The sequence below is a fragment of the Marmota monax genome, unplaced genomic scaffold (genome assembly GCF_021218885.2).
Source record: "Marmota monax isolate L192 unplaced genomic scaffold, Marmota_monax_Labrador192_F-V1.1 WCK01_AAM20220418_F8-fsc00263, whole genome shotgun sequence".
NCBI lineage: Eukaryota > Metazoa > Chordata > Mammalia > Rodentia > Sciuridae > Marmota > Marmota monax.
Window position 1 is genome coordinate 1,788,592 of NW_026693408.1, and position 72,089 is coordinate 1,860,680.

Below are 72,089 nucleotides of genomic sequence, written 5' to 3' on the forward strand. Positions count from 1 at the left end.
TCCCAAGACTTAATCAGGATTAAATAGGTAATATGAATAGTCTATAAAAAGGTAATAAATTGAATTCATAATTGAAAAAAGCTTCTGAAAAGGAAATCCTGAGGCCAGATAGTTTTACTGCAGAGTTATAACAAGTGATTAAAGATCTAACACCAAAGTTACAAAATCTATTTCAGAAAAATAAGAGGTAGGAACACTACTAGTGAGCTCTTTATAATTTTATGTTGCTTTGGCATCTGTTTGAATATGAATTGGACTTTATCATTTCAGAAGCAGCACTTAGTCACCATTGATGTAGGTTCTAGTTCTCTACCTCCTCCTGGTTTTTCAACATGATCAATATGCATATCCCCCTTATACAACCACCCTCACCCCTGGTGACCACCTCCCCATGTAACTAACAATTAGAAACAACCCACTTGACTCTCTCCTCTAACTCCCACATTCCTAGTGACCACCTGGAATCACAGTGTGACTTGTGCCTGCTTGTTGCAGATCCACCAATTAGAATTTCCAGATGGAAACCTGCTTGGGTAATTCCCTGGACTCCAATAAAGCCTTTAATCCACAAGTCCTTTTCTCTATCTTGTTCCCAATCTATTGTACAGTATGTGTGTCCCAGAGGGCTCCTCACTTCCTATTGGGCCTTTAAGTTGTGATCCTATTTTTAGGATCTGTAAATAACATGTTGCTTCTGTTATTTCAAATGTCAGGCTGTCTGTTGTATTTATGTCTCACCCATTAATACATCCAAACCTAAGTTCCCTCCTGGTGAGGGCTCTCCTAGACAGCGGCTGTCTTGATAGGAATAAACTGGACACAGGTCTGACAAGAGCCAAAGGGCATCTGCCAGTATAAAACCAGTTTCCTGTGAGAGGAATACCTGGTCAGGGATTGGACACTTAGGCATAATGCTGTCCAATAGGAAAAAGATGCATCCCATGAAAGGTTTTCTGTAAACAACCCTGGAGTCCCATCAGGGCAAGATTAAAGTTTATAGCCACTCTCCTAAGAGATCTCAAGACCAAATGAAGGGAAAATAATGATACTTACCAAAAGATTTTACAAGGCTATTATTGTCCTGATACCAAAACCCAAGAACAACAACAACAACACAAACCCCAACAAAAGAAAACCTATATAGACTAATATATAGACTAATATATTTATATTAGACTAATATATTTCCTGAACTTAGAAACAAACATCTTCACAACAGCAATGCATAAAAAGAATTATATATCATGCCCAAGTTGGATTTATTGCAGGTGTGTAATCTTGGTTCAACATTTGAAAATCAGTCCATGTAACTCATAATAATAACAATTTTGGGGAAAATTTAATCTATCATATTAATTGACACAGAAAAAGCATTTGACAGAATCTGACATCCATTTAGGACCAAACTTTCAACAAGTTAAGAAGGACAGCTGCCTCAAATTGACAAAGGACACCTACAAAAATCCTAGGCTAACATTAATACTGAAGGACTGTGTGTTGTTCTTCCAAGGACAAGGCAAACATATGAAGAAACAAGGGGAAAGAAGATCTAGTTAGCAGGTTTGTTATGTAAACTCCTATGGCTCTGTGTCTGGGTTCATAAGGACCTAGAATTTTCTACAGTGATTGATTTCTGTCCTTTCTGGTACAGAGGGGAGGGAGGACAGCCTTAGTAATGCATGTCCCCCTTTTTGGAAAGTTTGGGGAGGGCAGAGAGCTTGTTCTGTGTCTACTTCATCTCAGTTGCCTTCAGCTCAAAATAATCCTTATACAGAAGTGGCATATTTGGGGGCAGCATATTCTACTATCCTTCAACAATCAGTGGAATGATAGAATCCATTCATTAAGTGGCAGAAATGAATATAGAGAGGTGTTTTCACACTGTCAGTCACTGTGAAAAACAAAACACCAGGATCAAAGAAGAGAGGATCCTAAAACCTTTAGCAGGTGAAAATCACATCACATATTAAAGGGACAAAGATTTTACACTCCACCAAATTCAACTCAGGTTCCCCTGAACTCTTCTTTTTTAACTAGGTCTTGAATTTTGTATTTCCACCTTCATCTCTGTGTTGTCTAATTTTAGCAAGAATCCTTCTAAAAAATCCTTGGTTTATCCAGAATCCCAATCCTTCATATCTGACCGATCTCAATATCCAATATGGTTTTTCATACTGTACCATACCCTAGGTGACATCTGAGCAATCTGGTAAGAATCCCGGTAGGTCACTTTAGCCAGAATCTCCCAACATTTTTTTATTTCTTCCTATGTTTGTTCTGTCTTATGACCCATAGAACACAGAAATGAACTGAAAGACTAAATTCTATGAAATTGGTATCATTCTATATATTTAAGGCAGAAGTTAATGCATTAATACAGTGTCTAAGGAATTGGGGTTCAGTTCTCTCAAGGAAACTCTTTTTGAGAAAGGCTAAAAACAAATGACAATTCATGAAAGGTAGTTGTAACACCCACAAACATATGTTCATACCCCTAATACACAATATCTCAAGCATGACTAAAAGGTGATTACATTAATATACAGAGCCACAGATAATTCAGAGGTAATGCAGAAAAGAAAACTTATACATTTCTAATAAACACAAAACTATTTTAACTCCCACTAGCAAGTAATGAAAATTTAAAAAATAAGCAACAAGGAGCCATCACTCTCAGTTAACAAATTGTCAGAAGTCATAAAAGTCAACAAGGATGCACCCAAACTAACCATCCAGGTTCTTTTGGTGGAATGAAAACTAGTAGAGCTATCCCTCAGGATGGGGGGGACTCGTTCAACAATCTTCTGCAGATACTGAAACCCAAGGATGCTCAAGTCCCTGATACAAAATGTTATATGTCTGTGCACACATCCCAGTATACATAAAATCATCTCTATATTCTTTTAAATAACTAATGCAATGCTATGTAAATACTTGTTATACTGTATTGTTTAGGAAATAATGCCAATAAAAAGTTGGTACACGCTCAGTACAGATGCAATTTTGGGGGGAATATTTTTGATTTGCAGTTGGTTAACTCTGGGATGCAGAACCTACAAATATAAAGACCTGACTGTACTATCTTTCTGGAAGGCCGTCTGGCACAAAGAGATAATTAGAAAAGAATGCAAATGTTTAGTATAGGAATTTTGATTTCAGACTTCTCATATATAAAAAAAACTACAAACTACATGAGTTTCCATCACTAGAAGCCTGACTACTAAATATCCTTCTGTGGACCTGCCAATAAGGGAGGTAAGCCAACACATAAATAAGTGAATTACAAGTAAAAACAAGTATATTTTAGGCAATATGGTATAGAAACTGTAGGACCAACCAGGCTACATCATGATTCTTTTGGGAGGAGCTCAGATCAAGGCACTTTTTGGCAGGTCCTTTCCTAGGAATGATATGGTATGAGCCTCAGATGGTTTGTTCTTGGACAAATTTGCCTTCAATCAGAGTACTTCTTCTCTATCCAAACCACATATGTGAAAACATGCAACTGATTTAAAAATTAGGTTGAAGGCTCCTGTAGGCTAAGCTAGTCAGATCTTATTAATGAATTTCTTATTAGATATTGGAGAGCCATTCCTTGACGTTCATATTTGCAAAGGTCTCTTGGAGATGGGAAAGACTGGAGCTGAAGGAAGCAATGAAGATGGGAAGTCACAAAATACAGTGCCAGGAAAAGCAGAGGGTCTGTTGGCATGGGAAGAAGAGGGACCAACTCAGGAGATAGTTCTAGAACAGAATCTACCAAAGTGAATGGGGTCGTGAGTGATGGTGATGGGGAAGGGGGGGTCTAGGTAGAATTTAAATCAAAAGGCTTATTAAAATCAGCTAGAGCCAGGTGCAGTGGCTCTTTTGCCTGTAATCCCAGCAGCTTGGGAGGCTGAGGCAGGAGGATTGTGAGTTCAAAACCAGCCTCAGCAATGGCGAGGTGCTAAGCAACTCAGTGAGACTCTGCTTCTCAATAAAAATGCAAAATTGGGCTGGGGATGTGGCTCAGTGGTTGAGTGCCCCTTAGTTCAATCCCCAGTACTGCCTCCTGCTCCAAAAAATCGGCTAGAGACAGCTGGATGAAGTTCTTCAATCAGGACCTCAATGAATGAAGCCCCTCAAGTTCTGCCTCGTTCAACCATCCCCATTCAACAGCAGCAACCATTTTCTCCATCAATATCACCCTTCCACTAGTCACCTCTACTGAAGCTTTTTAACCTATATCTCTTGGAAGTTCACCTCCCCAAATTTTCTCATTTCATCACCTGAGTGAGAATTCATCAAAAACAATTGTTTTGGTTCTGGAGATTAAACCAGGGCATTTAATCACTGAGCCACATCCACAGGCCTTTTTATCTTTTATTTTGAGACAGGGTTTCACCAAGTTGCTTAGGGCCTTGGTAAGTTGCTGAGGCTGGCTTTGAACTTGCAATTCTCTTGCCTCAGCCTCCTATCACTGAGATTACAGGTGTGCTCCACCATGCCCAGAAATATTTCCCATTTTAAAATATTTCCAAACTCTGAGCTGCCCCTTATCATATACATATACAAATACAGAGATTTGTATCACCCTTAGAAGGGAAGGAAGCCACCCAATTTTCTGTTTTATGAGGGCCATAGGCTAGAGATGACCTTATTTACTAGTTTGACTCTAGTTCCAGGACTTTGGTGGCTCAAGGCTGAGAGGGAGCACAGATGGAGGTGGGGGACAGGGCAGATGACCAGTGGCTGTTGGGTGCAAAGTGGCATACCAGTCCTCAGTCTGGTGGGGTAGAGAAAATGAACCACCTGTGGAGGGCTGTGAGGGAAGGGCATGGTTATAGGGGTGAGGGAAGCAGGTTACTGTTGGAGGTGGTGTTGTGTAGGAATAGGGACAAGCAGGGGACTCTGGCAAGAATCCAGAGAAGGTGGCAGGCGAGAGATGGGCCAGTGGCTGGAGCAATGATCTTTCTTGCTTCCGTTGCTTAGCTCTGCGGTTCTGGAACCAGACCTGAGAAAGAATAGCCAAATCAGAGCTTCTATTTCAAATAGATGGCACTGTCACATATGATCCCCTTCTTCCAAGGACAGGAGGTTCAGGTACAGGGAGTAAGCATCTCCCACATCACCAGAGGAAGAAAAGTTCTACTAGAGGCATGGCTGACCTAGGTCTGCTGACAAACTGTACTTTTAACTCTAACCTGTCTCTAAATTTGCTCAATTTGTACAACTTTGGATGAGTAAGAACAGTCACCTTCCAACAAGAAAGGGATAAATATTACATAGTGACATTTTCTCTCTCCAGATATTGGGGAAATCTTCCATAGGGTTCAGTTTAGAGATGAAGACTATTGATAAATATAATTGTTATAGACAAGATTGGGTTTAGGGGAGGATTTAGACTTAAGGTTAATTAACTCTGTGACTAGTATTCATCCTCAGGCTGGATGAATCGCAAGGTTGTGGTTAGGGATAAGGGACAAGGTTGTGCATGTCTGTGAACAGTTAGAATTGCATTTCTTTTGGGGTTCACATCATTATTAAATGTTGGGAGTAGTAACTCAAGTCAGATTATCTTAGAGTTAGGGTTAAACTTGAGTGACATTCACAGTGTAGAGGAGGCAGTGTTAAGTGATGGGTGAAGTTTAGTTCCAGTGATTGTCTATACTCAGGTAGCTCCCACTGCACTAAAGAGAATCTGCATTTTTTCCTCAAGGTAGGAGGGACCCTGAAGTATCACCTGTATTCTGGCCTCACTGAGGCCCGTGTCCCGTGCGAGACCCTCTCGGGCCCAGATGTCTGGGTACTGATTCCTCCCAAAGGCTGATTCCAGCTGCTCCAACTGTGCTGGGCTGAAGGTGGTACGGTGGCGGCGCCGGGAGTGCAAGTGACCCCTCTGTCCTTCTTGTGGAGAATGTCTCGGTCTCCCCACTCCTACAGCAGAGAGCCTTCTGTAGGGCTGAGTGCTCATGTCTGAGGAGGGAGAAGAAAGGAGGGAGACGTTGCTTATGAGTGGGATCACCCATCCATCACTGGACCACTTATTTTCTGCTCAAAGCCCCCTATGCTGATTCCCCTTGGGAAACCCAGCTCACACCAGAAATCCTTCTTCTTTAATAACCACTATTCCTAGACCAGCTTAGCCTCAGTTGCTGCTATATTTCTGGGACTGGGTTGTCTGCATAGGGTTACTTCTCAGACCCACTTTCCATCCTGAGTATTCATACTTTGTCTACCTGACAACTCCATTGTATGCCCAATCTGAGCCCCCCTGTTACTACCCCTCCCTGTGCCTTTCCCCTCCAAGTACACTCCACACCCACCTGGGGCACACCTTGTGGGCCTTCTATTTGCTTTCATGCCCTAACAACTTTCTAGGTCTCTATCGAAGGTCCCCTTTGCTTGTTTCCTGCTCTCATGAGTTGCATTCAACTTAAAACTTCTTTATACAGCTCTTATCCTCCTGTACCCCAGCCTGGGAAGATGAAGCATTCTCCACTGTGTCACTCAGGCATACCCTCCCCTTACTTATGTACTCTCTGTCATTTCTCCTTCCCCTGCCCTGGCCCAGCCACCAGGCTGCAGGAACCTGAGCTCGTGGGAAAGGCTCGCTTCTCCTCCCTGCAGTCTCACTAAGCCCCCACATTAATTAGTCTGAGAACTGCCGGGGAAAGAGAGAACAGAGAGGGAAGAGGAGACACCTGGGAAGGTACAGGCTGAGAAAAGGAGATGTCTGGAGCAGACACCTATTCCCATGGGGACCTAAGTGTGGCTCCCACCCAGTGTTCACTGTCTCCTTTGGGGACTTACATGTATTGTACTGCTCTCTCATGATCAAAGCCTCGGCCCCTCCAGCTCCCTCCCTTACAGAAGGCAGTGTTCTGGGGCAAACTCTGAGATTAGGAGTGAAGGCATAGGCTCCAGCTATGCCTCTGCATCACCAGAATCCAGGGCCTCATTTCTGCCTGTGAAGCAAAGGAGTTCTATTTAAGGACCCCATGGTTTTAATATGCTAGGATTCTGGTTTTCATTTCTTCTCCCAGCCTTCCTCCATAGTGAACCACTGCCTCAGAGGAGACTAGACATGAGTCTCATACCTGTTGCCCACCTCAGGGCCCCAAGCCCAGCCTGGGAAGTCACTCACCCACTGTGGAGGTCAGAGTCCCTGCAGCTGGGTATCTCTCAGGTAAGAGGGTGCTGCAAATTCGCCCCTTCCTTTGCTTCCCCTGCTGGCTCCTCCCTTCAGCTTCCATGATTAGCCACCAACACCAAAGACAGTCCAGTCTCCTGTGTCCCTGAATCTTTGATTCTAGCTCAGTCTTTCCGTTTCTGTTGATCCCTTCTATGTCCGTGATCTCTCTCCTCCTTTTGTTGTATAATCTCTGATCTGTGTGTGTGTGTGTGTGTGTGTGCGTGCGCGTGTGTGTAAAGATATAGGTATATAGAGAGATGTCTCTTCACTGTCTTTTATTTTTTTTCTAATTCCTCATTCTCATTCCCCACATCTCTCTCTCCTTTTCTGTCTCTCTCTCTCTCTCTCTCTCCTTCATCTGATTCTCTATTTTTCTCTCTTTCGATCTTCTTTCCACCAGGATGCTGCTCTCTCTTCTTTCAGCTGCCTATTTTCCCACACCACCTCTCTCTCCTTGAGTCTTGGAGGAGTGACCTCCTCCTGGCCCCTGTGGGCCCATCCAATCATTACCTGGTCACCAGAGCCCCCTTGCTCTGGGGAGGATCACAAGCCGGATGAGGGAAGGTGTTCTGTTGGAGGGTCCAGGGACTGGGGCCAAGAGCTCATATTCCCAGGGGACCAGAATCTTTTGTCCAGTTAAATCCCCTCCTGGGAGCAGGCAGAGAAAGAAGGGTAAAATACATTCCTACTAAGTCCCCCTTCTCAGAACCCCACTGTGGGGAGGGAGGAGGAAGGCGGGGACAACCAGGGGGTAAGAGGCAGGGCCTCTCTGGCATCTCAGTGTGCAGGTGATACCCAAGGACCTGTTTCTAGGAAACTAAAAAATGAAGAGTCAAGTGCACACTTGGTACCCTAATATCCCAGAATATACCGGCCACCCTCTCAGAACAATCTGAACTCAATCCATAGGATAAATCTCCAGGGCACCAATGTTCTTATGTACTTTCTGTTTTCTTCCTTTGAAAGTCACCTGCATATTCATCTAGAAATCTGAGGACATCAAGACCTTTCAAGGCCACTGAGATTTTCAAAAAAACCCTGATCCTTGAGCGCATGTGAATTCCAGAAGCATTCTGTCCTACCCAAACCTCAGGATACTCTGCAATAAACAGATTCCCATGAATTTTGGCATTCTGAGTCTTTAAGGAAACCCTGATATAGCTGAAATGTCTGAGCAGTCAGGACCACCTGAACCCTATAGTACTCTGACTCTTGAGGTTGCTTAGACCCTGGAAGTACATTCTGTCATCCCCAGTATACCCTGATACTTTAAGGACAATCTGATATTCTAGGACTTTAGGATCCTCCATGACACTCTGAAACCGAAGGGCACTCTTGTACCCAGGACATTACACCTTTACTAGGTGATTCCCATCCTTTTACATGAAGTTCCGATCTCTTAGGACACATTGACCTGATGACACACTAACTTTCTTGGAACTTGTGTACCTATGGTTTGATCCCTAAGGTCACTCTAACTCCTTAATCACATCCTTTAAAAACTTCTTGACAATTCAAGAATGGAAACATCATAAACCTCTAAGAGCCTGATGTTTATAATATGGTCCAAAGATCATCATCAGCAGCAAATGGGAGCCTGTTAGAAATGCAGAATCTCATGTCCCACCTACCGAATCAGAATGTGTGTTGTAACAAGATCCCCAGGAGAACTGAATGTATATTTGTCTTAGGCAGGTTGGGATGCCGTAACAAAATACCACAGACTGGGTAGCTTCAATAATAGACATTTATTTCTCATAGTTCTGGGGACTGAAGAAGTACAAGATCAAGGGGATGGCCGGTTTAGTTCCCCAGTTGAGGTCTCTCTTCCTGGCTTGCAGATAGCTAATTTCTCACTGTGTTTTTACTTGGGGGAGAGAGAACCAGCTATAGTCTTTCTTCTTCTCAGAAGGAAACTAATGCCATCATGGGGCCTCCTCCTTATTACCCCATCTAAATCTAATTAACTCTAAAGAATTCCACCTCCAAGTACCATTATACTACCAAATTAAGGTGCACCCTTATTTTTTTTTTTGGGGGGGGGGAGGGACACAAACATTCAGTACATAACAAAATAAAATCGAGAAGCCCTTCTCCAAGACACCAACCCATCTTTCCATATCCTAGCATATTAGTCAGTTCCACAACATTGTGAACAAAATACTGTAAAAAATAAAGGAGGACAAGAATTTTTTTGGACTAGGAATATTTTGGATCATGGCTTCATAGACTTAGTCTGTAGTTATCTGGCTGCATTGCTTTGGGCATGAATTGAGGCAGAACATCATGGTGGAATGGCATGGTGGAGGAAAGCTGCTCAACCCATGACAGTTGGGAAATGCAGAGGGAGAAGAAGGGACTGGGGACAAGATATAGTCCCCAAGGTCATGCTCCCAAGGACCTACTCCTGCCAAATAAGTTCTACCATCTACAGTTTCTACTACTTCCCAATAATCCATTTAGCTGTAAATCTCTTGATGGATTAATCCATTGATGAGGTCAGAACCCTTATGATCCAAGTACTTCCACATATCTTCACCTGTGAATATTTCTGTTGGGGAACAAGCCTTCAACATATGAGCCTTTGGGGGGAATATTTCATATTCAAATCATAACATCCAGTATATCCTGGGATATACTGTGTTCTAGATAAAGTATATTAGATCTCCTACCCTGAACCCCATGGAAGCCCTTGCAAAACCCCAGTAGCATGCAATCAACTTGGACCCACAACAAAACACCAAATTACAATGAACTCTAGTGCCTCAAGATACCCTAACCCTACACAAGCACTCTGACTACCATCCAGGACAACCAGTTGCTCCAGAACACTCTGGTATTACAAAGAAATTCTGACTACTACCTTTGATCCCTAAGGACACCCAGATGCTATGTTTGACTTGACATCACAGGATACCATAATTCCTCAAGAGACTGGAACTTTTAGAAGCATATGTTATACCAGGGCACCATATTCCTATCCACAACCCTGACTTGCAAGGAAACCTGTAACCCAGCATATTTTTATTTGACATAAGGTAGAATGGTGGATTTGAGTCATGAGCTCAAATCCCAGCTATACAGCCTAGGATTTATGTGATTGTGGACTCATTGCCTAATACTTCTAAGTCTTAGTTTCATCATCTGTGGTTAACAATCTAGTAAATTCTCTTTGTCTGAAGTAGTTATGCTCCACAAAGCCACCATGTGAATTATTGAATACCCCCTTTAGTGAGGGTCAGGCTATAATCTGTGTTATGTTTGAAATATAACCTTGTATTATATATGTTTCTGTATTATGTTTAATTCTATTTGAATTAACAATATTTGAAAGATAGTATCAAACTCATGGTCAATAGCACTGTAAATCATGCCTGAACAAAGCTTATCTAATGCTTGTATTTTCTCTGTAAGGCACATCATAGCCTTCGTACTCTTCAAAACAGTAGACTGCATTTCAGAACACATTTGAGCCCATTTTAAACTGCAAAACCACCAACAGAGAGCACAAAAATATAAAAACGACACTAAATATGTCATGGAAAGAACCTGTGAGAACTGAAACAAGAATGTGGCCATTCAGTTTTCAGTGTTCTGGGCATGCATGTGGCTGCAAATGTCCACCAACATGCCAAAGAGTAATGCAAAAAATAATGGATTTAGGGGTCACAAATAGATGTTAGTAAGTAGGTGAATTCACAAATGTGGAATCCATGAATAATGAAGGTAGAGTGTACTTACCTCATGAAATTGTGATGACTGAGTTAATAAAAAGGAAGCATGTAGAATTATAACTTGAAAATTATCATCATCATCATCATCACCATCATCACCGTCATCACCACAATTCCTAAGGATTCTAACTCTAAGAATAATTCTGTTCATGTCAAATCCTTGAATTTTGAGGGCAAAAAAAGATGCTTTCATTTTAGGAGAACATGTGCTTACAAGGAACTTTGACCTCATTTGCTTATGGTCACATAAGTTTGAGCTCAGAATGACTCCATGACCCTCTAAGATACACAGACCACAAAGACATGGTGAGATGTTGGAATCTTTGACCCCATAAGAAATTCCTTGACATGATAGAAGGCAGACAATCAAAGCAAAATTCCTCTTGCCCATTTAGAACTCCCAGCTACTCTATTCTTGTACAAGATATACCACCACTGAAAAACCACTCAATACCCAACCCCAGTCTAGGAGATACCCTGATTATAAGGCCTGCCCATGGGTCTGTGTGCGTGTGTGTGTGTGTGGTGCTAGGGACTGAACCCAGAGCCTCATACATGTAAGCAAATTCTCTACCCCTGAGTTACATCTCCAGTCCTTTCAATTTTCAGACAGGTTCTCACTAAGTCTCCTAAGCTGGCCTTGAACTTAAGATCCTCTTGCCTCGATCTCTTTAGTAGCTGGGATTACAGGTATGCCCCACCTTGTCCAGCTCCATAAGGTATTTTGATCATATAAAGACATAATCTTATTTTCTAAGACACCTGATCATTCAGTGTACCTTAGTACACAGAATGTCTTGATGACAGCACATTTGTGTCCAGTGTACTCTCTCACAGTCCCAGACTTCTCAACAGGTGCTACAATCATTGCCACACTCTCCCTATTCCTGACACACAGACAGCCCAGAACAGCTTTTGACACATGGAACCCCATGAGTCCACACAATAATTATCTTAAATCATCAAGAAATCTTGGCCTCTCAAGGAAACCATTCTTATATAACATACAACATTATATGTATCACACAGATATATAATGTCCTCAAATATCTTAACTTTCTTGGCATTCTCAGCTTTCTTGAGCATGCTCTGTTCATCCAGGACTTTCTGATTCCTATGGATACTCTGGTGGTACAAACACACCTTGACACTTTATAGCAGATCTATTTGAATCTTTATAAATCCATAGGGATCACCATATCTTCAAAATACCTAATTCTCATTCATTCAGATGCCAAAGGGGTATGTTGAACTATATGAAGACCTTGACAACTATAGGCTTCCAGAGCATCCAAGAGTCTCTGAATCACCCAGATGGCCCAATTTATGAAATACTCCAACTCTAAGAAACAATTTGATCCTCTAGAACACTTTGAGATCAAAGTTGAGATAAGGACACTTCAAGAATATTCTGCATGTACAAATATGGCATAGTGAGTCCCACTATTATGTATGATTATAAAGCACTAATAAAAATGTTCTTCTGGGTGGCAGAATAGAGGAGGTGGTGCTCCTGGCCACGCTGTGGAATGAAACCAAGAAAACTGACAAGCAGCTTCTCAGCAAGGTCGGTTAATAACAACAACAACAAAAAGTAAGGAGACTTTACTAGAATTTTAAACTGAACATTCAAAGAAGATCAGGGACTCAGGAGTTTGGATATAATAAAATAAGTGAGAAATCCCCAATGGCACAGCCACTGCCACAGCCATGTCAGAAGCTCCAGCTAGAGAGCTTCCTCCATGAGCATAGTGGAGGGATAAGGGAATTAAAAGGACCCACATATTTTGGAGACCCAAGGTGTGTCTGGGTACAGAGCATTTAGAGATCAAGGACATTGCTTGGCAAACCTGAAGGACACCCCTGCACAATATCCACATGTGGGGAAGAAGCTGCCATCTATCCAGGTGGTGTGTGGAGGACAAAGGAAAGAACCATTTTGCAGCTGCTCTGCATATCTGGCCAGGAACCCAGAAGAGTAGGGGTGGGAGAAATTGTTTAGAGACTGAACCCAAGACCAGGAAATATGCGGTCTGCAGGTGATGTAGGGGACTAAGAAATGGGTCCTCCACTACACAAGTGGACCCAGAAGAGATCCCTGGGGTAAAGTCTTTCAACATGGATCAGCAAGTACTGGGCACTGGAGGTGCACTGATTTAAAATCTCCAGACCAATTAGCATTGAGTGAAGAGCATAAAGCCCACCTAAGCCAAAACCCTGCTTCAGGAACTCTGCCTATGGGATTACCTCTTTCACTCCAGCAATCCAGAGGTTAGAGCATCACACTCCAGAAGACCCCTCCTAAAACCACAGAGAAGAGAAGCTGAAACTACTTTGAACTTGAATGGAAAAACTTCTTTAACTTTTCATCAAGATGTTTTTCTTTTCCTTTAAAAAAATTCTTTGTCACTGTTTAATTGTGACCTTAATAGTATATGGACATTTATATAGTCTCCTATTTTTTTTCCCTTCTCATCTCTAGATTTTTTGAAGCCAGTTATTTTACATGTATTAGTTTTTGTGAACTAGGATGTTTTTGTTTTCATTTTTCTTTTGTATTCTTTTAAAAAATTATATATATATATATATATATATATATATATATATTTATCCTACCTTTTTTCTTCTGCTAATAGCCAATCTCTATTGTTCTCTCTTTCACTCTTTCTTTAATATTTTTTTCTGTCTTCTCTCCTCCTCCCCCATCATAATCATCACATCCTATATTACTTCTTTTCTCTCTTTTGAAGATGGAAAATCCTTTTGAAAACTTGCTGTTTTTATTATAGGCAATAATTGATCATATAATTTATGTTTATTGTGATAATTAATATTGTATATATCATAGAATAAATTATTTGGCTTAATGGTTATTTGGCATTGGTTGGTGTTATTATTTTTCTTCCCCTAAACAGTGAGGTACTGGACACCTTCAGGGACAGTATAAGTCCACAGGGTAAAAACTCTACTGCCTCAGATCCATACTGTTAAATGGGTAGACACAAATAACATGAATAAAACAAGGGAACAAATTGCCTAAAGCAAACCAATATACTCTAAGAACAGAATCCATAGACATCATAGTGAAAGAAATGTTGGAGAAAGAGTTTAGAATATACATAGTTGAAATGATCTGTGAAGTAAAGGATGATGTAATACAGCAAATACAAGTAGCAAAAGATCACTTCAATAAAGAGATAGAGCTTCTGGAAAAAATTACAAACAAATAAATGAAAACTCCTTGGAATGAAAGAAACAAGAAATCAAATAAAAATACAACAGAAAGTATCACCAACAGACTAGACCACTTGGAAGACAGAATCTTGGGTAATGAAGACAATGTATAATCTTGAAAATAGAGTGGACCATGGAGGAAAGATGTTATGAAACCATGAACAGAACTTCCAAGAATTATGGGATAACATGAAAAGACCAAATTTAAGATTTATTGAGATAGATGAAGGTGCAGAGATATAAACCAAAGGAATGCACAATCTTTGCAAAGAAATAATAACAGAGAATTTCCCAAATCTAAATAATGATGGAAAATCAAATACAAGAGGCTTACAGGACCCCAAATGTGCAAAATTCCAACAGACCCACATCAGGCACCTTATAATGAAAATGCCTAGCATACAGAATAAAGATAGAAATTTAAAGGCTGCAAGAGAAAAGTATCAGTTACCTATAGGGGGAAAACAATGGATCTCAGCAGATTTCTCAATCCAGACCCTCAAAGCTAGGAGGTCCTGGAATAACATAAACCATGTTTTGAAAGAAAATGGATGCCAACCAAGAATTCTATATCCAGCAAAATTAAGCTTCAGACTTGAAGATGAAATAAAAATCTTCCATGATAAACAAAATTAAAAAGAATTCTCAACTGGAAAGCCTGCACTTCAGAATATTCTCAACAAAACATTCCATGAAGATGAAAAAAGTGAAAACCAGTGAAGAGAGGAACTGTGCTAAAGGAACAGTCAATCAAAGGAGAAACTAATTCAAATTAAAAACTAGAGAAAAACCAAAATGACTGGGGACACAAATCCTGTCTCAATAATAACCTTGAACATTAATGGCCTAACATCATCAGTCAAAAGACATAGACTGGTAGATTGGATTATGAAACAAGACCCAACAATATGCTGTCTCCACAGACTCATCTCATAGGCAAAGACATCCACAGACTGAAGATGAAAGGATGGGAAAAAACCTATTACTCAAATGGATCATACAAACAAGCAGGGTTTCTATCCTCATATCAGATAAAGTGGACTTCAAGCCAAAGTCAATCAGAAGAGACTATGGCATTTCATGGTGCTTAAGGGAATTGTACATCAACCATATATAAAAATCATAAATATTTATGTCCCAAACAATGAAGCATTTATGTACATCAAGCAAACCTTTCTCAACTTCAAGAATCAAATCAAATAGATCACAGCACAATAATACTGGCACCTTTAGCACACCTCTCTCACTACTGGCTAGATCTTCCAAATAAAAACTAAGGAAAAAAAACTATAGAACAAAATAACATAATCAATAATTTAAACTTAGCATATATAGAATATTTCATCCATCAATGACTGAATACATTTTCTTCTCAGCAGCACACAGATCTTTGTTGAATACAGACCATGTTATGTAAGCTATCACATAAGTTGGCATACAGTTGCAATATCACCTTAATATATTTTTAGCATTTGTAGGGTTATTCTGATAGATCCCTTTCCATTGATGTTAATTTTTGTGTTCTTGCTTTTTTCTTGATTACATTTGTTTGATTTTTATCATATTTTAGCTGTATTATTTCTTCACTATTTCATATATTTCTGCTCCTATAATCTTATTCTTTTCTTCCTGCTACTTAATTTGAAAATAATTTGTTACTCAGCTTCTTTCTGATACAAATACTTTAAGTTACAAATATTCATCTGAGTACTGTTTCATCCCAGAGATCCTGATATTTTAAGCCTTTATTATCAGCTTAAAACACTTCTTATTTACTTTTCTTGTGCTTTCTTCCTCAACCTGAGAGATATTATAAGTGTGCCATTTGATTTTTGAAATAGTTGATGTTGGGGTAGTGTTCTTAAGGTGATTGATTTTTAATGTAATAAATCATGCAGAAAACACAGTCTGCATGATTTAAAATTTTAAAAAGTAATGAAAATGCTTTTTATATTGATTGTATTAGTTACATACCTGTCAAAACTGATCAAATTGCATACTTAGGCATTTTATTGTACTTTAATTTTACCTCAGTAAAGCTATGGAAAATGTGTTCTTCTGCTTGATAAACATTTCTTAAGGCCCAGGACACCTGCCTACCATGACATCATATCTCTCCAGTCTTCCTGTCTTTGCAAGATGCTCCAAGTCTGCCAGACTCTCTGACTTTCCTATTTCAGCTACATCTGACCTTTATAACTTACTTGGCTTCTCTAAGAATGCAGTTATTCTGACCATTTAGAATATCATAATGATACAAAACACCTGCAAGCTACCTGGGCATGCTTACTATCCTCAGATGAGGTGAACCCACAGGATACTACTCTAACTATGTAAGGACCAGCTGATATCCTCTGTGAATCAAGTCTCTATAAAGGTGTATTGGATAACATAAACCCTAGTTTATTCTGAATATAAAACACTCTGCCTTCTAGTTTATTCAACCATAGAGAGACATCTTAATATCCTAAGACACTATCACTCCCAGGGCAGTCTAGCCATCTAAAGTGACTTAGATCCTCCCAGTACATCTGATACCTCAGGAAACTCTAACCTATAAGGACATCCAGCCTATTGAGTTCCCAGTGACCTTGCAGAATGATCTTAAGTTATCTACTGAACACCCAGGAAATTATGTCTCTTAAGGATGCTCTGATCCTAGAAGGATACCTTGTGAGTTTGACTCCCTGTATAAAGATTCTAGAACTAACCCTTTGTGATGTAAATTGCTTAGTCACTTCAAGCCTCATTTTCTTCATTTGTAAAATGCTGTGATTTGAATGAGCCTCTCCCAAAGGTTCATACACATAAACTTGGTCCCCACAATTGTGATATTGGAAGGTATCACAGATCTTTAAGATGCAGGGCTAGTGGGAGGTCCTTAGGTCACTGCGGATGCACGCTTTAAGAAATTAAGGGACCCAACATGTTCTTGCTTTCTGTCTTCTATGATTCAAGATGTGACCATTATTACACATACTCCTGCCATTATGCACTGCCCATACCAGAGGTCAAACCGATGGGGCTTCCCAACCTTAACACTTGAATTTCCTAAACTGTGAGTTAAAAAAATCTTTTATCTTTTTAAAGTTAATTGTCTCAGGTATTTAATTGTGGTGACTGTAACCTGATTAATAAAAGTACAAAGCTAGGACATTCCTTCTGAGACCTGGGCAGGCAAGGACAATACCTGTCTGCTGTAGTGCCCCATTCTGATCTCAGGGCCCCATTCTGATCTCAGGATAATAAATAGAATGAATTTCAAGGATGGGGCCAGAAGCTACCTTTACTTAATGTTAAGAGCTTCAAATTTGTCATCTTTAAATATTATTTATTCTAGAGCACAAGGTGGACTAGGAAGGGCCAAGGTGGTTCATGCATTAATAAAACTTCTTAAAAATAATATTGTCAAATATTCTTGGTTTTGGGTGAGATATTCTTGGTAAGATAGGGATGAAGGTGATTTTTTTCCCCCAGAGGGATGAATATTCCATTGTCCCAGCGTTAAGAAAACACTTTCCTTTTTCTTTTGGGCAGGTGGGGTCTCACTATGTTGCCCAGGCTGCTCAAGATCCTCTCACCTCAGCCTCCCATTACCATGCCCTGCTCAAAAACACTTTTCTTTCCTCATTACTCTAAAGTCCACAAAACATGCTGAAATTTTGATTGGGATTATTCTGAGTCAATGAATTAAAAAGATGTTTTAAAGAAAAGTTACTTGTTCAATAAGACAAGGGTGAGTATAATAGTGCAGGAGAAAGAGGCTATCTTTGGAAGGCTCTGACTAGAAGGCTGCTCCCAAGTCCATCTTCAATGTTGAGGACTAAAGGAAAATATTTACCTGTTGTCTTTGTGCCTTAAAATCTAAACTGAATATAACATTTTTTTTGGATCACTTTCTCCTCAGGAACATCTCATGTTACTTTGGAGACATCTGTGGCCATTTGGATTTTTGGCCTTATTTTTTTAAAGAGAGAGAGAGAGAGAGAGAGAGAGAGAGAGAGAGTTAGTTTTTAATATTTATTTTTTAGTTTTCGGCAGACACAACATCTTTTTTTTTTTGTATGTGGTGCTGAGGATCGAACCTGGGCTGCATGCATGCCAGGCAAGCACGCTACCACTTGAGCAACATCCCCAGTTCGATTTTTGGCCTTATTAAGATCTGGATTTTTTTGGCTTTCTACAGATTTTTTTTCTTGAAGTCCAATAGTTAACCAACTTATATCTTGGATCCAATAATCTAGATAAATGTCCCCTGAATTTTGGTCTCCTTCACACCATACAGGGATGAATAGTTGTCTAGATGGAAAAGCTCCTTTAAGAATGAGAGTTACTAGGAAAAAAAAAGAATTGTACAGATAAGGTCTTAGGGTTCTCTAATGAAAAAAACTCAAAGGATATATGTAATAAAGAGAGTAATTATAGTCAATTGACTTATGGAGGCTGAGAAGCCCAAAGAACTTCAGTAAGCAAGCTGGAGACCTAAGAATTCCAGTCTTAAAGCTGGCAGACTTGAGACCTAAGAAGACTTTGCCAGTAAGAGGATAAATCTGGAGAATTTTGTGCTAAGTGAAATAAGCCAATCCCAAAAAAGTAAAGGTTGAATTTTTTTTTTTTAAATTTGTGAAAGCTAACCCACAATAAGAGGGGAACAACAGAAGTTCAGTGGATTAGACAAAGGGGAATGAAGGAAAGAGAGGGAAGATAGGAATAGGAAAGACAGTGGAATGAATCAGACTTAACTTTCCTTTATACATACATGACTATACCACAATGGATTTCACATTTGTGTACATCCATAAGACTGGGGTCCTAATTAGAATGATATATTCCATACTTGTCTAATTATACTAAAATGGAATCTACTGTCATGTATATCTAAAAAGAACAATAAAAAAGAGGACTGTAGGTTTCAGTTTAAATATAAAGGCAGGAAAAATTTATGACCCAGTTTGAGCAGCCAGGCAAGAGATGTTCTCTTTTTTACTAAAAGGAAGGTCAGTTTTTTGTTCTATTAGGGCTTCCAACTGATTGGACAAGACCCACCCATATTTGGGAAGATAATCAGCTTTACTCAGTCTACTGCTGAATCAAACATTGATTTCAATGTAAATACGTATCAAAATACTGCATGGTACCTCAAAAATATGTAGTTCTTATGCCTCAATTTAGAAGAAGTAGGCAGGTGTGGTGGTGCACACTTGTAATACCAGTTGGCTCAGGAGGCTGAGGCAGGATGATTGCAAGCTTAAAGCCAGCCTCAGCAAGTAAGTGAGACTCTAAGCAACTAAATGAGACCCTGTCTCAAAATAAAAAATAAAAAGGGACTGAGAATGGGGCTCAGTGGTTATGCATCCCTGCATTCAATGCCTGGTACAAAAGATAATTAAAATTAGAAAAATGTTAGTCTCATCCAAAAACACTCTCACAGATACACTCTGAATAATATTTGATCAAATACCTGGTTACCCTGTGGCCCAGCCAAGTTGACATGTAATTAACAATGACAGATAATATAGTCCCTCTTCCCCCATCAAATTCACAGTCTAATAAGGAATAAATAAAGCCACCAGTCTTGAAAAAAGTATTTAAAAAAATAGTTCAAAGAAATTTGACTTATTCTGGTGCTTAGCTTTTTAAGTTCTTTTTATACCCTAGAGATTAGTGTTCTATCTGATGTGAGAGGGGTAAAAATTTGATCCCAGGATGTAGGCTCTCTGTTCACTTTGCAGATTGTTTCTTTTGCTGAGAAGAAACTTTTTAGTTTGAATCCATCCCATTTATTGATTCTTGGTTTTAATTCTTGTGCTATAGGAGTCGTATTAAGGAAGTCGGGGCCTAATCCCACATGATGAAGATTAGGGCCTACTTTTTCTTCTATTAGACGAAGAGTCTCTGGTTTAATTCCTAGGTCCTTGATCCACTTTGAGTTGAGTTTTGTGCATGATGAGAGAAGTTTAATTTTATTTTGTTGCATATGGATTTCCAGTTTTGCCAGCACCATTTGTTGAAGATGCTATCTTTTCTCCAGTGCATTTTTTGACACCTTTGTCTAATATAAGATAATTGTAATTTTGTGGGTTAGTCTCTGTGTCTTCTATTCAGTACCATTGGTCTACCAGTCTGTTTTTGTGCCAATACCATGCTGTTCTTGTAACTATTGCTCTGTAGTATAGTTTAAGGTCTGGTATAGCAATGTTACCTGCTTCACCCTTCCTGATAAGGATTGCTTTAGCTATTCTGGGTCTCTTATGTTTCCAGATGAATTTCATGATTGATTTTTTTATTTCTATGAGGAATGCCATTGGGATTTTGATTGGAATTGCATTAAATCTGTATAGTGCTTTTGGTAGTATGGTCATTTTGATAATATTAATTCTGCCTATCCAAGAGCAAGGTAGAGCTTTCCATCTTTTTTTTTAAAGAGAGAGAGAGAGGAGAGAGAGAGAGAGAAAGAGAGAGAGAAAGAGAGAGAGAGAAAGAGAGAAATTTTAATATTTATTTTTCAGTTTTCAGTGGACACAACATCTTTAGTTTATGTGGTGCTGAGGATCAAACCCAGCACCCTGCGCATGCCAGGTGAGCACATTACTGCTTGAGCCACATCCCCAGCCCAGAGCTTTCCATCTTCTAAGGTCTTCTTTGATTTCTCTCTTTAGGGTTCTGTAGTTTTCATTTTATAGATCTTTCGCCTCTTTCATCAAGTTGATTCCCAAGTATCTTTTTTTTGAGGTTATTGTGAATGGGGTAGTTTTCCTCATTTCCTTCTCAGAGGATTTGTCACTGATATACAGAAATGCCTTTGATTTACGGGTATTGATTTTATATCCTGCCACTTTGCTGAATTCATTTACTAGTTCTAGAAGTTTTCTGATTGATGTTTTTGGGTCTTCTAGGTATAGAATCATATCATCAGCAAAGAGTGCTAATTTAAGTTCTTCTTTTCCTATACTTATTCCTTTAATTTCTTTCATCTGTCTAATTGCTCTGGCCAGTATTTCAAGAACTATGTTGAATAGAAGTAGTGAAAGAGGGCATCCCTGTCTTGTTACAGTTTTTAGAGGGAATGCCTTCGATTTTTCTGTATTTAGAATGATATTGGCATGAGGCTTAGCATGGATAGCTTTTACAATGTTGAGATATGTTCCTGTTATCCCTAGATTGTATAGTGTTTTGAACATAAAGGGGTGCTGTATTTTGTCAAATGCTTTTTCTGTGTCTATTGAGATGATCATATGATTCTTATCTTTAAGTCTATTGATGTGATGAATTACCTTTATTGATTTCTGTATGTTGAACCAAACTTGTATCCCTGGAATGAATCCCATTTGATCATGATGCACTATTTTTTGATATGTTTTTGTATTTGATCTGCCAGAGTTTCATTGAGAATTTTTGCATCTATGTTCATTGGAGATATTGGTCTGAAGTTTTTTTCTTTGATGTGTCTTGCCTGATTTTGGGATCACGGTGATATTGGCCTCATAGAATGAGTTTGGAATTACTGCCTCTTTTTCTATTTCCTGAAATAAATTGAAGAGTATTGGGTATCAGTTCTTTTTTAAAAGTCTCATAGAACTTGGCTGTATTCATCTGGTCCTGGGCTTTTCTTGGTTGGTAAGCTTCTGATGGAATCTTCTATTTCCTCACTTGATATTGATCTGTTTAAATTGTGTATATCTTCCTGACTCAATCTGGGCATATCGTATGACTTAAGAAATTTGTTGATGTCTTCAATGTCTTCTATTTTATTGGAGTATCAGATTTCAAAATAATTTCTAATTATCCTGTGTATTTCTGTAGTGTCTGTTTTGATATTACCTTTTTCATCACGTATACTGGTAATTTGAGTTCTCTCTCTCCTTCTCTTTGTTAGCGTGGATAAGGGTCAGTCAATTTTATTTATTTTTTCAAAGAACCAACTTTTTGTTTTGTCAGTTTTTTCAATTGTTTCTTTTGTGTTTATTTCATTGATTTCAGCTCTAATTTTAATTATTTCTTGCCTTCTACTGTTTTTGCTGCTGATTTATTCTTCTTTTTCTAGGGCTTTGAGATGTAATGTGAGGTCATTTATTTGTTGACTTTCTCTTCTTTTAAGGAAAACTATTTAGTTTTTAAGGGGCAAGAAATTTGGATAGGAAACCCACCAAGAAATACATACAATATGACTAACTTGGAGGAGAGTTTGTAAATTTCCTAAAACATTAACTACTCAGCCATTCCTCTTCTATTTATTTATTATGATTGATACAGGTTTTGGATCAGAAGTGTTTCAGACTTCATATTCTTTTGGATATTGGAATATTTGAATGTACAGATCTTGTGGATAAGACCCAAAATCTAAACACAAATTTGCTTCATGCATTTTTACCAATTATCTCAAAGATTAATTTTTTAGCAATATTTTAAATGGTTTTGTGCATAAACAAAGTTTTATGGCTGTGTAGTTTCTTCTTGTGACATCATAACAATGCTCAAAATGTTTTGGATTTTGGGGCATTTAGGAATTCAGACTAGGGATGCTCAACTTGCATTTGCATTGGGAAGTAGGAATCAATGGCAAAGAGAGGAGGGATATGTTTTCTTTAATTTATAAATAATTTGGCTTCAATTTTAACTTTGATATGGTAATTATGAAGGGCATTCTTTTTAATTTATCAGCTGAACATTTCTTTTTACAACTTAGGTTTTGGATTTCTAATGTTTGACTTTGTGATCAGAGGCTGTGAGAAAATAAACCCTATGAAATCAATTTTGAGTCTTTGCTGTAATCCAAGAAAATGGCCAATATTTGTAATTGTTCCTTGGGCATAAAAGAGGATGTATTCTCTATTTAAAAGGAAGAAAATATACATTTATATGTATATAGTTCTTCATTGTATACATTTTTATTATTTCATTGTATTCATTTTTCATTATTTAAGCAAAACACTTATCATGAACTACTTTATTAAATTTTAAGAAGTATATATTCATATCTATTAAGACATTTATTTAATTAAGTTTTTAAAAAATGCTTTGTGATTCTTTGTCATACATAATTTATTGTTTCTGTTTTTGCTTAAGGTTTCATAAACGTTATCAAGTTCCATGAATCTTTTTATTACATTGTAAAATATTTACCTGTGATTAATGCTTTGCGTTGATTTAATTTTGACTTTATCTGTAATTAATAGTGCCACTCTTACTCTTTAATTTTTGCTTTTATCTAACACATATTTGCCCAATTCTATATTTGTGTTCTTTTTTAAAGTTTTTAATGTGGGTTTTAAAAAAATTCATATTAATTTTTTTTTTGGTTTTATATAAGACGCAAAATAGATACTTCAATATACTTTCACACCCATTCTCAATAGTATAGAGATTCAACATATTTAGATTACAATATACACATCCTGTATGCAGTATTCCCTACCTGTGGGTAGGCCTGCAACTCTAGGTGATGTGTCTTCTGTTTTTTTTCCCCCTCAAAATGCTTATCTAAATCCTCGGGTTAAAACTTAAATATTTCCAAATGACATATAGATACTACAAAAGTATAAGTTTCTAGCCCACATTGTGCTACTGGGGTGTCAATATTTGATCAGCTTCTGTATAATTCTTTGGCAGAAAAAAATGAAATAGGTTCCCAGACCCACAATCCCCTAAGACCATGTGAAGTGAAGCTTAATAATTAAGGTTTGGTTCTTCTTTTTTTTTTGAGTCAGGATCTTGCTAGGTTGCCTAGTCTGGCCTTGAACTCCTAGACTCCAGCATCTGTTTCAGCCTCCCATGTAGCTGGGTTCAATCTATCCATCTGAGGCTTTGGTGTTGCTCTGCAGTTACTTGAAACACTGAGCTCTCTGAATAACACATATCATAAGGGTCTAGGAGAGACTTTGGAGATGCCTTCCAAAAATTAAAAAATATATTTCATTATTTTAAAAAGTGTTTTAGAGGGAAAAGGGATTATTAATTAATCTTTACTGCTTCCTTGGAAGAATTACAAAGAAATGAGAACATCTCATCCAGGAACTTTCCAGTTTTCTATGTCAAGAATGAATTAACTATAACAGAGATTAAAAAACAGAATCAAGTTTCTGATCTTAGACATTACTTTCTTAGCAAACATTAGCAAATCAGACCTTAATCTTGAAGGCTTAGGGTTGTACAAAAGGCAGTCAGGGCAGGAGAAAAGTCAGGGTGAAGAACAAAGTTGCTGTGAAGTTCTGTGGGCCAATTTCTCTAGCCTCACAATTTTGGTTCAGGTACATTCTGGGCACAAGGTAAGGGTCCAGGTATATTATTCCTGTGACATTGGTGTAAGACATACTTAAGGGGGTAGGAAGCAGAGGAAGACCAGGGTGCATCAGGACCTGATATAGGAACAGTCTCTTGTGGCAGTTTTGCTTTGGGAGATTGAGCAGAATCAGGCAAACTGTCAAAAGTGTGGAAGGGAATTCAGGTTAATCATTTTTAATGGTCAGCAACAGGGTTTCCAAAGGAAGGTAGGCTGGCAAGAGTAGTGGAGCATGGCAGTGAGGACTCAAAAAGCAGGTAGATATTATGACCCAGGCTGGCTTTCCTTCTTTCTTTCTTTTTTTGGTACCAGGAATTGAACCTAGTGGGGTATAACCACTGAGTCAATTCCTAACCCTTTAATTTTTTGAATTTTATTTTGAGACAGGGTATTGCTAAGTAGCTTAGGGCCTTGCTAAATTGCTGAGACTGGCTTTGAACTTGTGATCCTCCAGCCTCAGCCTCCCAAGCCACTGGGATTATAAGCATGAACCATAGCACCTGGCAAAACCCAGGCTTTATTGAAGGGTAGAGACTGTACTGGGGCAGAAATGAACCAAAGTCTTGGAAAATTAGCAGTGGGTCAAAAAACTAGGTTACTTCTATAAATCCCAGCTACTTAGGAGGCTGAGGCATGAGGATTATAAGTTTGAGGCTAGCCTAGTGAGACCCTGTCTCAAATAATAAAAAGTGTTGGAGATATAACTCAGTGATACAGCACTTGCCCAGTGTGTGTGTGAGGGCTTGGGTTCAATCTCCAGTAACACAATACACATACAGCTAAGATTACAGCTCTTGAAAAAGTGCTCCACAACCTGGAAGCCTACCTTTGGTAGGGTACCTTTGAATCCTGGGGTAACACAGAAAAGTTGAAGGTTAATTTGATTCACAGAATATTAAGATTTTGTTCATTTCAGTATGGCTAGCTGATTGCACCATGTTTAATCCCAGGGCTGCAAATGCCCCAAGGATATTGTTTACTGATCCCAAGGAAAGAACTTATAGAACTCAATAGAGAAGTTTGAGACATTTTATTACTCATGTGCTCCTCAGCAGGGGTAGGCTGGGATACAATGGAGGACTGCACCATGTCTACAAGCAGGGGAAATATATAAGATAGGTTGCATGCCCATTCCACAGGTAAATATTTTCAAATATTTTATGAGTACATTCTTAAGCCTTACAACCAAGGTCACTCTGCTTTGATTCTCACCTAAAGACTGGAGAAAAGAGAAGTGGCCAGTTTCCATTTCCTTCATTATCACATTCTTTTTTAAAAATTGATTTTAAAAAAATGACAGCAGAATGCATTACAATTCTTATTACACATATACAGCATAATTTTTCATATCTCAGGGTATATATAAAGTATGTTGACACCAATTCATGTCTTCATACATGTACTTTGGATAATGATGTCTACCACATTCCACAATCCTTGCTAATCCCCTTCCCTCTCCTTTTCCCTCCCACCCCTCTGCCCTATCTAGAGTTTGTCTATTCCTCCCATGCTCCCCCTCCCTACCACACTATGAGTCAGCCTCCTTATATTATAGAAAACATGTGGCATTTGTTTTTGGGGGATTGGCTAACTTCACTTAACATTGTCTTTTCCAACGCAATCCACTTACTTGCAAATGCCATGATTTTATTCTCTTTTATTGCCGAGTAAAATTCCATTGTGTATATATGCTACACTTTTTTATTCATTCATCTAGTGAAGGGCATCTAAGTTGGCTCCACAGTTTAGCTATTGTGAATTAAGCTAAGCACCAAAAAAAAAAAAAAAAACAAAAAAACAACAACAAAAAAAAAACAAAACGAAACAAAAAAAAACCCCCAAAAAATCCAATCAACAAATGGGCCAAGGACCTGAACAGACACTTCTCAGAAGAGGATATACAATCAGTCAACAAATATGTGAAAAAATGTTCATCATCTCTAGCAATTAGAGAAATGCAAATCAAAACTATTGTAAGATATTATCTCACTCCAGTCAGAATGGCAGCTATTATAAAGAGAAACATCAATAAGTGTTGGTGAGGATGTGGGGAAAAAGGTACACTCATACATTGCTGGTGGGACTGCAAATTGGTGTGGCCAATATGGAGAGCAGTATGAAGATTCCTTGGAAATCTGGGAATGGAACCATCAATTTGACCCAGCTATTATTCTCCTCGGTCTATACCTAAAGGACTTAAAAATCAGCATATTACAGGAACACAGCCACATCAATGTTTATAGCAGCACAATTCACAATAGCTAAACTGTGGAGCCAAACTAGATGCCCTTCTAGTTTGGCTTCACAGTTTAGCTATTGTGAATTAGCTATTATGAATTCTAGTAGATGAATGAATAAAAAATGTGGCATATATACACAATGGAATTTTACTCAGCAATAAAAGAGAATAAAATCATGGCATTTGCAAGTTAGTGGATGGTGTTAGAGAAGATAATGCTAAGTGAAGTCAGCCAATCCCCAAAGAACAAATGCCAAATGTTTTCTCTGATATAAGGAGGCTGATTCATAGTGGGGTAGGGAGGGGGAGCATGGGAGGAATAGACAAACTCTAGGTAGGGCAGAAGGGTGGGAGGGAAAAGGAGGGGGCAGGGGGTTAGCAAGGATCATGGAATGTGATAGACATCATTATCCAAAGTACATGTATGAAGACACAAATTGGTGTCAACACACTTATTTACAACCAGAGATATGAAAAATTGTGCTGTATATGTGTAATAAGAATTGTAATGTATTCTGCTGTCATTTTTTTTAAATCAATAAAAAAACCCAAGAAAATTAACAGAGTTTCATGGCATAAAATATTAATGCATTATCTCATAGTTCTGGAGGTCAAAAGTCCTGAGTGGGGCTTAGAGCATAAAATGAAGGTGCAGTCGTTAGCTATGGTTCACTTTTTTCATCTTCAGAAAGCATCAGTACAATATCTGCTTCTGTGGTTACAGCTCCACTCTGACTGGCACCCTCTCAGCTTTCTCTCATAAAGACCATTGGGATAACCTTGACTAACTCAGATAATACTTCCATTCAAAATCCTTGACTTCGCCTGCCCGGCTCTGCGAACGGCTGCCACCCACGCAGCTCAGCGAATGGCCTCCGAGGCGCGGCTCAGCAGGCACAGCGAAGTGACTCTAACCAAGACTTCATGAAATAGCTAACCGGGAACCAAAACCAACGGAGATTGGGTCAGACCAGAGACAAGCCAGCCCCACCCCTTCCCTTCAGACACTCCGGCAAGGAGCCTGGGGTCTGCCATAGCAGAGAGGTGATGTCACCAGAGTTCGGCCGATGAGATTCCTTCCCAGCGGAATCCACTTTAGCAGGTGTGTGACTCCCACCACCACCAGATACAAACAGCCGGGAAACCTCAAAAATCTCTCCATGGGTGTGACTGTAGAGGCAGAGGGAAGCAGAGAAGACTCCCCACCCCCAACTCCCCCAACTGCCAATGGAGTGGGCGTGACTGTAGGGGCAGAGGGAAGCAGAGGGCACTTCTGACCCCCAACTCCCCCTACCACCAGCGGCGTGGATGTGATGGTAGGGGCCGAGGGAAGCAGAGGGGATTCTTGATCCCCAACTCCCCTTACCACCAGCGGCGATACCCAAGGTCTTAGCCGCCAGTTTCCGAGGGCGTGCCCACCAAAGGGGTCTGGAAAAACTAAATTGTTGGTTCCCAGATCACTGCTCCACAGCACTGGGGCTTAGATGAATGACAGAGAGAGTACTCAGTTGTTTAGGAAATAGGGCACGCGGTGGGGCTGCAAGTGTAACCAGATCCTTGGGGAACCGCCTCCAGTGAGCAGGACCTGGCTGGCTGGCAGGAGGAAGGGGGGAAGGGCCGGAGAAGTGAAACAGCTCTGGACTAACAGGATTCAGAGACTCCCAGGAGCCGCCCTACAGGGAATGCTGTCGGCACATAGAGGGCAGAAGCTCGGCTCGGAGGGCACAGCTCTGCCTACTGGAAGAGAAGAAAATGGATCTCTAAGACCTCATTTTTTTAAAATTTATTTTTTATTTTTTAATTTTATTTTCTCCCCTTTTCCTTCTTTCTTTCTTTCTTTCTTTCCCTTTTCAAGTTTTATTGTTCTTTCCATTCTCCTCTATTCTATCTATCTCTCTCTCCTTCTTTCTTTTTAAGAGCACCTTCCTTCACCTATCCCCCAACTTTCATCCCAAGCATTACGTCTTCTATTATGTGTAATTGTCTAAATGCAAATAGGTGAATGTTTTGAGATTGTCTATAGGGCTCCTAAATAACTAGCTATTACCAAACACCCTGATCCAATCGCCTGTTAATATCCCCCTTCAGTAGAGCAACCTTCCAAAGTAGCCATGACATACTAACCCTGATACCATCATAGCACCTAACCTAAACATAAAGTCCTAAGACCAAACAACAAATCACTATATGTATATAGAACCTGGAAGCCTTGTATGAATTGAATGAAGCAGCTTTAAAGTACAATAAAGCCCAACATTTTTATGTATAGTCTCTCACCACAAAGGAGAGACCACAGAGATATACAAAACCAAAACAAATTTATAGGAGAAAACAGAAACACAGCAGTTAAACAGAGTTAGAAAGTAACGTGAACACCATGAAAAAACAAGGCAAAAAAGGAATACAAACAATGCAGGACAACTTAAATCTACAGGAGAACCTAGAGGCATCAGAAAAATGGACAGAGAAAGAACTCAAGGCATACCTGACTCAGATGGAATGGAATCTTAGAGAAGTCATGAGACAGCAAGTCGAAACAATGAAAGAATACATTGAAAACGAATTGCATAAGCAAATTCAAATTGCAAAGAAGGAACTCTACCAAGAGGTAGAGATTAAAAAAAAAACCAAACAGTAATCCTAGAAATGCAGGAAACCATAAACCAAATTAAAAACTCAAACGAGAATATTACAAACAGACTAGATCAAATAGAAGTCAGAACATCAGATAATGAAGACAAAGTTTATCAACTCGAAAAGAATATAGTCAACACAGAAAAGATGTTAAAAAATCACGAGCAATCCATACAAGAGATACGGGATGTCATAAAAAAACCAAAGTTGAGAGTCATTGGGATAGAAGAAGGTATAGAGATTCAAACCAAAGGAATGAACAATCTGTTGAATGAAATAATCTTAGAAAACTTCCAAGATATGAAAGATGGAATGGATTGCCAAATCCTGGAAGCCTACAGGACCCCAAACATACAAAACTGTAATAGACCAACTCCAAGACACATAATTATGAAGATATCCAACATACAGAACAAGAAGAGAATATTAAAAGCTACAAGAGAAAGGAGGCAGATTACATTCAGGGGTAAAACAATTAGGTTAATGGCTGATTTTTCATCACAGACTTTGAAAGCGAGGAGATCCTGGAACAACGTATTTCAAACGCTGAAAAATAAAGGATTCCAACCAAGAATACTGTATCCAGCAAAATTAAGCTTCAGATTTGACAATGAAATTAAAATATTTCAGGATAAACAAAAATTAAAAGAATTCGCAGCCAGAAAACCAGCACTGCAAGGCATTTTGAGCAAAATACTACAAGAAAAGGAATTGAAATACAGCTCCCAAAACTAACAGTGGGAGGTATCTCAGTAAAGGGGGAGAAAAATAACCAGAGGAAAAACTAGCCAAATTAAAATAAATAAATAAATAAACATGACTGGAAGTACAAACTATTTATCAATAGTAACCCTAAATGTTAATGGCTTAAATTCACCAATCAAGAGACATAGGCTAGTAACCTGGATTAAAAAAAACAGATCCAACAATATGCTGCTTCCAGGAGGCTCATATGATAGGAAAAGACATACACAGGCTGAAGGTGAAAGGTTGGGAAAAATCATACCACTCACATGGCCCTTGGAAGCAAGCAGGAGTGACCACACTCATATCGAATAAAATCAACTTCAAACCTAAGTTAATCAAAAGGGATAAAGAAGGACACTATATACTGTTAAAAGGAACCATTCACCAACAAGACATAACAATTATCAATATGTATAAACCAAACAATGGTGCTGCAACGTTCATAAAACAAACTCTCCTCAAGTTCAAGAGTCAAATAGACCACAACACAATAATTATGGGTGGCTTCAACACACTGCTCTCTCCATTAGACAGATCCTCCAGACAAAAGCTGAATAAAGAAACTATAGAACTCAATAACACAATCAATAACCTAGACTTAACCAACATATATAGAATATATCAACCATCATCAAGTGGATACATGTTCTTCTCAGCAACACATTGATCCTACTCAAAGATAGACCATATATTATGCCATAGGGCAACTCTTAGTAAATACAAAGGTGTGGAGATAATACCATGAATATTATCTGATCATAATGGAATGAAACTGGAAATCAATGATAAAAGAAGGAAGGAAAAATCCTGCATCACCTGGAAAATGAAAAATATGTTACTGAATGATCAATGGGTTACAGAAGATATAAAGGAGGAAATCAAAAAATTCTTAGAGATAAACAACAATACAGACACAACATATCGGAATCTATGGGACACAATGAAAGCAGTTTTAAGAGGGAAATTCATTTCCTGGAGTTCATTCCTCAAAAAAAGGAAAAACCAACAAATAAATGAACTCACATTTCATCTCAAAACCCTAGAAAAGGAAGAGCAAAACAACAGCAAATGTAGTAGAAGACAAGAAATAATTAAAATCAGAGCAGAAATCAATGAAATTGAAACAAAAAAACCATTGAAAAATTGATAAAACTAAAAGTTGGTTCTTCGAAAAATAAGATCGACAGACCCTTAGCCATGCTAATGAAGAGAAGAAGAGAGAGAACTCAAATTACTAACATACGGGATGAAAAAGGTAAAATCACAATGGACACTACAGAAATACAGAAGATAATTAGAGATTATTTTGAAACCCCATATTCCAATAAAATAGAAGATAGTGAAGATATCAATAAATTTCTGAAGTCACATGATTTGCCCAGATTGAGTCAGGAAGCTACACACAATTTAAACAGACCAATAACAAAGGAGGAAATAGAAGAAGCCCTCAAAAGACTACCAACCAAGAAAAGCCCTGGTTATACAGTGGAGTTTTGGGAGCTGTATTTCAATTCCTCTTCTTTAATTCTTCAAAGAAGAATTAATACCAATACTTTTCAAGTTATTTCAAGAAATAGAAAAAGAAGGAGCTCTTCCAAATTCATTCTATGAGGCCAACATCACCCTGATCCTGAAACCAGACAAAGACACTTCAAAGAAAGAAAACTACAGACCAATATCTCTAATGAACCTAGATGCAAAAATCCTCAATAAAATCCTGGTGCATCGAATACAAAAGCATATCAAAAAAATTGTGCACCATGATCAAGTAGGATTCATCCCTGGGATGCAAGGCTGGTTCAATATATGGAAATCAATAAATGTTATTCACCACATCAATAGACTTAATGATAAGAACCACATGATCATCTCAATAGATGCAGAAAAAGCATTCGACAAAGTACAGCATCCCTTTATGTTCAAAACACTAGAAAAACTAGGGATAACAGGAACTTACCTCAACATTATAAAAGCTATATATGCTAAGCCTCAGGCTAGCATCATTCTAAATGGAGAAAAACTGAAGGCATTCCCTCTAAAATCTGGAACAAGACAGGGATGCCCTCTATCACCACTTCTATTCAATATAGTTCTCAAAACTCTGGCCAGAGCAATTAGACAGACAAAAGAAATTAAAGGCATAAAAATAGGAAAAGAAGAACTTAAATTATCACTATTTGCAGATGACATGAGATTCTATACCTAGAAGACCCAAAAGGGTCTACAAAGAAACTACTAGAACTAATAAATGAATTCAGAAAAGTGGCAGGATATAAAATGAACACGCATAAATCAAAGGCATTTCTGTATATCAGTGACAAAACTTCTGAAACAGAAATGAGGAAAAACACCCCATTCACAATATCCTCAAAAAAAAAATACTTGGGAATCAACCTAAGAGGTGAAAGATTTATACAATGAAAACTACAGAACCTTAAAGAGAGAAACAGAAGAAGATCTTAGAAGATGGAAAAATATACCCTGTTCATGGATAGGCAGAACTAACATCAACAAAATGGTGATATTACCAAAAGTTCTCTATAGGTTTAATGCAATGCCAATCAAAATCCCAATGGCATTTCTTGTAGAAATAGATAAAGCAATAATGAAATTCATATGAAAAAATAAAAGACTCAGAATAGCAAAAGCAACTCTAAGCAGGAAGTGTGAATCAGGAAGTATAGCGATACCAGATTTCAAACTATACTACAGAGCAATAGTAACAAAAACAGCATGGTACTGGTATCAAAACAGGCGGGTGGACCAATGGTCCAAAATAGAGGACACAGAGACCAATCCACAAAGTTACAACTATCTTATATTTGATAAAGGGGCTAAAAGCATGCAATGGAGAAAGGATAGCATCTTCAACAAATGGTGCTGGGAAAACTGGAAATCCATATGCAACAAAATGAAACTGAATCCCCTTCTCTCACCATGCACAAAAGTTAACTCAAAATGGATCAAGGAGCTTGATATCAAATCAAAGACTCTGCGTCTGATAGAAGAAAAAGTTGGCTCTGATCTACATATTGTGGGGTCGGGGCTCCAAATTCCTTAATAGGACACCCATAGCACAAGAGTTAATAACAAGAATCAACAAACGGGACTTACTTAAACTAAAAAGTTTTTTTCTCAGCAAGAGAAACAATAAGAGAGGTAAATAGGGAGCCTACATCATGGGAACAAATTTTTACTCCTCACACTTCAGATTGAGCCCAAATATCCAGAATATACAAACAACTCAAAAATTAAATAATAAGATAACAAATAACCCCATCAACAAATGGGCCAAGGACCTGAACAGACACTTCTCAGAGGAGGACATACAATCAATCAACAAGTACATGAAAAAAGGCTCACCATCTCTAGCAGTCAGAGAAATGCAAATCAAAACCACCCTAAGATACCATCTCACTCCAGTAAGATTGACAGCCATTATGAAGTCAAACAACAAGTGCTGGCGAGGATGTGGGGAAAAGGGTATACTTGTACATTGCTGATGGGTCTGCAAATTGGTGCGGCCAATTTGGACAGCAGTATGGAGATTCCTGGGAAAGATGGGAATGGAACCACCATTTGACCCAGCTATCGCCCTTCTTGGACTATTCCCTGAAGACCTTAAAAGAGCGTACTATAGGGATACTGCCACATCAATGTTCATAGCAGCACAATTCACAATAGCTAGATTGTGGAACCAACCTAGATGCCCCTCAATAGATTAATGGATAAAAAAATGTGGCATTTATACACAATGAAGTATTACGCAGCACTAAAAAATGACAAAATCATGGAATTTGCAGGGAAATGGATGGCACTAGAGCAGATTATGCCAAGTGAAGCTAGCCATTCCATGCCAAATGTCTTCTTTGATATAATGAGAGCAACTAAGAACAGAGCAGTGAGAAAGAGCAGGAGGAAAAGATTAACATTAAACAGAGACATGAGGTGGGAGGGAAAGGGAGAGAAAAGGGAAATTGCATGGAAATGGAAGGAGACCCTCAGTGTTATACAAAATTACATATAAGAGGTTGTGAGGGGAAAGGGAAAACAAACAAGGGAGAGAATTAAATTACAGCAGATCGGGTAGAGAGAGAAGATGGGAGGGGAGGGGAGGGGGGATAGTAGAGGATAGGAAAGGTAGCAGAATACAACAGCTACTAATATGGCATTATGTAAAAATGTGGATGTGTAACCGATGTGATTCTGCAATCTGTATTTGGGGTAAAAATGGGAGTTCATAACCCACTTGAATCTAATGTATGAAATATGATATGTCAAGAGCTTTGTAATGTTTTGAACAAGCAATAAAAAAACATTTAGTGTTACTATTGAGATGTGTTTTTTATTTCCAGCCATATTTGTTTATTTTTGTTATTTAACTTTACTTGGTTTTCCTCTTTGATTAGTTTTTCTTTTAGTGTACTACCTCCCTCTGCTTGTTTTCATTGTTGTTTATAATTTCCTCTTCATGAAATATTTTGCCAAGGAAGTTTTTGTGTCACTTTTCTAGCTGTAAATTCTTTTAACTTTTATTTATCATGGAAGGTTTTTTTTTTTTTTTAAATGTAATCTTCGAATTTGAAGCTTAATTTTCCTGGATACAAGATTCTTCTTTGGAACCAATTATCTTTGAGAGTTTGAAATATGTTGTTTCAGGATCTTCTAGCTTTCAGGGTTTGTGTTGAACAATCTGCCATTATCCTAATTGGTTTACCCATATATGTAATATTTCTTTCTATTGTGGCTTTTAAAATTCTCTCCTTTTTCTGTATGTTGGGCATTTTCATTATCATATGTCTTGGTGTGGGTCTGTTGTGATTTTGCACATTTGGCATCTCTAGGCTTCTTGGATTTGGATTTATATTTCATTCTTCATGTCTGGAGAGTTTTCTGATATTATTTCATTGAACAGTTTGTTCATTCCTTTGGTTTGGACCTCTATGCCTTCCTCTATCCCAATAACTCTTAAATTTGGTCTTTTTATGCTATCCCATATTTCTTGGATGTTCTGCTTGTGGTTTCTTATCAGTCTCGCTGTGCTGTCTACGTTCTTTTCAAGATGATATACTTTGTCCTCATTGTCTGATGTCCTATCTTCTATGTAGTCTACTCTGCTGGTGATACTCTCATTTGAGCTTTTAATTTGGTTTATTATTTCACTTCAAGGATTTCTGTTTTTTTTTAACCTCTATCTCCCTGTAGAGGTAATCTTTTGCTTCTTGGATTTGTTTATGTAACTCATTGTCAAAGTGATCTTTCACTGTTTGTATTTGTTGTCTAATGTCCTCTTTGAGATTCCCAAACGTCTGATTCATGTATATCCTGAAATCTTTATCTGTCATTTTTTCTGCTGTAGATGTTCATTCTTCTGATATGTTGTCTTGAATTATTTGTGGTACTTTCTTTCCTTGTCTTTTCATGTTGCTCATATTTCCTTCCAGCTCTCTGGGACTGAGGTGTTATTGTTTTTACCCTATAGATTTGTAGTGCTCTTGTGTAGTTTCAAGATCTCTTCTTTGTGGGGAAGGACAATGTTAACAGTTCTCAATATTAACAATACATCACCTATGAGCAAATTTTTGTTATTATGACATTTATAGTTAGTCTCTGTCTAGAAATTTTGGATTCATTTATTATTTAAAATATGTCAGTAGTTTCATAAAAGGTGTACAGTTTCTGGTGGCAGATAGGAACTTGGGGTTGGGTGTAGGACATTATGTTTAGGTGGAAAGATGTGAGGGTATAGGGTAATATATCTTAGCAACTTTGGAGGAGAACTCTAATGTAGATGGTTAGTAGGAGAATAGAAGGAGGTAATTTAGTATAGACAAGTTTGTGGGAGTACAGTAGAATGCATAAAAGCAAACACACACACACACACACACACACACACACACACATATATATATATATATATATATATATATATATATTTAGAAAATTACACAAAGTAAAAATAGTAAAAATTAGGAAGTTGAAAGAGGAAGAGAGGGAGAAAGAAAAATAAAAAGAGAAAAAAGAGAGAGAAAGAAAAGTAAAAAAAAGAAAAAAGTGTGGGGGGCTTATGCAATTCCTCTATATAATATTATTCTGGTGACTCAGTTCTTAAAGTTCTATTTCATGCAAATTTACTGGTTTCACATATGTTGGGGTTGTGAGAACCAGAGGGGGAAGGGTTGAGGAGAAAGAAAGAGGATAAAATGGATGAAAAGAGGACAAACAAAACAAAACAAAAACAAAACAACAAAAAAGAAAAATGCTCTTAGAATTCTCTTTTCTTCTCTTCCAGTAGGTGGAGTTGTCTATTCCAAGCTTGAGTCTCTGCCCTCAGGGTGGTGGAGGTAACCAGTGTGAGAAGGCTTGAGCTCCTGCCTGGAGCCTCCCTAACCTTGGTATATTTGTGTTGCTCCTGGTTTTTAACCCCCTCCCCTCTCTTGCTTATTAGGTCTCAAATGCGGGACCTTTTGCTCTCAGCCCTTGGTTCACTCCAGGTGGGCAGCGCCCTGGTCGCACTGTGCTCCTGTTCAACTGAGAGCTGTTTTTGTGTTGGATAGACACTGCACTGAGTTATCACAGCTGGGGGGGGAGGGGGGAATTGGAAACCAGGTACCTGTTTAGTCGCATATCCATGCTGATAGCCATGCCCACAAGTTTTCCAAGATGGAGTCCATCTGTTTCCCATGTTGCGGTGTCTGATGAGGTGGGGGGAGCTGAGATTTCCTTGTGCTGTGGCCAGAACTCTGTCTGGTGACCTGCATGGGAGTGGAGTGTAGTCTGGTGTTCTGCAGCTTTGCAGAGGTGCTGATTTGGTGCTTCTGCTCTGTGGCTTGATGTGGTGAGCCGCTTCTGCCGTTTCTGCAGACTATGGTCGCCATTACAAGATGACGCTGGCTCCGCTGTGGTCTGTGACAAACAACTCCTTATCTGGGAGAGTTGGCACATGATTTTTCACCACCCTGTGAGAAAGCTCCACGCGGCAGCTTTGCATTGGGGCTTGAGATGCTATATTAAGGCTGGGAGGGGCATCCGGGAGAGAGAAGAAGAAATATCAAGGGCCTGAATAAACTGTTGAAAGAAGATTCCCGAGTTGCGCCTTCCTTGCGGGCAAGGGGTCGCGACAAGTGGTGCCGAAACCCGGGAACCAGAACTTTCAACAGTCAGGGGTGGTGCACCGGTTAGTCCCAGGTAAGTGGGATCCGCGATCAAAGCGGGGTTAGTCCCTAGTAAGTGGGATCCGCGACCAAAGCGGGGCAGCTCCTCTGTAATGAAAGAGAGAGCCTTACATTTTATTGCAGCTGCACTGTGTACTTTCGCTTCTACTTTCGCTTTCTTTTTTTTGTGCTTCCTTTGTTGTTGTGTCATGGGTGCCGCATCTTCAAGTCCGCTTCTCCTGGCCCTAGATGGCCTGTTACGTTCCAAGGGTCTGGAAGTGAAACATAGTACTTTACAGAGATTTTTACAGAAGATAGATATCGCTGCACCGTGGTTTGCATTTTCGGGCAGCCTTACTGTACCTAGTTGGGATAAATTAGGCAAAGATCTTGACTTTGCTTCTGAGCAGGGCATATTAGAGGGTGGGGTGATACCCCTTTGGAAAATGGTCCGTGGTTGCCTTACAGATGGCAGATGTCAGGAAGCACTTACTAAAGGACAGGAGGTTTTAGAGCAATTACATGAGGAAAAATCGGAGATGGCAGAAAGTGAAGTGACTCGGGAGGATGGGAGTGTGCGGAGCATGAGACAGGGGAGGAAACGGTTGTATCCAAATCTCAGTACGCTGCGTACACCCCCATGCGAAAGTGGGTCAGAGGAGGAGGAGGATGAGGAGGAAGAGCTCGGGAGGCTGTCTCGTCAGCTAGGGAGTTTAGCTATAGGAGAAGGGAACAAAGATAAACAAGGGCTCAAGAAAAGCGATCCCCCGGATCCACTGCCATATGGCGGGGGCATTTCGGGGAGAGCTTTCCATGCCCAAACATGGAGGGCTGTTCACGCTGAGATGGGTCTTGCTTATCCAGTTTTTCAGGATGACAACAGGGGAAGAGTCCATGAACCCTTAGATTTTAAAATTGTGAAGACCCTGGCGGAGTCTGTACGCACTTATGGGGTGGATGCCGCCTTCACGCTGACTCAGGTGGAGAGTCTGTCTAGATACTGTATGACTCCCTCTGATTGGGCTAGCCTTGTTCGGGCTTGCGTTTCCCCGGGTAAATATTTGGACTGGAGAGCATTCGTGCTAGAGGGCGCAATAGAGCAGGCCGCCCAAAACCATGCGGCGGGACACCCCCATTGGGACAAGGATATGCTCTTGGGACAGGGTAGATTTGCAAATCAACAGACAGGATTTCCTCTTGAGGCATATGATCAAATTAACAACATTTGCATTCGGGCATGGAAGTCGCTTCCAAATAGAGGAGAGGTGTCTGGTAATTTGACCAAGATTCTACAAGGCCCTACAGAACCCTTTTCAGATTTTGTAGCAAGGATGGTGGATGCTGCTGGAAAGATTTTTGGGGATCCTGATAGAGCCATGCCCCTTATCAAGCAATTGGTCTTTGAGCAATGCACCAAGGAATGTAAAGCGGCAATCACTCCTTATAAAAATAAGGGCATAGAAGCATGGATGAAAGTATGTAGAGAGATTGGAGGACCCTTAACTAATGCAGGTCTTGCAGCTGCTGTCCTTCGGATGGCAAAAGGGGGCAATCCTGGTGCCGGAACATGCTTCCATTGTGGTCAACCCGGTCATTTCAGATGTGAATGTCCTAAAAAAGATAATTTTACTGGACCCCCTCACGGTGGCCCTTCCAATGGCCTTCGTCAACCGGGGCTATGTCCAAAATGTAAAAAGGGGAAGCATTGGGCAAAAGAGTGTAGATCAGTGAGGGACATCCATGGACAGCCTATTTCAGCTGGGCCAAAAAACGGCCGAAGGGGCCCCCGACCCCAGGGCCCACAAATATATGGGGCAATGGAGAATGTCACACCCAAACCCGAGACATGGCCATCTCTATGCCATCCCATGAGACGCAGAGAGCCACTACAGGTGCCGCGGGATTGGACCTCTGTTCCACCTCCAGACTCGTATTAACACCTAAGATGGGAGTCCAATTGGTGGAAACTGAGTTCAAAGGGCCTTTACTGCCTGGTACTGTAGGTTTGCTAATTGGACGTGCATCCTCTACTTTACAAGGTCTTCATGTCTTTCCTGGAGTCATTAGCCCTGATACTGTAGGGGCAATAAAGGTTATGGTGGAGGCTCCAAGGGGCATTGTGTCTATTTCCCCAGGAGACCGGATTGCCCAATTGCTAATTCTACCCAGTCTGCATACCCGCTTTCCTGCTGATTCCTTTTCAAGGACAAGTGATGAGATTGGAGTTACTGGAGGGAATTCTGTTTATTTGTCCTTAGATATGAATGACCGTCCTACTTTAAACTTAACCATAGAAGGCAAATCAATTTTGGGATTGCTAGATACTGGAGCAGATCATAGTATAATTGCACAAAAGGACTGGTCAAAGGGGTGGCCGGTGCAGCTCTCAGATCAATCACTAAGAGGTTTGGGATATGCCCAAGCCCCTCAAATCAGCTGTAGATATCTATCTTGGAAGGACCCAGAAGGACACAATGGCACTTTTCAGCCTTATGTACTTGATTTACCTATCTCTTTATGGGGTCGTGATCTGATGAAAGACATGGGGTTCACTCTTAGTAATGACTATTCCCCGGTGTCTCAACAGATTATGCAAAATATGGGGTATAGGCCAGGTCTAGGACTAGGAAAACACCTACAGGGGCGTAGGCATCCTGTGCAAGGTCATCAAAAGCTTAACAGATTTGGTCTGGGTTTTTCCTAGGGGCCACTGGGGCTCAAATACCCATAACATGGCTCACCGAGGAGCCTGTTTGGGTGCCTCAGTGGCCTCTTCCCTCGGTTAAATTGGCAGCAGCCCATAATTTAATCAAAGAACAACTGGACTTGGGTCACATCCAACCTTCTACTTCTCCATGGAATACTCCCATATTTGTTATTAGGAAAAAATCAGGAAAGTGGCGCCTACTGCATGATTTACGAGCAGTTAATGCTCAAATGCAACTTATGGGGCCCATTCAAAGAGGGCTGCCTCTGCTCTCCTCTATTCCTCAGGGCTGGCATATTATTGCTATTGACATTAAAGACTGTTTCTTTTCTATTCCTTTGCATCCTAAAGACTCACAACGTTTTGCTTTCACCCTTCCCTCGTGTAACCACGAGGAGCCAGATCTTAGGTTTGAGTGGGTAGTGTTGCCGCAGGGAATGGCTAATAGTCCCACGATGTGCCAGATGTATGTGGGGAAGGCACTCGCACCTCTCAGACATAAATATTCCTCCATCAAGATCATTCATTATATGGATGATGTGTTATTGGCTGCTAAGTTAGAGCAGATAGTTAATGAGGCCTATAGAGACTTAGTAAAGCTGTTAGCTCAATATGGGCTACATATCGCACCTGAAAAGGTTCAAACGGGAAATTCTATTGAGTATTTGGGAGCAATAATTGGGTATGACAAATTGAAACCACAAAAAATCACCATAAGAACTCAGGATCTCCAAACTCTGAATGATTTTCAAAAACTGCTGGGAGATATTAATTGGATAAGGGGATATTTACATATTCCTAATGGTGTGCTCCAGCCTTTGTATGCTACCCTTAAGGGTGATCCAGATCTTGCTTCTCCTCGTAGCCTCACCAAAGAGGCTAGGGCGGCCCTTATAACAGTAGAAGAAGCTATACAACATGCTACTCTATGCAGGCTCCAGAGTGATAAACCTTTCCAGTTATGTGTGCTTGCCACTATGCGGCAGCCTACTGGAGTACTGTGGCAAGATGGGCCTTTACTATGGATCCACCCACATATATCCCCAGGAAAATCTTTAGAATACTATCCTGATGCTGTTGCAGCGTTAGCACTTAAAGGGATCCACCAAAGCATTCAATTTTTCGGACAATCACCTTCTTCTCTTATTATACCCTATACTAAGGCTCAGCTTAATGTTTTGTGTGCTACTCTAGACAACTGGGCTATTCTATGTTGCTCGTTTCAAGGGGATATTGATAATCATTACCCTTCCCATCCATTACTCTATTTTGTTAAAGAACATCCCATCATTTTCCCTAAGGTAACTTCACCCAATCCAATTCCGGGGGCTGTTAATATTTTCACTGATGGTTCCAAGTCTGGAATGGGAGCTTATGTAATTAATGATTCTCCCCCTGTTCAGCATCAATTTGCTCCTGGTAATCCACAATGGGTTGAACTGCAAATTGTTATTGAGGTTTTTAAACAGTGTTCTTTTCCTTTTAATCTTATCTCGGACTCCATTTATGTGGTACAAGCACTCAAAGTCCTGGAGGCCGTGGGAGCTATTAGTAATGCCCATAATGTATCTGCTTACTTTAATCAGCTTCAACAACTTATCTGTAGCCGCACTGCTCCTTTTTATCCAATGCACATACGGGCTCACACCTCTCTTCCTGGTCCGTTATCACAGGGTAATGCCTGTGCGGACTCAGCCACTAGAGGCCAGTTGATATGCTTGGCTTCCTCCTTAGAGGGGGCTAAATTATTTCACCAGAATTTCCATGTTAATGCTTTAACGCTGCGCAGGCGTTTTTCCATTTCAAGAGCGGATGCTCATCAGATAGTATTACAATGTTCCCATTGTGTCACATTTCTTCATCCCCCTACTTATGGAGTGAACCCACGGGGATTGAAGCCATTGGTTGTCTGGCAAATGGATGTGACGCACATACCTGACTTTGGTAACCTCAAGTATGTACATGTTTCTGTTGATACGTGCTCTGGAGTTATTCATGCCTCTGCTTTGTCGGGAGAGAAGGCACGTAATGTTATTACTCATTGCCTAGAAGCATGGGCAGCATGGGGTGCTCCTGCATCCCTTAAGACTGATAATGGACCTGCTTATACTGGCAGACAATTTACATCCTTTTGTTCTACCATGGGAGTGCAACTTACTCATGGTCTGCCTTACAATCCTCAAGGACAAGGCATTGTTGAGTGTGCTCATCGCACCTTAAAGGAAACTTTACAAAAACAAAAAGGGGGAATAGGAGCTGAACACACTCTTAAAGAACGCCTGTCCTTAGCTCTCTTTACCATTAATTTTTTGAATTTGGATATTCATGGTCGCTCTGTGGCTGATAGACATGTGTCCCCTCAGCCCTCTGTGATTGGCTATGTTAAGTGGAAGGATGTTCTTACGGGCCAATGGAATGGCCCCGACCCCGTGCTGACATGGGCACGAGGATCTGTATGTGTTTTTCCCCAGGATCGCACGGAGCCGTTGTGGGTCCCTGAACGCCTGACAAGAAGAGTCTTGACATCAACCGACCAGCAACAAGAGATACCACAGCAACCCTGTGATGAGGATCTTCACTCTGCTACGTGCTCTGGTTCTGGTGCTGGTGCCGATGGCACAGACGACACCAATGCAGTGGTGGGCAGTGGCACAGGCTTGGCCAATGCCGATGCCGGTTCATGGTAGTTCTAGTGTCCTCCCCACTCTTTTCTCTACCTCATGTGAGATGTCTGCTCCCTGTGCCTCTCCTAGAGGGGACGTGGAGAACATTTTTAATCAATCTCAGGTTAATCTCACAGGAGTTTTTTGTTTCAGCCTTGGAAACGCTAATTGCATTAGCCTTAAGACCAAAAATTTGACTAAGTGGGAGGACCCATTGCGGTCCAATCAGGTCTCAGGGAGTATTATTAATGCCGTACTGAGCCAAGTAGTTTCAGGGAAGCAATCAGGTTCAGGGATCCCTGTAAATAGCTCTGCTTTAAACATAACTACCTTGGCTATGATCTCCAAGGTACTAATCCCAGTGCCTCCTTCTTCTAATAGTACTTACAATGCCACTCATTTCAAGGCCTCTCCTTACTGTACCCCTAATCTTGGTTTCCCCCCAACATTTATGCCTTGTCAGGATCATTCTTGGGAGAAACTTCAAGTTGCTAAGGGTTTCTCCTTTTCCCCCTCTCTTAAGAGGTATGTTTATAACTTTAACCATAGTGCCAACTCCTCTACAGGAGTAGGTTGGTCCTGGTTTCAATGGCTGATTTCCAATGAGAAGGGGGCTTCAGCTGATATTTCTGCATTGGCTCAATTGCTGGGAGCCAAAAGCTGGCTGGCTAATGTTTCTGGCACTGTTAGGGAGAGTGAACGAGGTAATAGACTTACATCTGTTTCATTCAACTCTTTGCTATATAATGCCACATTGCCCCCTGCAATGGTCTGCGTCCAATCCCCATTCTTGCTCCTTTTGGCTAATGACACCTCGTCGGGGATGCTGGATTATTCTAGTGTTACCTGTCTCTTATCTGAGTGTTGGAATGGTTCTTGGACTGTAGCAGTGGTTATGAAAATTCCAACCTTTGTCCCAATCCCAGTCACTGCGGACCCAGATAAATTCCCCATTGTTGAGCTACTTAGAGTCCGCAGGGATTTTGGAATTACGGCAGCTATAGTGACAGCTGTGGCAGGGTCTGCTGCTGCAGCGGTTACGGCCGGAGTGGCCATGGCCAGTTAAGTACAAACTGCTGCCACCATTAATCAAGTTGTTCAACAAACTTCCACTATACTTGAATCCCAAAATTCAATTAAATCAACATATTTTGTCAGGGATTTTAGCTGCCAACCAAAGAATAGATTTACTCCAAGCTCAGGTAGAAGAATTGGCCGACTTGGTGCTTTTGGGTTGTGTTGACCAACGTGCACATTTATGCATAACCTCTGTCAGATTTAATGATTCCAGGAATGCCTCCCGCATCATTGGCGAATATTTGGCCGGAAATTGGTCCATGGCAGCAGAAAACTTGATCCAGTCTCAACTAACTCAGATTGCTGTTTTGAATAGTACCCGTGTTGAACCAGTGACTTTGGGTCAATTCACCGATTGGATATCTTCTGCTTTTTCCTTCTTCAAAGAGTGGGTGGGAGTAGGCATTTTTGGTGCAATGTGTTGCTTCGGTGTTGTACTTTGTTTGTGGCTTCTCTGTCGCCTTAAAACTCGCCATGCACAAGAAAAGGCTATGATCATACAAGCTCTTGCAGCTTTAGAAAATGGCAACTCGCCTCAAGTCTGGCTTGTGCATCTTAAGCAGTAAACCTTTGTCATGGTCGTTACACCCCAAGTTATTATAACATTGCACTGGGATCGACATGACTTTCCTTGTTATTCTCTTAGTGTTGGAAAGCCCTTGCACTCTGCCGGTCTTACTGCCATTGCACGCAGATGGGTTTCCACACTAGTACTTTTGTATCGCCTTGAAGTTCGTGCCTTTCTTTCAGGGTGCTGTCAACTTGTTTGTCCTTATAAACAGCCACAGTTCAGCCTCAGCTATCCCCCTTCGTCCACCATCGTCACGATACAGGATGCGAGGCAAGGCACTGCACTTGAGTGATCCTTGACGTGGACCTCAAGGAGAGCATGTCCTGTTGCATGCGGGTTAGACGCGTCCACGCCCCGCCCCACGAAAAAAGGCGTCGGCTGATATGGCTTCAGATCTGGGGAAGGCGCCTCCTTAGGACTGAGTCATACTATGCAGCCACTTCTGCACAGTGGGATAGGACCTCTACTCTCGCCTGTATTGTTTTAAGAAAACAGAAAAGGGGGAACTGTGGTGAGCCACTTCTGCCGTTTCTGCAGACTATGGTCGCCATTACAAGATGACGCTGGCTCCGCTGTGGTCTGTGACAAACAACTTCTTATCTGGGAAAGTTGGCACATGATTTTTCACCACCCTGTGAGAAAGCTCCACGCGGCAGCTTTGCATTGGGGCTTGGGATGCTTTATTAAGGCTGGGAGGGGCATCCGAGGGAGAGAAGAAGAAATATCAAGGGCCTGAATAAACTGCTGAAAGAAGATTCCCGAGTTGCGTCTTCCTTGCCGGCAAGGGGTCGTGACAATCAGTATTAGAAATCTGATGCTCCATCACCTTTTTAAAAGATCTTAAAAAATACTTGACAACTTTATGGTATGAACAGTTTACAACCTTAAAAGGGGGGGGGTTACAAGTTATGATTCGAGGGCATTTTCAAATAGGCAAAAAAAAAAAAAAGAAAAAAAAGCCTGGAGGTGCCTGTTTGGAGAATCATCTATACAGGTGATTGGCCGGTAGTCTGCAGGTTGGCTACTTCACCAGAGATAACACGCTGCAGAACTACCAGAAAGGCTCATTCTCTCCACAATTGTATGCTCCACCGGGGGGGCGAGGGGGGCAGTATTGCACAAAGGACGAATCTCCCCACGTTTCAACCTCTTACCTGCACTAGGTGAATCCCACCACCTGGATTCACCCAATCCCCACCCACCTCTCCGCCCCGGGCACCTGGCCAGAGGCTTTGGCATACAAACACGGACAAACGCTGGACTAGGGAAAAGACCCCCAACGCTACAAACGGTGGAGGTCAGGCATCTGGGGGCGGGGGAATCGATCTCCGACAACACAAACACCAGCGACGGGCCCCTCGCAGGGTCTCCGGACACGACCTTGCACTCTCGGACCGACCTAGCACTCGCGGCCCTGGCAGTGTCTATAATAGAGTCCGAGCTCTTCGGTCAACACCGTGGGGCTAATTTAGAGCCTCTGGCAGGACCGCGACGCCAGAGCACCTTCAGGTTTTTAAGGCCACCAACGGAGCGGCACCCCGCAAGAACCGCCAACTCAGTCCCCAGAGGCCAAGGCCAGGAACCGGTCGTTTCTCGAACACCTGGCTCCGAGACCTAAAATAAGATTCGACAGTAGCCTAGCCCAGCACATCACACCCGAAACCTCACCTCTGCGAAAGCAAAAGGCCCTTTGGCCGAAAAACGTCGCCAAACCGCCGTCGTTCCTCTCCAACCGCTGGGACAAACACCCTACAAAATGGCGGCAGCGCCGTCACCCTACAACCCCCTAGGCGGCCTCTAGCCCCACCTACACCGCGCGAATGCGACTGCGTGACAGAGCCAGGCGCGTTCCCGCAGCTCCCGTAAGGGGCGTGGCTTCTGGTCGTAAGGAGCACCGCCAGCACACTGCAGCTGCGCGGGCCTGCTCATTACATCACAAAAGCCCCACCCTTTGGGCCTGGCGTGTGCTCGGGTTGTTTTTGTCCTCGGAACCCAGGGAAAAGGCAAGGTGAAAACCCTGAAGCTCGTGTCGCGCCTCCGCTCTTCAAAGTGTAGTTTTCCTGGGTGCGGGATCTCTCGGCAGAGTCAGCCGTGACCCGTTTCCTTCCTCTCACCCTCTAGTGGGACGCCCCGTCGCAGCTTGCACTCTTCTCGCCCTCCCCCAGCCTTTCCCACCCCACACAGCTAACCTGCCGCCTGGGGCGGGTGCTGGGGGCGGCTTGGTGAACCGGGTCGCTGTAGTCCAGCACACTTGGGAGCTTCCCGTCGAAAATGGATTCGGATACACAATGAAGTCTCAGAAAACAAGCTCAGGAGTTGCTTTTCAAGGCAAGTGCTCCTAAATCAGAACAAAACAAAAAATTGGAAAGTTAAGACTCCTGACAAGGTTCTTCCTGTTACTTCCTACCTCAGGGCAAATAAAGTAGCTGGAAGTTTTCCTAAGAAAGTTGTCTCCGTTATTTGTACCTGTGAGTTGATATTATTCATCCAAGGCCGAGTACTGTCGCAAAGCTACTGAGTGTCCATTAGGGGCATGCTTACCTCAAATAAGGTATTTGGCTGTCCTAAGAATCCCAGGAAGCTTTGCAGTGTGAATGTGATGGGGTCAGAAGGCTTGAGGGCCAAACTTCGTGCCCTGGAGAACACTTTCAAAGAACAGAGGCGAAGCATCCAGAAAAGGAATGATCAGATGGAGGAGAAGCAAGAATATGGTGTCAAAACAAGGGAAGTTTACAGCTTGGTATGGTTTGTCCCCCAAAGGTTGATGGACGGGAAGCTAGGTCCCCAGTGTGGCAACGCTGAGGTGGTAGGACTTTTAAGAGGTGGGTCCTTATGGAAAGTAATTGGTTATAAGGGTTCCATTCTGATATGGATCAATGCTCGTCTTGCAGTATGGTTGAGTCTCACAGGAGTTATCACCATAGCATATTTTTATATAGAGGAGCCAACACATACCTTGGACCCTTCTGCATGAGGCTATTTCTCTTTACAAATATCCACCACATTGTGACACAGACCAAGGGGGCCCTCACCAGGATGCTGGCATACTGCTGTTTGGACCCTCCATCCACCAGATCATGAGACAAATAAATCATTTATAAGTACCCAGCCTCAGGTATTTTGTTTAAGCAACATGAAAACAACTTACACAGGAGAAAAAAATAACAGCCAAATACTGAGAAAGATTTAGGTGTGGTTAGTACTGAAAAGTGTCAAGGAAATTCCATATTCTGACTAGGATTCTCTTGATATAAGGAAATGCCAGATATCATCATTAGAAGAATAGGATTAAATTTTTGTGGGCCCAATAGCAGGTGGGAGTCCTAAACTATTGTACCTTAAATAGATAAAAGAAGGGTGCCTTCATATCCTTAGTGATCTAACATCATAGAAACTCGGCCTGCTACTCTAGATAAATAGGATGCATTTGGATAAATTTCATGAAGATTGTACTCCACTTCAAAAAAAATGAAGTAAAGGTTGGGTGTGGTGGCTCGGGAGGCTGAGGCAGGAGGATCAAGAGTTCAAAGCCAGCCTCAGCCATAGCGAGGCACAGAGTAATTCAGTAAGACCCTGTCTCTAAATAAAACAAAATAGGGCTGGGGATGTGACAGTGGCCAAGTGCCCCTGAGTTCAATCCAGGTGCAAAAAAAAAAAAATGAAGTAAAGAAATAAAGTTGAAAAGACCCTTGGAAAATTTTAAGAGAAAACTCTTTATGCTATAGAATGAAATAATCACCTGGAATAGCTCTCATCATTGCAGCTACAAGTTTAGATCTTAGCTGCCCCAGGAAGGTCCATCTCCTTTAAGACATTGCCCCTGACCACATCAATTTCCATCCAGTCCCCTACTCTAACTACTTCAGTGATGGAAGAAGTCCTCAAATAGACCAAGATACACTGGTGTGCCTGGAGTCACTCAGGTATGCCAACCAGTTTGCCCAAAGAATGAAATTTATACATTCTAGGACTGATTGCACATTGTTTCAGGGACATCTATCAAATGGAATACTGTTGAATAACGTGTGGTCTTGCAAGGTAAGGTAAAGCTCAAATTGCAGCACATAAGGGTATAGATTCAAGCTGGAGCCAGAGAAAGTTCTGTTTGCTGGAGTATGAGCAGTCTTTGCTCATGAGCAGGGTCAGGATGCTGCTTAAACAGCAGCACAGGTTAAAAGGCAGCCATGTGGCCAAGCACAGTGGCACATGCCTGTAATCCCAGTGGTCTAGGAGGCTGAGAGGGAGGATCTCGAGTTTAAAGCCAGCCTCAGCAACTTAGCAAGTCCTTAAACCACTCAGGGAGACCCTATCTCTAAATAGTTAAAACAAAAGGGCTGGGGATGTGTCTCAGGGGTCAAGTGCCCCTGGGTTTATTCCCGGTACAAACAAACCAACCAACCATGTGGAAAGGCCACCTTCAGAAGTTTTTATAAATATCACACACTCTTTTTAACAACCAAGAGTGACAGTAGTGGCTCTGCTTTATAATTGCCACTATCTTGTTTTGGAGTAATCTTGAGTATTTTAATTGTGCCACCCATAGGTGTATTCTTTAGAAGCATGTAGTGATCAGAAGAAAGTTGAGATTTTCCTATGACTAGTGTCTATATAACACATAATATAGTAGTACCATAGTACTCTAGAATATTCTCTGTAGCCTTCACTAGAAGCAAGGATTTGGTTTATATTATCTTTGGTATCTCAGTGCTTAGAAGCCACTAAATATTGGTAGATTGTCTGCATATGCAGCATTTGCCATTTTGCTTAGTTGGTTTAAGTTCTGAAGTAATTAACTCAAGGGTAGACAATTACTCCTGGATCTCTGTACCAGGTATCATACTACTTATATGGCAACCCTTTCTATTAAGATAGTTATTTGACAAATAGACAACCTTGATCAGAAGACTTAATGAGATGATCTATTTATATTTCCGAGAATCCACTACCAACACCATAAACACTGCCTAATCTAGTAGCTTCATCTCTACACAAGAACAGATATGTCCAAGAAAATATTAAATCATGTGTTAGAAACAACTATATAAAGAAAATCTTTGTTGTGAAGAGTTAATCAAAGAATATTCTTATGTATTCTAGAACATATGTTCTACACGCTTAACTTCAGACATTGAAAGTATTCACCTGTAAAAGCTTAATACCAGACTCTATTGTGTAAATTAATTTAACAAAAATTGATCATTTTCAGAGTGATCTTTACAAAGGTGTAAATGAACCCTTAACACTTAAAACCTCTTTTATAAGATGCTTATTCTGATAATTGCCAATCTGTATTCAATTAGATTTTTTGGTTGCCTTAAGCTGTCAATTAAACATTCATTACATGCTAATCACTTTGTAGACGTGATCTAATTTAATAATATAAACAACCTTATGAGGCAATCAATAGTTACTTGTCCTAGATCAAGTAACTATCAAGTGCTGGAACCAGGATTCAAACACACACCTTCATTGCTCCAAAGCTGTTAAGCTTAACCTGTTGGACTGACTGTTTCAACTCATTCAACAAAGAATATAGCAACTTACTTTACTTAATGACTAGAGGAAAACATGTTGAGTCCATCTTTTGGCAAGACCAAAGAGTTTGTCTTAAAACACTGCTCAAGATGATGTATCATTGAAGGCTCATGATGAAACAATGAGTTTATTTCTAGCACATCAAGGTATTTAAAAGTTTCAGTGCCTTGGTCACTGTTCAACAGTGAGTCAAAGTGGGGTTCCCAGGCATCCCGCACTACCCAATATAGATAATATCCAAGGTTTCTTCAGTGTTCCCTGACACTGGTTGTAAGGATAGTCACATAGCATACTATCAAGCAAGATTCAGTTAAATTAAATCCTAGAAAGATCCCAAGATATGGGCTGGGGCTGTAGCTCATTAAAGTGCTTGCCTTGCATGTGTGAGGCACTGGGTTCCATCCTCAGCACCACATAAAAATAAATAAAGATATTGTGTGTCATTCTACAACTAAATAAATATTAAAAAAAAAAAGATCCCAAGATTCACAAAGCACTTTCAATGTACATGTGAGATGGGAGCAGGAGGGTGCAGTAGGCTGGTCTTTCCTATTGCTGTGTCAGTTTCTGCTACACCATTGAAAAGGTCTCACAGCCAGTTTGCAGTTGAATGTATCTTTTTTATATGCCTTCAGGATTCTTCTGATGTTGATCCTGGAAACTGCAGTAGATCAGCAGTTTGCCAAAAACAACTCACATATCATGTCCAAAAAGCCTAAGGAAAAGGAAATACAATGGCTCTGTAATGGATTCTTAGATTCTCAGTTGCTGTAGATTAGCCACATCATTCTAAAGTACAGGAAATCAGGAATTGAACAAAGAAAACTTCAGGTGTCAGAAACTTCCAGTATCAATTCAGTATGGAGCCCCTGAGTTTTAAAGCAGTCCCTAAAGTATTTTATTAATTTCTTAATGTCTGTCACATATTACTGTACAGGTCACTATGTACCGACACTGATTTGATTAAAGTCATATTTTAAAAATTTACCCAGTCCATGTATTTTCTCTGAAAAATCTACTCTGAATTTTTCTCAGCATTTAAAAATTAAAACTATCTGGGTGAACTATTTATCATTGTAGATCAGACATCAAACTAAAATTGGACTCTGATTATCTTGGGCAACCTATTGGTCTATTTTGGATAGGCTTTTATATACAAAAATGGCCATAAGTACTAAAGAAGTAATTTCTCATTCATGTTAGAAAATGAGAGTTTCTTAATTCTCACTTCCCACATTATCAACTGTCAACCAACCAAGGAAACCATGGAAGGGAACATATATTTACCTAAATCCTAAATTTCTGATGACCATTGTAGGAGCCTAAATGAAGGTATAAGAATATGTAACATGTTTGTCTTAGACTAAATCTCTTGAGTTTACTGTTTATTTTCATGCATGAATATCAAGTTCTCATTTCATGTAATTATAGGAAGTACTACAGCCTTCAGAGTATACATATGATTTCTGGAGAAGTCGTTAATTTTTATGGTAGTTTCCAGTCATATCTTACTCCAAATTCCTACTCCCGGTGCTACCACTCAGTTCTGTCCTTTATATCGTGTCATGCCAACTAAGGACAGAGACCTTGTCTCCTTTATTCTCCAAAGCCGTCTAACACATAGCTTTTAAGAAGAAGAGACTTAAAAATGCAAGAACTCAGGAGGATAGGTACAGCACAGAAATGGAAGCAACTTAAAATTTAGTATCAGAACTCACTTTTAAGGTTCCAGATATGTACATATGGAAGAAATATCTGTACAAATGGAAGAGTGTTTGTGTTTTAATACAGGCCATTTCTTTTCTTTTTTTTTTTTTTGACTCTTCTCACCATTTTATTTTGCTTCATCTTGTTTTGGAAAATGCTATTTAGGATAATATAGAACTAATTGTAACATTGTTCTTTATGCTAACATGTAATAGGTTTAAGATTATAATTAACTTAAATATTTTAAAATTTGTTTTTAATTTCAAATGCAGTAAATAAATATTGATAGACATTAAGCCCACATAAACAAAAATTCCACTCATAGTGTAAAGGAGTCCTAAGATCAAAGAGTTTGAAAATCACTGCCATAGATGATTATTTCCTCAGAAGTCTTCATATGGGAAAGTTTAACACATGAAATATAGATTCTTACCCAAGAAGTTATCTAATTACTTTATATATGAAAGAAATTAATGTATTTTAAAGGAATTCTAACAAGTAGCAAAAATTGAATCCCATAGCACAGGGGAACAAGAGTTGCCAATAAGATAAATTCCATCCTCATAAATAGCTATGGTACCTAGATTATAAGTCAATCATACCTTTCTTCATTATCATCATAAGGCAACATATGCTAATTGCCAAGTAAGTCCTTCAGTAACTTAGGTCCCAAATTTCACACTTCCTCTTCTAAATCTGCCCTGACGCCCCGCCTTTTTCTCTAGTCTTTTTTTCCCCCCCTTCGTATCAGGGATTAAACTCAGGGGCACTTCTGAGCCATATCCCCAGCCCTATTTTGTATTTTATTTAGAGACAGGATCTCAATGAGTTGCTTAGTACCTCGATTTTTGCTGAGGCTGGCTTTGAATTTGAAATCCTCCTGCCTCAGCCTCTTGAGCCACTGGGATTATAGGCTAGCACCATTCTCTCCAATCTTACTGACACCTGGGGCTCATTACCAGCCCATTCTTTCCTTTAGTTCTAGCATTTTCCTGATTCTTTCCCCTAAGTACAACCAAACATTCACTCAGATCAGAAGTCACTGATGCTATAAGTGTGTAAAGACTGTTACTTAGAAAGTAAATCTATTAAGCTTCCAAGAAGAAAATGGATTGCAATTACAAATTGGTACAAAATGTAGCACTTAAAAAAAAAAGTCTATCTCTACAAAACAAAAAGTCTACCTCTACAAAACTGTTGTTAACCTGTGGTTCAGCATCTCCATGAGAGAACCATAAATGATTTGCAAAGTGTCTATAAACTCCTTGAAATTGTATTCAAATATTGAGTGCATACACTTTTCTAGAAATGGACAGTTGGCCTTTGTTTGCATCACATTCACAACAAAACTATAATTTTTTAAAAAATGAAAAAAAAGAGCAAAAAATCCTTGTTCTACAGGTTTCTGGAGTTCCGCAAGTACAGATTTTTATGAATGGCAGTTATGAACAGATTCATTAACAATTACATAAAAATTACAGCTGTTTGAATTGCATGACTTTTTTTTTTTAGTTGTAGTTTATTTATGTGGTGCTGAGGATTGAACCCAGCACCTCACACATAGTAGGCAAGCACGCTACCACTGAACTACAACCCCAATCCTGACTGCATGACTCTTTAAGAGTAAGGACTAATAGGAATAAAATATTCACAGGCCAAATATCTGTGAGCTTTCCATGTCTTAATGATTCTCACGAAGCAAAATATTTGGTAATTAATTTAATAGTACCAAATGAGATTTAGACTTATACCTGAACCACAGAGCTACTACCTAACTCACCAATTAGCCTTCATCAAATTTACTAGTCACATGGGTTGGTTTTTAGTAGCACAACTGAGAAAATCCATGACACAACAAAACAAGCAAATATAAAATATGATTTCCCAGGTGTTTCAACCTGATAAACAACTGATAGTGGCCAGTTCAATCAAGAAAGTAAACAGTTCAACAAGGACTGTAGTACAGGTAAGTTAGGGAATTAATAGTCAAGTTCAAAGAACAAAATACTCTAGCAATTAATTAAATGATACACTACTATATTTTGTGCTCCTGATCATGCTAAGTTTAAAATTAAAATTCATTTAAGTTATATATTATGTGTATATATACATACATATATATATATATATATATATATTTATAATATATATATATATTTTTTTAGTTAACTAAATCCTAGGCTAATCTTCAGACTAGTCATACATGTAATCAATCTGTCACCTTTGAAGATAATTATTTATTATTAACTTAAACAGGGATTTCTATACCTTATAGATAGAAAACTCAGCTACAAAACTATACAGTGTAAAATGAATACAAATCAATCATTATGACAGATAAACTTGAGAGTCAAAGTGAACAAAATATTTTATATCAGCAAAATGTCTCGTCAAATTCTACTCTTTAAGATTTCAACGGGGACTGGGAATGTGGCTCAAGCGGTGGCGCGCGCGCCTGGCATTCGAGCGGCCCAGGTTCGATTCTCAGCACCACATACAGACAAAGATGTTGTGTCCGCCAAATACTAAAAAATAAATATTAAAAAAAAAGATTTCAATGTAATGTATTAAAACAAATGTCCTTCCCAAATCCATAGAAAAACACTAACTTATTTCAAAATTTCTATTTAGAAACACAAATATTTCCTAGCTGTGAACCATACGTGAAAACTTTAAAGTTTACTATTCAATTCTAAGTATGTTTTCAGGAGTTTTCAACAGTTTTTCTCTTTTTAAAAATATCATTAATGGTAGTAATGGGAGCAGTAATACATAAGTTATTTTCACAAATAATGTACATATAAATTACTCAAGATCCAGGTAAGCAGCTGTGGAAGTTTTCTTATATGTACTATAGTTGCTATAATTAAGATGAATTTTTATATAAAGGATTATTACAATGTAATATCAGATTTACAGCAGATACCAGATAATACATGAAGGCATTTATGTTTTTATCTTAAAAATAAGCTATTGAGCACATTGGGTCATAAGAATATCTAGATAGATATAGATAAGATAGGCAGATAGTATCTGACCTCTAACAGCATACAGTCCCCTAGAGAATGGAAACAAAAAAATGAAAGAGTCCCTCTGTTTTAAATGAATTTTTATAGCATACCACTAGTAGTGTTAACTTGGGTCAATTTTATCTAATACTGACTTCAATGACTTAGAAATCAATATTTACTAATTACAATAATAAGTCCTTCAAAGTAAAATCTCCCCTTATTCTCCTCACTGGATCATAATGTAATACTCCTTCCTTCATCTTAAAACATAACTCCTCTCTCACGACTGTTACCTCAATAATCAACTCTAGATATATGACTCTGCACACCCCACGTATTACTAGGAGGCTTAAAAATGAAGTCAGGATGGGAATACATCTCGGTGATAGAGCACCCTGGGTTCAATCCCCAGTACCGCCACTACTACCCTCAAAAAAACAAGTAGGGATAACAGGCAATGGCAGCACAAGAGCCAAGTTTTGCTTTGTTTTTTTTTGTTTTGTTTTGTTTTGTTTTAATTATTTTTTTATCAGTTGTTCAAAACATTACATAGCTCTTGACAAATCATATTTGCTTTGTTTTGTTTTGTTGGTGCTGGGAAATGAACCCAGGATCCTCTTTGTGCTAGGCAAGTGCACTTCCACTGAGCTATATTCCCAACCTCAAGTTTTAAAGATGAAACAGTCTTCAATTGCCCATTTCTAAGCATATAACCATAAGACTAGTGATACAAATAACACATTAAAAATATGCTCCTTTTTTTGGAGGTGGGGAGGCAGAACCCACCGGGGATTGAACCCAGGACCTCATTCACGCTAGACAACATTCTACCACTGAACTAAATTCCCAGCCCTTTCTTTTAATTTTATTTTAAGAAGAGTCTGAATTGTCAGGTCTGACCTTGAACTTGTGATCCTTCTGCCTCAGGCTCCGGAGTAGCTGGGATTATAGGCATGTACAACTGCACCTGTTTTCTCTTTGATCTCACACAGGACGCTGAAGAGAGCGGGTTTCATTCTATGACAGTTCAGGGCATGTTTCTTTGCTTGCGCCTCGTCCAAGCTCTGGTCATGATCTGGTGGAGGATGTCGCCTATGTCCTGCTTCCTGCCGCCCCTTCGTGGCCGTGCGGGGGAGGCGGCAGGGCCATGCCCCCCTGCACCGAGTGGCCGGCCAGGTTCACCCCGGCCAGAGCCGCGCAACTTGCTCCTCAGCGCCGGCCGAGTTGCCGGGACGCCGCCGCCCCCCGCGCCAGCCTGCGCTCTCCCCTCCTTCTGCTGCGGCCGTCGCCGCCGCCGCCGCCGCCTGGGCCAGGCGGGATCCGAGCCCCGGCGGCCCCGGGGGAGGGAGCGGCGGCGGCGGCGGGTGGCGGCGGAGGAGGAGGCCGGCCGGCGGGCCGCGGGGAGCGAGGGGGGCTGAGGAGGAAAGTTTGGGAGCGGGCGGGCCCGCGCGGCGGGGACGCGGAGCCCGGTGGAGGGCCCCGGCGGGCCGCGCGCCGGACGGACAGCAGATTGATGGGGCGGGAGAAGTCGCCGCCGCCACTGCCGAAGCCTCGCACCCAGCCAGCAGCCTCCGCGGACCGGGCTCGAAGGCCGCTCGGCTGAGGGATTGACAGGCTGCCAGTGCCACTCACTCCAATACAGGCCATTTCTTACGGGCCTTTTTTTCTCTTTAGGTCTCAATCAGTCAAGTTCCTTAGGATTGTCTTCGAATTTCCTTTCAAGAGTTTTCTCCTTTTTCCTATTTATTCTTCCTTTCTTGTTTTCTCCCTTCATAAAAAGCCAAGCCCTAAGTGACAACCTGTCCTATGTATTGCAGATATGAAAGTATACAAGACAAAGTACCTGCACCACTAGAGCTTAGGTCCTAGTGGGAGAGAGAGATAAAATGGAAATAAAATACTTTTTATTATGTGCTATGAAAGAAATCAGGGAGGGAATAAAAGAATAACTGTGGAGGTCTTGCTTTGGGTGAGATGGTCAGTAAAGGACTCTTGGCAGATGTGACATTTTGAGAGAGAAAGGAAAAAGAAACTGGCTACATAAATAATGGGACAAAACCCATTTAATTCCATAAGGAAGTCTAATTTAATTACCTAAGGAAACAGGAGTGAAGATACTCTTCAAAGTTTTATAATAGGAAAAATATTGGAGATAATATAGATGTTTGTGTTAGCTTTATGTCACTGTGACCGAAATGCCTGACAAGACCCACTTATAGGAGGAGAAGTATCTTTGGTCTCATAGTTTCAGAGGTTCAGTTCACGGTCAGCCAACTACATCACTTTGGGCTTAAGACAAGCTGGAGCATCATGGCCGAATCATGGCCAAAGAGCCCATCAGAGGAAAGTTACTCAGCTGGAGGTGGCCCGGAAACAAAGAGAAGGGAAGGGGCTGCAGGAAAGATATACCCTTCTAGGGCATTCCCCCAGTGACTCACCACCTATAGTCATGCCCCATCTACTTACAGTTACCACCTCAGTCCACTCAAACTAGGATGAGGTTACAGCTCTCAATCTAATTATTTCACCTCTAAATATTCCTGCATTAACACAGGAGCTTTGGGGGGACACCTCATGCCCAAACCATAACAATGATCATCTTAAGGGGTAAAGATAAGCAAAAAATAAACCTGTCTTAATCTATTTCTGCTGCTATAACAAAGTTTCTGAGGCAGGATACTTTATACAGAAAAAAGGTTTATTTAGCTTATGGTCATGGAAATTGAAGTAAATGGCACCAGCATTTACTTGCTTTGGGTGAGGGTCTAGTGGCAGATGGCATCACAATGGTGGGTGCATGTGTAAGACTGGCAAGCAGCACATGCAAAAGAGGCATTCACAGGAGGTAGCAGGCTCCCTTATAATAACATTCTTTCTGGAACTAATCAAGATTTCCAAGTTGAATTGACGTTGTTTTGTTCTCTTTATCCTGATCATTAAAGCCAACTTTTCCAGAATTTGTATTGATTGATGATATCTGTACAAATGGAAGAGTGTTTTCTGTGTTTCAAAGTTTTAAGCAAATAATCTGAGAAGTATTTTTCAGAAATGTTTGATATTGTCTTCATAGTGCTGCCTATAATGAAATCTTAAAGGCACACACACACACATAAAGTAACTTTATGAGTAATGGGTGTATTAATTAGCTTAATTGTGGTAATATAAAAGCATATATAAAAGTATCAAGTTAAATATTAAATATATGCACTATTGTCAATTGTATTTCACTAAAGCTTAAAAATGAAAGACTTTTCAGTCAACATTGTGAATGCAGGTAAAAACAGACAAAACAAAAACTACTTTGGATATGTGTATGTGTGTGTCTGTGTGTGTGTATAAATTCTGGAATATAAAATTGGGCATTGAAAACCAATGGAGCTAAACTAGATTTCTAAAACTGAGGAAGTGCTTTATTTTATTTTATTTTATTTGCTCCTTTTAGTTATACATGACAGTAATGTGTATTTTGACATATTTATACAAACCTGAAGTATGTCTTATTCTAATTGGGATGCAAGTCTTGTGACTGTATGAGCTGTAGAGATTCACAGTGGTATATACATATCTGTACATAGGAAATTCATGTTAGATTTAGGCCACTGTCTTTCCTATTCCTATCCCCATCCTGTCCCTTCATTCTCCTTTGTCTAATCCATTTTTTTCCCCTCTGTCTCTTTGTTGTGTGCTAGTATCCAGATATCAGAGAGAACATTTGACCTTTGGTTTTTGGGAATTGTCTTATTTCATTTAGCATGATAATCTCCAGATTCATTCATTTACCAGACAAAGTCATAAAGTCATTCTTTTTTTATGGCAGAGGGATATTCCATTGTGTACATATTTTCTTTATCCGTTCTTCTGTTGAAGGGTACCTAGGATGGTTCTGTAGCTTAGCAATTGTGAATTGAGCAGCTATAAACATTGAAGTGGATGTGTCACAGTAGTATGCTGATTTTAACTCTGTTGGATATATACCTAGGAGTGGTATAACCAGGTCAAATGGTGTTTCCATTCTGTTGGGGCAGGCCCAAAATGGCTGTAGTTAGGTTCCCTTACTGCAGCTAAGTTATATTTTCAGCGTGTAGACAGAGCTAGGATCCGGCTATGTTATGATTAGTCAAGGCCAGAAACACTCTGAACATTAACTTGTGAGACACACCCCCCCCCCTTATGTAACTGGTGGCAGTGTTAAAAGGGCATATAAAAAGGGAAAATAATTGGGGTGAAATGGGCTAATGGGGGACTAATGGAGACAAAATGGGGGGAAAATGAGAATTAAAATGGACCTGGCTGGGAGCTGGAGCTGAAGCTGGGGGCTGGCTAATAGCTATGGCTGCCCCTGAATAAAGGATGACCAGTATTCCCACTGTGCCTCACATCTTCTTTCAATTGCTCAATCTTTGAGCCTTGTTTCCTGGGTCAGAGCCTCTGCACAACACATTCCTAGTTTCCTCTGCATAATACATTCCCAGTTTTTTGAGGAATCTTCATACTGCTTTCCAGAGTGATTACACCAATTTGCAGTCCTACCAGAAATGTACAAGTGTACCTTTTCCCCACATCCTCACCAACATTTGTTGTTGCTTGTGTTCTTGATAATTGCCATTCTGACTGGAGTGAGATGAAATGTCAGTGTAGTTTTAATTTGCGTTTCTCTAATTGCTAGAAATATTGGACATTTTTTTTTGTTTATTTGTTAACCATTTGTATTCTTCTGTGAAGTGCCTGTTCAGTTTGCTTGCCAATTTATTGATTATTTGGGTTTTTGGTATTAAATTTTTTGAGTTCTTCATATATTCTGGAGATTATCCATGTGAGATACTAGTGGCAAAGATTTTCTCCTACACTGTAGGCTCTCTCTTCCCATTCTTGATTGTTTTCTTTGCTGTGAAGAAGCGTTTTAGATTGATACCATCCCATTTATCGATTCTTGATTTTACTTCTTATACTTTATGAGTCTTATTGAGGGAGTTGATTCCTAAGCCAACACAGTGGAAAGTTTGGCCTTTTTTTCTTCTAGTAGGTGCAGTGTCTCTGGTCTAATTCCTAGGGTTTTGATCCACTTTGAATTGATTTTTGTGCGAGGTGAGAGATAGGGGTTCAATTTCATTCTCTATGTATGCATTTCCAGTTTTCCCAGCACCATTTGTTGAAAAGGCTTTCTTTTCTTTGAAGTATGTTTGTGGAGCCTTTGTCTAGTATGAGATAACTGTATTTGTATGAGTTCGTCTCTGTGTCTTCTATTCTGTTCCATTGGTCTTCATGTCGATTTTTGTGCCAGTACCTTTCCATTTTTGTTGCTCTAGCTCTGTAATATAGTTTAAGGTCTGATATTGCTTCACTTTTCTCACAAGGATTGCTTTGGCTATTTGGGCCTCTGTCTGTAGGGAAGAGAGGGTATGCCAGATGTAGTGGTGCACATCTGTAATCCCAATGACTCAAGAGTCTGAAGTAGGATCTCAGGTTCGAGGCCAGCCTGGGCAATTTAGTAAGACCCTGTTCCAAACTAAAATAAATAAAAAAGGTCTGAGAGTGTTTTTCAGTGGTATCAGTATCAGGAAAAACAAAAGAGAGAGACATCTACCCTTGAAGTAAATTCAGGTATAAAATACAATAACATTAACTATAGTGACCATGCTGTATATTAGATCTCCAGAGCTTATTAATCTTGAATAAGTGAGACTTTGTACTCTTTGGTCAACATATTCCCATTTATCCCTTCAATCCCCCATAAGGGATTGAACCCAAGGATACTTAACCATTGATCCATATTCCCAGCCCTGCTTTTTTTCCCTCATATTTTTTAATTTGAGACCAGGTCCCACTAAGTTACTCAGGGCCTCACTAAGTTGCTGAGGCTGGCCTGGAACTTGTGATCCTCCTGCCTCAGCCTCCTGAGCTGCTGGGATTATAGGAATGAATGTACCATTCTGCCTGGCCCATTTGAGTTTTTTAAAAAAATGGTACTGTAGCAACTGGATATTCATAGACAGACAGACAGACACACACACACACACACACACACACACACACACACATCTGCTGCGTGACCAGCATGCTAGCTTCATACTAGAGGTTCTAAACATAGAAGTTAACTGAGATCAAAATAAAGACACATAAACTCAATTTACCTTTTTCTTGCCCAGCTAAGAGTCGGCCCTTCCTGGCTCCTGCTTCGAGCTACCTGACACAAGAGACCAGCAGGAGAGAGGGGAGAGCACGCCAGAGAGTGGGCTTTTATTGGGGAACAAAAAATTCAGGGGAAAATTCCATCCAATGAAGGTCGAGGGGATAGCATTCCAAGGTCAGGGTCAGTGATTGGTTTCAGCTCTTGCACCTGAAAAGGGTGGGGATAAAGCTCTGACACAGCTGGCCTGAGTGCCTCACACCCAGTCAGGGAGGTACCCAATCACGTGTGAGAACGGCTTCACACACACACAAATGATCCTTGACCTAAACTTCAAGATTTATCTCAAATGTTTCCGGGACTTAAATGCAATATCTAAAACTATAAAAATTTTAGAAAAACAGCAGAAAGTCTTCAGAATATAGGACAAAGGGTTCTTCAATTTATACTGAGTGCTGTACCCATTAAAAATGGATAAACTTGATCTTTTAAAAATGTTTACTTTGTGAAAGTTCATGTGAAGAGGATGAAAGACAAGGTACAAGCAGGGAGAAAATATTTGAATAGCCTACATTTCACAAAAGACTAGTATCTAGGCTGGGTGTGGTGGCACTATCCTGTAATCTCAGCAGCTCAGGAGGCTGAGGCAGGAGGACTGCAAGTTCAAGACCAGCCTCAGCAATTTAGCAAGGTTCTAAGCAACTTAGAGAAACCCTGTCTCAAAAATAAAAAAATAAAAAGGGCTGGGGTAAGGCAAGTATGAGGGGAGGTTGGGCACTGAATTTTTAGGCCAAAGACTGATATTACAAACTATTTGCTAACTATAGAACCTTGGGCACATCAGTTAACTGCTCTTAGATTCACTTTCTTCATCTGTTAATTGAGAAGAATGTCTGTGCTGCCTACCTCACATTTGTTGTGAGGGTCAAATGAGAATATATGTGAAAGATTTGTAAATTAAAATTTTTAAAAAGGGCTGGGGATGTGGCTTAGTGTTTAGTACCCCTTGGTTCAATCCTTGTTACCAACAAAACAACAAAAAACTTATATCTAGAATATATGAAGAATCCTCAAGTCATAACAGTAAAAGCAAAGAATCCCCTAAGAAAATGGCCAAAAAACATGAAGGGACCATCACTGCCATTGGAGGACTGAAAAATGGAAACCATTATTAGGTATTACTACTCTGGAATGCTGTGGGGAGGGAACCTAGCCAGAGGCCAGCATTGCAAGCTCTTTTCAGGGAACTCTGGAATGGGCTGGGCCAGCTGATGCCATTCACTATTAGAATGGTTAAAATTCAAAATAAGGGGCTGGATTTGTGGTTTGGTGAGTTTATACTTGCTTGGTATGTGTAAGGCACTGGGTTTGATTCTCAGAACCCCATATAAATAAATAAATAAATAAAATAAAGGTCCGTTGACAACTAAAAAAAAATTATAATAGGGACAACACCAGACACTGATGTAGATACAGAAAACCTGGATCACTCATATGCAGCTGGTGGGAATGTAAAATGATATAGCCATCCAGTAAACAGTTTGGCAGTTTCCTAAAAAAAATTAAACACGTGCTAGTCATGGTAGCATATACCAGTAATCCCAGTGAGTCCGGAAGTTGAAGCAGGAGGATTTCAATTTCAAGGCCAGGTTAGGGAGCCCCTATCTCAAAAAAATGGGATATAACTTGGGGTAGAGCACCCCCAGGTTCAATCCTCAATTCCCCTTCCCCCCAAATTAAACACACCCCCAGAAATTTCACTCTTGGGCACTTATCCCAGTGGATGTCCTGTAATAACAGAAAAACCTGTGCCTAAATGTTTATAGCAGCTGTAATCATAATATCCCCAAACTGGAACCAATCCAGAGGTCCTTCGGTGAGTGAATGATTAGACAAATTGTGGTACAGTCAGACCTTTGTACCCTACTCTGCAATAAAAATGCACAAAACCCTGATACACAACTGGATAAACTGCCAGAGAATTATGGCAAGTGAGAAAAAGATAAAGTGAATCCAAAAGGCTACATATCATATGATCCATTTAATTAATACTCTTGAAATGACAAACATATAAAAGGGGAGAATGATTCAGTGGGTGTCAGGAGTTAAGGAGGGGAAGAGGGTGAGAGTTGTGTATAGCTGTTAGAAGGGAATGTGATGGCTCATGGATTCTTGGGTGATTGTGTTGATTATACCAATGTCAATATCCTGGTTATGGTAATATACTTCAGTTTTCCAAGATTTTACCACTGGGAGATCCTGGTTGGATGGTTTACGTCTTTAATGTCCCCTAAAAAATTGGAAGCTTGTGCCCAGCCCATGGTGCTATTAGAAAGTGGTGTAACCCTTAGGAGGTGGGGTCTTGTGAAAAGTTAGATCTGGGGGATGTGCTCTTGAAGGGGATTTGGGGACCCCATACTTCCTCTTCCTCTATCTTTGCTTCCTGGCTGCCAAGAGATGAGCAGCTTCCTCTGCTACTGCCTTGCCACAGGCCCCAAAGCAATGGGGCCAACCAACCACCAACTAAAGTCTTCCAAATTGTAAGCCAAAATAAACCTTTCTTCTTTTTTCTTGGGTGTTTTGTTATAGTACTGCAAAACTGGCTAACACACTGGATAAAGAATATTTCTTTGGGATTTCTTTTGCTGTGACTATGACTACATGTGAAATGCTAAAAATCTCAAAATAAAAAGTTTCCTTAAAAAACAGATCACCAAGGAGGATGACTGTGGGGGTGAGGTAAGAGGTTATGTACTGGCAAAGGAAAAGGGTTCAGGAGGGAGGGCAGGTAGGGGGATGCAGAGCTATTGGCCTGCTGGGCACCAGGGGCTGATAAACAGCTGCCAAGGGTGCCCAAGCACCACTGAGCTAGTGTGCAGATACTGCTCTACTAGCATCCACTGTTCACCTCCTAGCCGTGCCTTCACCTTGGGATGAACACCTGCATCTGGATCTGAAGGCGAGGCTGTTTAGGGGCTCGGCCTTAGTCTAGTGCCGCTGGGCTTCACAGTACCTGGAAGCAACTACAGTAACCACAGGCACCCTCCTATCCCCTGCACTGAAGGCAGTTCCCTGGAGAAGGTGTCAGTGCTCATGGGCTTGGTGATTGCAGAGGAAAGGCAGGAACCCATATTCTTGGAATTCACACGCCTCATAGTGTGATGTGTGGTAGTGGGCATTGCCTACATTAGCGATTATCACCACCAAGGTTTTTTTCTGTTTTCTTTTGGCACTGGGGATTGAACCCAGGGGTGCTCTACCATGGAGATACATCATACCCAGCCTTTTTTGTTTTTATTTAGAGATAGGTTCTCACTATGTTGCTTAGGGCCTCTCTAAGTTGCTAAGACTGGCCTTGAATTTGAGATCCTTCTGCCTCAGCCTCCTAAATCACTGAGGTTACAGGTGTGCAGCATACCAGGCCCACCACTGTACCTTCAAAAGAAAGAATTCCTTGATGGATGAAAATTTGAAACAACAGCAGGAGTTTTCAGGCCTAAGTTGTTCCAGCTACTCACCAGAGTTTGCAAATAGTCATGACAAAGATGATCAGGCTTTAAATTGTCATTAGGTAGTGAAAGTGCTGTCCCCATATGGAAGAGTAGATATTGTGAGAGCTGCTTAGGACTTTTGCCCATTTAAATGGTTTCCCTGATCCTGGTTTAGTATTGAAGCTTGGTACTGTGGATTACACATTATACTTTGTTCCCAAGTGAATCAGATTGACTAAGATTGTCTTTGTCTTCCTATTTAGACACCACTAATGAGGACTTTGTCTCTGCCCTTCCTCAATATGTATCCCATGAACAGTATATGGGGAACTAGTGATCCTAAACAGTCCTAAAATTCATTTGGAAGAAGAAAAGATCCAGAATAGTCAAAACAATTCTAAGCCAAATAAATAAATAAATAAAAATAAAGCTATGCTGGAGGCATCACAATATCTTGATTCAAATTATATTAAGAGCTATAGTAAAAAAATTGCACAGTACTGGCATAAAAACAGATACATAGACCAATGGTACATAATAGAAGACACAAATAAATCCACACATCTACAATCTTCTGATCTTTGACAAAGGTGCCAAAAACATACATTGAAGAAAGCCTTTTTACCAAATGGAGCTGGGATAACTGGTTGTTATATATAGAAGGATGAAACTAGACCCTTATTTCACTCTGAATAAAAGTCAACTCAAAGTGGATCAAAGAACTCAGAATTAGAACAGAAACTATGTAACTCCTAGAAGAAAACAGGGTCATTACTCCAACTTTTAGAACAGGAAATGACTTTCTAAATGGCCCCTTAAACAGAAAATAATGTCAAGAGTTAATAAATGTATACTACAGAACACGAAAGAAAAAAATTGAGGAAGGCCTTGGAAGATGGAAAGATCTAGCATTTTCTTGGGTTGACAGAATTAATATTGTCAAAATGGCTATACTGGGCTGGAGTTGTGGCTCAGTGGGTGGAGTGCTTGCCTAGCATACATGAGGCACTGGGTTTGATCCCCAGTACCACAATAAAAAAAAAAAAACTAAATAAAATAAAAATATTGTGTTCATCTACTATTAATAATTTAAAAAATTACTATTAAAAAACTAATAATGGCCATACTATCAAAAGTGATATACAGATCTAATGCAATTCCTATTAAAATTCCAATGATGTTCTTCATAGAAATAGAAAAATCAATCATGAAATTTATTTGAAAAATAAGAGGCCCAGAATAGCCAAAGCAATACTAGCAAGAAATTGAAGCAGGAGGCATCACTATAGAGCTATAGTAACAAAACAGCATGGTATTCTCATAAAAACAGACATTAAGACCAATGGAACAGAATAGAAGACACAGTCATACCCACATAAATACAGTAATTTCATACTAGACAAAGTTACCATAAACGTACATCAGAGAAAAGCTAACCTCTTCAACAAATGTTGCCAGGAAAACTGGAAATGCATATGTAGTAGAATGAAATTGAACCTCTCTCTCTCACCCTGCACAAAACTCAAAGTGGATCAAGGACCTAACCTTTTGGTGGAGTTTTTGGATCTAAGTCTAAGATCATATCATCTGCAAACAGTGGTAATTTGACTTCTTCCTTTCCTATATTTATCCTTTTTATATCCTTCTCTTGCCTAACTTCTCAAGCAGACTATTTTTGAGGAAAAAAGTTGTCCTGGTAACTTCTCACATGCTTGTATAAAAACAGTTAATGGGAAAATTTTAACCAACTTTGAACCATACTACATAGTATACTACTCTTTGCACAAAATAAGAATCAAAACTTATTTTTCTTTTCTAGGAAAATATCCACTTTTACTATTGGGATTACAACTTATTCACCTTTTGTTCAGTATTTGACTGCCTAATTCAATATCTAAGTTTTTTAAATTCTGCATTTCAGTATAGTTAGAATTCTTTTTCAAATGTTCTTCACAACCCAGAACACAGACACCAAAGCAACATTCTCAAGTCACCTTGTTTAACTATAAAGAAGTAAGAAATGAAAATGGACGGGTTTCTGAAGATGAGTACTCTCTCTGCTCTGAAGATGAGCAAGCTTTCAACATTTAAGCAGAGTAGAACTCCACTCCTGAAGTTCCTTCAAACTGAGAATATTTCCACTTAATAAGTCAATCAATATATTGTTCCTAAAAATGAAAGTTTGATCACTAGGGAAAACTGAACAAAAAGTATTTTCTTCACCCCAAACAACCACCCAAATGGCTCTCATCACCCCCTCTGATCCCACAAAGAGGGAAGCAATAGGGTCTAAAGGCTTTAAATCAGAAATCTTGACTTCTAAAACCCTGGTGCTATTTATTCAGAGTGGTAGGTCTATGTACTGTGGGAGACCAACCTTACACATGACTGGGTTATACTCCCCGGCTGTGTGTTGAGGCGCTCAGTCGCAGAAATGTGGCAGAGCTTTCCCCACCCTTCTTGGGTTGGAGGGTCAGTGTCTTGTGCATGGTTGTATCTTGCTATAGCCCCATGGGTGAAGTTACGCTCACCTGTTCCTTTGTAATATGACGCCTTGCCCTGTTTAGGATAGAATCTTCCATGGAAGTATCTTGTGTGTGTCCCCTTCTCTTACTGTGCCCTTGGGTGTGGCCTACCCAGGTGTCAGTCAACCTGCTGACAGTGGACATCATGAAGATACTCAGCCCCCTGAAACCTGACTCCTTGCCTCATTTGAATAGCTTCTCCTCAATAAAAGGGGTCAGCATGTGCTCTCGCTCTCTCTCTTTCTGCGGACCCTTAAGGTCAGAGGAGCCGTCACAGCGACCCCAAATAAAAAGGTATTTGTGTCTCTTGTGTGGTTATTTCGTGCAGCCCAGTAAGCCCAGTTCAACTGGAGTGACCCCTGAGCCTTTTAGTCGTGAGAACAGAAACCCGGCAATGTACTGTGTTCTCTAATACTTCCCTCATTTTTTAATTTTATTTTTTGTATATAATTTTTAATTTGCCTAAATTGTTTAGAATGTTAAGTGAAATTCAATCAAAATCACAGAATTTATTATAAAATAATAGTAACTGAGACCATACAACCTGAAAAAAAAGATCAATCGTAGAGAAAACTATAGCCGAACTAAAGACACTTAGAAGTAATTATGATAAAGCCAGAACACTTCAAATTTCTAACGAAAATATGACTACTTAGTAAATATTGATGATAGAATGATTTATGAACAAAAATATTTGTATAACTACATTACAATATATAAAATCAATTACAATGCATTAATGACCTAATTATAAATGCAGTTAATATCTTCAAAAACATGAGCAATTAATGTCAGGCCTCAAAATAAGATTTTTAAGTAAAAACATGCTAAAATAAGATTTTTAAAGTAAAAATATTTTCAAGTATTCTCAATATCCTAAAATATTCATTTGATGATTATTCTTTTTTTTAAATTAATTTTTTATTTATATATGACAGCAGAATGCATTACAATTCTTACTACACATATAGAGCACAACTTTTCATATCTCTGGTTGTATACAAAATATATTCACACCAATTCGTGTCTTCATACATGTATTGGATAATAATGATCATCACATTCCACCATCATTTCTAACACCTGCCCCCCCCATTCCCCTCCAACTCCTCTGCCCTATCTAGAGTTTGTCCATTCCTTCCATGCTCCCTCTCCCTACCCCACTATGAATCAGCCTCCTTATATCAGAGAAAACATTTGGCATTTGGTTTTTTTGGGATTGGCTAACTTCCCTTAGCATTATCTTCTCTAATTCCTTAGAAAAGTTGGAATGGAACCACCATTTGACCCTGTGATCCCACTTCTCAGTCTATATACAAAGGACTTAAAATCAGCATACTACAGTGATGCATCCATTTCAATGTTTATAGCACCTCAATTCACAAGAACCAACCTAGGTGCCCTACCACAGATGAATGGATAAAGAAAATATGGTATATATAAACAATGGAATATTACTCAGCCATAAAGAATGAAATTATGGCATTTGCTGGTAAATGGATGGAACTGGAGAATATCACGCTAAGTGAAATAAGCCAGTTCCCCAAAACCAAAGACAGGATGTTCTATCTGATATGATAACTCATATGATGCTAACTCACAATAAGGGAGGGGAAGATTAGTTGTTCATTGAACTAGACATAGGGGAAGAGAGGGAAATGGGAAATAGAAAGAATGATTCATACAGATATTTTCTATCCACATCTATGAATATATGATGAATGTAACTCAGCATCATGTACAACAATTATGGGAGTCTAGAACAAGTCATACTTATTTGTATATATATAAAATTTCAAAATATACTCTACTATCATTCAAAAAAAAGTTTTAAAAACAGAATGGGAGAAGATCTTTGCTAGATACTCTTCTGACAGATATTTATATCTAGAATATATAAAGAACTAAAAAATCTTTACACCAAAAAAAAAATAAATTACCCAATTGATAAATGGGCAAGAGAGCTAAACAGACAATTCTCAGAAGAAATGCAAATGGACAACAAATATATGAAAAAATGTTCAGCATCTTTAGCAATTAAGGAAATGCAAACTAAAGCCACACTGAAATTTTATTTCATCCCACTTAGAATGGCAGTCATGTAGAATACAAATAATGAATACTGGAGAAGGTTTAGAGTAAAATGAACACTTTTACACTGTTGGTGGGATTGCAAATTCGTTCAACCACTATGGATGTTGGTGGGATTGCAAATTCGTTCAACCACTATGGAAGTCGGTATGAAGTTTCTTCAAAAGACCAAATGAAATTACTCTTACTAAAGGCTGTTGTGAGACAATACATGAAGATTGAGAAGGTTTTTTGAAAAAATGAGCCTGTTCCTCTTTGAAATAACATCTGAGATTTTTATTCAGTAAATCCAGTGATGACTTTGTACAAAACATTAAGTAAGATTGAGGCCTCTATGGGGAATACTACCAAAGTCTACAAAAAATAATCGAAATAATTTTACATCCTCTCTTTTATTAAAGAACAGTGTTATTACTATTATTTTTAAAATGAACAAATGATACAGGAATATGCCTGTAATTCCAGTGCCTCTTCTGCAGGAGAACTGCAGGTTCAAGGCTAGCCTCAGCAATTTGGTGAGGTGTTTCAAAATAAAAAAAATAAATAAAAAGGGCGGGGATGAGGCTCAGTGGTTAAGTGCCCTTGGTTCAATCCCTGGAACCAAACAATAATTTTTAAAGAAACTAAAAATGGTCTAGGGATATAGATCAGTGGTAAAGTGCCCCTGGATTTAATTATGAGTACTACAATCCATCAGTCAAATAAATGATCTTTTGACAGGTGTTTGAAAAAATAGACCACCAAGGAATATGGAAATGAATAACATGCATGATGATTATACCACCTATGTATGTTTTTATCCTAAAAACTTATTCTTTACCTAAATAAGAAAGACCATCTTCGAGGCTTTGTTTTGTTTTCTCTGCAGTGCTGGAGCTCCAACCCAGGGTCTTGTGCATGTTAGGCAAGCACCCCACTGAGCTCCAACCCAGCCTCCATCATTTTCAATTGTAATAGGAGAAACTTGAGGCTCAGAAACACTAAGTTCTATGATCACAGTTAGAGGATGAAGACAGGATGGAACACAGTTGTCTCTGAAGGTAAAAATTGCCTCTGTGGAAAAGGAGTCTTTTCCATGTAGGAAGCATTATGGGAGAAGGAAGGAGGGTAGGACTCAAGTCACCCGAGTGGCTGAACACCTGCCCTGCCCCCTGGCTTCTCTATAATTATGGGTTCCATCTGAGCCACAAGCACAAAGCAGAAAGGGATGAGACTATGGTCATTCAATTAATTTCATATTTTATTCTCATTCAATTGGATGGGGAAAGGAAAGAATCACGAGTTACAGAGTTGGATTGTTCTGTTGCAGGGTGGGTTATCCTGGAAGGTTCATGTTCCAGGGTTCCCATCCGGGTGCCTGAGGATTTTCCATGAAGATCACAGGTGGAGGGACCCACAGCAGCTCCTCAAAGGAAACAGAAGCACCGCAGTCCTCGGGCTGGTGTTCAAGAGGTAGCAAGTCAGAAGCAACATCTGTACAGAGAAGACCTGAAAGAGAGGGCACACAGAGAGCTCAGGACATGTCACCCACCTGAATCCTTGCCTACGACATTGCCTGGCCCTGGGTTTGTGTCCATTCTCAACAAGTCTATAAGCAAAGTCCCTCAGGTCACTCTTTTGGGATTTAACTAAGAAGAAATAGGAGAAAGAGGGACAGTTGTACCAAAAGAGGCCTGTCCTATACTGTATATAGAAGGACCCTGTGGGCAGGATCCTGTCCTATCATTCCCTGCCCTGAGGATTAGGCCAGCTGATACAATTCACAAAAGGACCTTGAAGGTGAGTACAGAAAGAGACAAACCTGAGAGGTCATGGTCTTCCTGTCTGTACCCCAGGATTCTGTGCAGGGCTTGTCTATAAGGACAAGGCAGCGGTTCACTTCTTGGTCTCTTGTAGGCCTCACAGATAGTCCAGTACAGATCCTGCAAACTTGTCAGCATGTGGGAACATTTTTTCCAGCTCTTCTTTATGCCTCTCTGATTAAGACGCTGGGAAATTGCTTTTGATATTACATGATTATTCTTCACTCATGTTCAAGAAATTCCCATTCTCGCAGGAAACTCTGGATTTCTCGATTGTTCCACTGCTTAATTGAGTGCACTGCAAGGAATAGAAGAATGTGGGTGTACTTTGGCATCACTCACCTGCACTTATTAGGGGGTCTCAGAGGCCCTTTCTCTACAGTGGCAGGCCCAAACATGGCATTATTTCAATTAGTAAAATATGATAAAAATCGATAATGATGAGAAGTCCTGGATGCAGCATCTGCTTTAGTCCCCATGTCCAAAATATATAGTCATTGGGACAAGTCGGGAAAACATGGGAAAGTATATATGATGTTCAAGTTTCATAAAATAAATTTCAGAGAATAGAATAGATAGGGCCTTGATGGTACAGGTTCCCCTGATGTGGGACTACTCTCTCCCACCCCACAAGTAGAACCTTTCACCACTTCCAGGTGTCCAGGGCTGTGGGCAAGGATAGAGATCCCAGAATGCTGAGGACAGCCCTGTCATCCCCAGAGCTATCCCTCCTAGGGGACTAGGCTGAGCACAGACTCAGAAAGATGAAGATGGGATAGAACATTTTTTCTACCCAAATATGACACAGAACGTTATACCTGAGAGCTTTCCTGATTTCTTGTTTTCTTTTCCCTTCTTTAGCACCTGGGTATTTCTGGAAATTTTATCCTATAGCACGATTTTCTAATTAAAAGAATGAAAAGATCAAAGTTTTATTTTTATAATAGGAATGTCTTAATGACTTACCTGAATCAGCCAATCAGAGCACTGGAAATAATAATCTGGAAACACATGTATATTTTAAAATAATGGAGGACCTCAGTTACAAACACAAATCCGCAGAACTCCCAGGCTGGTGAGCAAAGAGAAAAAACTCCAGTGTTGCTGGTGTTTGGAGATGAGAACATGGGAGAGTGAAGTGTTCTAGATATCACAGGGCAAGTACAGTACAAAGAAGCAGCATTGAGGTAAGGGTGGGGAGAAGGAAAGAGAAAGAGCTTTGTAGATATTCAGAAAAAATCCCCTGGCCAAGTACAGGCCAATGCATGAATGAGGGGAACTGACCCTGGGATTGTGTCCATTCTCAACATGTCTATGAGCAAAGACTTTCTATGGTAAGAACCAGCAGAAAGGAACAGTCTGGAATATTCCTTGTGTCACTCAGGCCCTGGAAGAATATGTCACCAGCTGCCAGAGTGAAAGAAAAAACAAACAAACCATAATCCAAAGGGCTTTGAAGATAGTGCAAAAGGGTATTGCCTAAGGGGTTGGTTCAAATTATGCATACTAAAGTTTGTTCCGATGTCAATTAACAAAGATTCAGCACAATTTTCCAAAGCATCAATTCATTTCCAAGTAAAAACACAC

General features: G+C 40.0%; 1 protein-coding gene and 2 pseudogenes across 6 annotated transcripts; 1 reads left to right on the top strand and 2 right to left on the bottom strand.

The window, feature by feature from the left end:
- Positions 1–1,320: 1,320 nt before the first annotated feature.
- Prop1 (PROP paired-like homeobox 1) lies at positions 1,321–55,722 on the bottom strand. 6 transcript variants are annotated; one of them, XM_046457084.2, is made up of 5 exons: positions 55,367–55,722; positions 46,403–46,551; positions 6,793–7,822; positions 5,723–5,955; positions 1,321–4,993 (listed from the first exon to the last, which is right to left on the bottom strand). In XM_046457084.2, exons 3-5 carry the CDS (start codon positions 6,812–6,814, stop codon positions 4,655–4,657), a joined length of 594 nt encoding a protein of 197 aa, XP_046313040.1. In that variant the 5' UTR covers positions 6,815–7,822; positions 46,403–46,551; positions 55,367–55,722; the 3' UTR covers positions 1,321–4,654. The 6 variants fall into 6 exon arrangements, 4 of the variants coding, with proteins under 4 accessions (XP_046313040.1, XP_046313044.1, XP_046313043.1 ...); XM_046457088.2 differs by having other exon boundaries at positions 7,127–7,822; positions 55,367–55,719; XM_046457087.2 differs by having other exon boundaries at positions 7,685–7,822; positions 55,367–55,715.
- A 6,450-nt stretch (positions 55,723–62,172) lies between these two features.
- Positions 62,173–64,418, top strand: LOC124101235 (dehydrodolichyl diphosphate synthase complex subunit NUS1-like; annotated as a pseudogene).
- A 5,504-nt stretch (positions 64,419–69,922) lies between these two features.
- Positions 69,923–70,837, bottom strand: LOC124101236 (putative uncharacterized protein MSANTD5; annotated as a pseudogene).
- Positions 70,838–72,089: the final 1,252 nt, after the last annotated feature.

Coding starts and splice junctions, on each gene's coding strand:
- Prop1 (XM_046457088.2), bottom strand. CDS start 7,235: ATGGAAGCTGAAGGGAGGAGCCAGCAGGGGAAGCAAAGGAAGGGGCGA. Junction 5,956..7,126: donor GACTCTGACCTCCACAGTGG/GTGAGTGACTTC, acceptor CTCCCTCCTCAG/ACATGAGCACTCAGCCCTAC. Junction 4,994..5,722: donor TCAGTGAGGCCAGAATACAG/GTGATACTTCAG, acceptor ATTCTTTCTCAG/GTCTGGTTCCAGAACCGCAG.